This window comes from Mytilus galloprovincialis, chromosome 2 (genome assembly GCF_965363235.1).
Source record: "Mytilus galloprovincialis chromosome 2, xbMytGall1.hap1.1, whole genome shotgun sequence".
Classification (NCBI taxonomy): domain Eukaryota; kingdom Metazoa; phylum Mollusca; class Bivalvia; order Mytilida; family Mytilidae; genus Mytilus; species Mytilus galloprovincialis.
The window spans coordinates 105,395,502-105,467,590 of record NC_134839.1 but is presented as its reverse complement, the minus strand read 5'-3'; the positions used below and the strand labels follow the sequence as shown (position 1 = coordinate 105,467,590).

The window sequence follows — 72,089 nt, the reverse complement described above, 5'->3', positions numbered from 1 at the left end:
TATTTGATGGTATTGTTAAATGTAACATTAAAATGACAACATAATAATACAGGACTACAATACAAATAAATAGCAGAACGTATTAGACATAGAAACACATGAATAATAGATAACAAAAGGCATCAGTTTAAAAATTCATTACGTCAAAAACGCGCCTCGTCCAAACAAGACTTACCCAGATATAAAAGTTCGAAAGTCAAAAAAAAGGGGGACAAATTTGTACAGCTCTGAGGATCAAAAGTTGAAAAAGGTTGTGCCAAATACGGCTAGGGTTTTTTGTTTGTGATAAGAACATCCTTATTATATAGAACAATTTATGCTATTGCAAACAGTAAATTTTATCAAATGAATATAAAAGATTTACATGATCAAACTGACGTTAACTAATTACAGAAAACAAAACCATAATACATAATGCATTGAAGACCAACACAGAAAATAGACACACCCGACTCAGTGACAAACCAGGCCTGAACGCAAAAAGTCATAACCATGACGTCACATACGAAGTGTTGAGAAGGTACAATATTACATCATGCAGACATTTGAATTTCTGAAACAGCACAAATATGACGTCATATTTGAAAAATTATTTCTAAAAAATAAGATACAAATAGGATTGAATTAAGATTATAATAGAACTTAATACTGATACTACATTTAAACACAATGCACATTGCAATACTAATCAATAGCAATTAACTATGTTATATTTATATGTCCGGTTTGTCTGAATGTGTCTGGAGTTTTCATAACTAAAGTTCAAGAAAAAAGTGAGCCGTTTTAATATTAGATCCGATTTCATCGTACCGGTTGCAGGAATAAGCGAGTTGAGGAAACAATAGATAAATAATGGGGAGAAAATCATTTCTGCTTTTATTCCATAGTATGAAAAAGAATATCCTATCCAGAAAACACTTACGTGAATGAAACAAACAATTAATCTTCTCTATTCAACAATTGACTTCAATACAATTCTATTTTAATTCATACTGTCTATAGGACTCATTTCATGCCTCGGTACAATTACAGGGTCTAAATACTTAAACAAAACACATTAGATAAGAAACTGATACAAACAGAATGCCTTATATCTTTGAATAAGAGCAATTATCGAAAAAAAGACCATGACAACATTTCCCCTTCATTCAAATCTTATTCGGTTCTTGTTTAAGAAAATGAGAAGGTTCAGGAAAGGTCAAATTCAACATAAAATAACATAATATTTGGACCTTGTTGACCTAAGGCAGTTTTCTGTTCTTTCGTTTGATACTGTTTTCATTTCAAGTCATGTAGTTGTTGCTACTGACAACGTTGACCACAGTTAAGGACAAAATATAATATGTTAAAATGAGTAAAAAAAAAGTATATCTCAAATATATATCTTTCCTAAAAGGTATGCCAGAGATGTAAAGGCGTACTGGTGATTAATTAACTGTAACTAATATAGTGGACATGTGCAGAAAAATGAAAAGAAAATGAAATGAAAATGAAATAGACACAATCTAATTAAAAACACGATATCACATCGCTCAAGTTTTCTGATATGTTGCGACAAAAAAAAAAAACACCGAGAACATTGCAAGACCTGAATCTAAATCAGATTGCTACAAACATAGTGTCAAAAGCTAATTAATATGTATATCATACAAATGAAAAGGTAAATTAAGGTTATATACATAATATGTATTATATTGGGGGAAATCGAATTTATTTGTACGAGCTTTAGATACAAAATAAAAAGGCAGACTCGTTGAGTTTTGCTGCCGTTTCGTAGTGAGTAAATTAATGCATTTAATGATTATTTGCTCTTTCCTTGGTCTTATCCTGCAATTTTTTATACGCGATTAAAAGGTCATTTTAAGAAATTCTAGCTTTCGATTGTTTTTTTTCTCATTAAAATCTACATAACTTGGATGGCGACCGCAAATTGGTCACCAAATATGAAGAAAGCAGTGTTATAATTAGTTATCAAAGGTACCAGGATTATAATTTAATACGCCATCTACATAAGACTCTTCAGGGATGCTCAGATCAAAATAGTTTCAAGGCCAAAGTACCAAGTTGAAGAGCATTGAGGACCCAAAAATCCAAAATGTTGTGCCAAATACAGCTAAGGTAATCTATTCCTGGGATAAGAAATTCCTCAGTTTTTCAAAAATTCAAGGTTTTGTAACAGGAAATTTATAAAAATGACATAAATCTTACCATTCACGTTAACAAAATTATTGGTATGATTGGTAATATGTCCTGTACCAATTTAAGAATATTGCCATTGTTATATTATAGTTCGTTTCTGTGTGTGTTACATGTTAATGTTGTTTTTCTGTTTTGTCGTAGTTATCCTTTTATAATTGATGTGTTCCCCTCAGGTTTAGTTTGTAACCCGGATTTGTTTTTTTCTAAATCGATTTATGAGTTTCGAACAGTGGTATACTGTTGTTGACCTTATTGCCATTGAAACAACTATTTTTGAATCTAATACCTATTACGTCTGTTTGTTTTGTTCAAGCATTGTTGTCAATATAATTGAATTTGATGCGACTGTCGTACAAGAGAGAGGTTAAGCTATAAACCAGTATCAATCCATCATTTTCTGCATACGAAAATGCCTGTACCAGGGTAGGAGTATGACATTTGTTATCCATTCGTTTCATGTGTTTGAGCGCTTGATTTTGCCATTTGATTAGGGTATTTCCTTTTTTAATTGTCCTCGGAGTTCAGTATTTTTGTGATTTTACCTTTTTTTAACATCAAACAATTGTCCATCCGATTTAATGTTTGTGGTTTATAGTTGACACCAGTATCAGGATGATAACCATAAATGTAAAGTTTAGCAGAGTCGTCACATGATAACCATAAATGTAAAGTTTAGCAGAGTCGTCACATGATAACCATAAATGTAAAGTTTAGCAGAGTCGTCACATGATAACCATAAATGTAAAGTTTAGCAGAGTCGTCAAATGTAAGCATCCGCTATGTAAATGACGACAGAAATTTAAGTCATCTTTAGTCTTCATTGAAATGTTCGAATTCTATACCTATATGTGTTTATATCCACATCTCATTTATTTTTAATGACCCTAAAGTTAAACAAAAGATGCAGGAAAAAACGTTTCTCATGCATATAAAATAATATGACAATCTTAATATTTTCTATTTCCGAATGAAGATTTTCCCTTTTCTATACATCATCATATTTTTTATAAGTATGAGTTTGTATTGTCTTTGTCTTCTGTATCCAATGATGCTGTCAGTTCTTATATGTACATTGTTCTTTTGTTGTTGTTTTTATGATTTCAAATTGTCGTGCATCATTAATCTTGCATTATCTGCGAAATCTATTAATTAATCAAACGCATTGTGATGATTTATTCAAGACGTTTCAATCAATTGTTGGACATAACTTGACCACTTATTTGACGAAGATAGACCTGCAGCATTCAATCATTTGAATTATTTACATGTAAAATTTTCAGATATTTTGATTTGTTTATTTCTTTTTCTATTTTCAGATGTCTATGATATTGCAAGCAAAGATAACAGTTTTATTTCAGAATAAGGAAGGTAACATAGTGCTTTACGTTATTGATGAAAGGTTCGTCTTTGGAATTAGAATGGCAATTCTTTTTCTGTCACGAGTTTGTTTAATTAGGTATCAACAATCTGTCACTTTATAGAATCATTTGACAAATAAACAAATTGAGAAAAATACAGTTGTCTGAAGACAATGATATAAAATGATTCTGCAAGAGTATAACTTGAATCGGTCCAAAAATATCTTTAACGTATACTTTTATTTCCGAAGATATGGCTGTTCAGTCACATCATAACGAGCAAAACTAGTAACAAGTGCATGGTCGTTTGTTAGAATATAACAAAAAAATAAAATGATATTCAATTCTAGGAATTTATAAGTATTGTTGGAACAGTGACAAACCCGATGACGCGAGAAAAATAGAAAAGAAATTCTTTTTTTCAAACAAATAACGAAATTCATAGTAAAACAATACCGGTGACAATACTGATTTAAAATTATTTCTAAACAACAATCGTACATGTTAAAGACATTATTTGTGAAACAGTGTTTTTAGAAAAATATTCATAACGTTCAGTTTCATTGTTTAGACCAATCTTGTAAAATTAAATTGAAAACAAATTTTAATCTTTGCTGCATATTGATAAAATACAATTGGAAACACTCGTGTACCAATAAAAAAACTTTAAGTCACCAATTTTCGTAGTGGTACGCATAGTTCTCTGTATATACATCTGTTTGTTCTTGTCACGTATACTTTTAATATAGAAATGTTCTCTTTTTGTTATGCGGTCTATTTGATATGCTTAGTAATTTAAATTGCAAAAGTGTTGTCAAGGAATTTTAGGAATAGTTGTACATATTCTGTTTACTTCCATTACTGAGTTGTAAGCGTTTCCAACGAAAGTAAATTATGAATGTTTGAGTTGCTAAATAAGGCAACAGCAGTTTACCGCTGTTCAACATTCAGATTTCAATATAATAATAAAAAAGCCTTCGGCGAGTTTATTATAACTATTTAGATAAAAATAAAAATAATGAAGTTGATGTAACGCGATATACAATTATCACAAGTTGTTAAAGCTATTAGTCTTATATGGTCAACACTTTTGCTGTGTTGAATAACAAATTCCAGGAATCGTTGATCTAGTCTTTTGCTCATTCCATTATGACGTCATTCCGCCTTTCCCGGTGTCAAACGTTACATCAGAAATTTTAAGACTGTTTGTACGCTTCAGAATATAATTAAATTTGACAAAAAGAGGATTGTCAGGTGAATAGTGTGAATGTTTTTTATATTAATGAAGAAATCACATATGTCCATTGCAATGGACGAAATGTAAATTGTGGAAACCTTTGAAATGCACCAATGACCTAAGAAATAACCATTGGAAATGCCGTAATATCGTCTTATGATGCTGGTTAACCCAATCAGATAACGCATATCACGTTTTCGTATCAAACTACGTGCCGTGTGATACGAGAAATATCTATTTATGCAAGAAATGGTTAACAGGTCACAACAATAAGAGAATTTAAATAAATGCTTTGACGACGTCATTATAATTTTGATTAATAATATTTTGTCCACGGAAAATAGAAGTTAACTCAACTAAATTTACAAATAAGACATACGCCTTAGAAAGTGGTAATTGCAATTCTTACCCTTATCCTTATTCTTATCCTTGCAAACTTAAACTGATAAAGGCAACACACGACTTCAATTGAGTTTAAATTGGCGATGCAACTAGTAATATGATACACTTTTTTGTCGAATTAATAGAAATTATTTAAACCTTTGCTGACATCTATAATGTGTATACATTTCTATGTAAGGAGTAACTTCAATGCCAAATTAGTTTTGCTAGAATGATGCTTTACATTTATATGAAAATTAACGATAAATCAACACTTTATTCGTTAATTGTGTTTTCTTAATAAATTGTCAATCAGACATCGGAGCTAAGTTGTCAATGAAATAGACACCAAATGTCAGTTTCATTGTTCTAAGCAATGCGAATGGAAATCGAAAAGAAAGCTTGTAATCTTAGTAAGATAGTTTGGCAATGAAAATTAAGTGTGAATGTATCAGCAGTTCATTCTTGCAAGTTATGTTTCCCAACGTATTTATTTTATATCAATGTTAACTAGAGTATAATGAATTGTCTACAAAGTATCTGATTTTAATGCATTAATTAACCTTTGATGACGTCAGCATTTATTTGTTTAATTGTTGTCGTCATAAGACATATATGTTAAACTTAAAAATCAGACGTCTTCAAGGGAAGTTTATGTTACAGAATATGCAAGTCAAATCAATTTTATTATCTTGTGTAATGTAATATCAAAATATTGTGGACGTTTGTCATATCCCGTTGGAACATTAATGGTGCAAGATACTATTTATTGTTACGTTTACCAATTATGTCTATTTGTCTGTTTGGTCCAAATTAGACAACTACCAACTGTTGTCATATAAGTGAGAGGTCTGGTTAGTTATAAATAAAGGTGACAGTAGTATACCGCTGTTTGAAACTCACAAATCGATAGAAAAAAAAACAAATCCGGGTTACAAACTAAAACTGAGGGACACGCATTAAATATAAGAGGAGAATAGTTATCAAAAGTACCAGGATTATAATTTAGTACGTCAGACGCGCGTTTCGTCTACATAAGACTCATCAGTGACGCTCAAATCGAAATATTGATAAAGCCAAACATGTACAAAGTTGAAGAGCATTGAGGATCCAAAATTCCAAAAAGTTGTGACAAATACTGCTAAGGTAATCTATGCCTTGCCTGGAATAAGAAAATCCTTAGTTTTTCGAAAAATTCAAAGTTCTGTCAACAGGAAATTTATAAATTTATAAAAATGACCACATTATTGATATTTATGTCAACACCGAAATGTTGACTACTGGGCTGGTGATACCCTCGGGGACGAAACGTCCACCAGCAGTGGCATCGACCCAGTGGTTTAAATAGTTATCAAAAGTACCAGGATTATAATTTAGTACGCCAGACGCGCGTTTCGTCTACATAAGACTCATCAGTGACGCTCAAATCGAAATTTTGATCAAGCCAAACATACGAACAACGACACAACATTAAAATGTAACACACACAGAAACGAACTAAGTATTAGACAAAATCCGTTTTAACCCATCATTTACCTCGGAAAATGTATGTACAAAGACGAAAATATGACAGTTGTTTTCCATTCTTTTCTTTGGTGGATAAAATCGAGTGTTTGTTTTTGTAATGTTACATGGACTTTCCCTCTGTTTGAGGTAACCTTGGAATTCGGTATTTGTGTTAATACTTTTTTATTAACGAAGGTTTAAATTCGTTAAAGCAAAAATATGTTATATACTCCAGGAGATAATCAATGGATTTCCGAATTAAATTATGTGTCAGAATGGAATCTTACTATAAACTTGTAATCTATGAATAATAAGCTGTGTACAAATATTTGTTTACACATTAGAAAGTATTTTTGTGTTATCAGTAATGAACTTCATGTCGAAATTATTATAAAAAGGATAAACAGCAATAAAATGGTTCAATAGTAGTACAAACCATGTGTGTCTTATGGAATGGCTTCGTTTTTTGAATTATTTATTCATCGAATGCCAACAAAATATATTGAATATATGTTGTTTTAGTAAATCAGTGTTGTTGTAGAACCAAATGGATTATTAGAAAAGGGTAGTTTAATTTAAAATACATTTTGCACCTTAAATGGGCAATAGCTGTCAAATCCATGTTTACCGATTTTAATAAAAATTCTCATATCTTATTTATAACAATGTAACACATTCATCCAAACTTTTAAAAGTCTAAAATAAACAATTAGCAGGACATGGCATGAAAAGACCGAGCTTCTTTTCGTGTGTAATTTAGTCAAAACGCCATCTAATTATTTATCGAGTTGACCCCTAAAATCATCCGATGACCATATAAGCGATGTAAACATAAATAAAGAAATAGATTAAGCAAACTCGTGCTGCTGGAATATTCTAGGACCTTTAATTTCATATTTCAGATAAAAATAAATGTTTATCATCGTTTGTACCTGTGTAAGAATGATATTTTGAGGATCGACTCGTTCAATCAAATAATTTACTTCTGTTTCACTTTTAATGTTGATAGTCTGTTCGTTTAAGGATTATGTACCCTTGTGTTGAATTAATGATAAACATATGGAAATTTTATAGAAAATCCACAGCCTTTATCCTTGTACTCCCATATTTGGCAATTTGATGACTGATAGATATAAAATTATTGCATGCAGTGAACAAGTTTATTAATGTAGTTATTGGTAAAAAGAAATAAAATATGGATCAAATCAAGTACACCTTTTAGGGTGCGCTCGACTCAGCACGAGGTATTTTGAAATTTACAGGTGGGTTAGAACATTGTGTAGAAAATGAACACTAGCACATCATAGAAAAGCAAGTGGGTAATCTATGTTTCAAATTTTATAACGAAAATCTCTGTATTAAGGGCTGTGGATTTTCTATAAAAATCTTGGTTTATTTGCAACAAAATAATCTTTTTCTAGTAAATGCAATGAAACAGTAAATAATTATGCTTAACATCAAGTTTCCCCTTGGTATATGTACTAAATGGCCTATCATATTATTCATTATATCTGCAGTTTTGATACGATTGAAGTTTGAAAAATTCGTACAAAAATCGCTACAGAAGGGGTCATAAACCTTTATTAACTTTTCACATACAATTCACGTGATATTCATCTCAAGATAAAGGGTTAAATGAAAGTTCACATCAATACAGATTCATTGAGGTCGAATTATTCACTTGCACATTCACTTTGTTTTCTGTTAAATTGTTCCTTTTAAAATTGTTATACGATGATGACTGATAGTAGAATTAATTATTTGTGGATTCTTATAAATTCTATATATAACTTTTGGACTATTTTCATTCTCGGTCTATTTCTGATATTTATTCTTACATACTTTTGATTTTTTAACCCTACATGCTAACATTGCCTATGTAAATTTTAAAATTGCTTGCATGCACATTGAACGACAAATTTATGTGACGTATAAAAATTTTCTGACGTCAGACACACAAATCAATGAATGTGTTTGTAGATAGATGTTTTTGTGTTCTGTTAAATTGTTATACGATGATGACTGATGTACCCATATTTTGACTATCTTATTTATTGTGTCTGTTTAGTTTACGCATCAGTGTAAATATAACGGAATTAGATGAGACTGTCATCAAAATGAGAGGGTTAGCGCTATAAAACCAGGTTTAATCCACCATTTTCTACATTTGAAAAAGCCTGTACCAAGTCAGGAATATGACAGTTCTTGTCCATTCGTTTTTGATACGTTTTGTTATTTGATTTTGTCATGTGATTATGGACTTTCCGAATTGATTTCCCTCTAAGTTCAGTATTTTTGTGATTTTACTTTTTATCAGCAATCAAAGCTTTTTTTTATTTATCGACAATAAATCTTTTTTTGTATGTTTGTTAGACTTATCTGTATGTATGTATGTATGTATGTATGTATGTATGTATGTATGTATGTATGTATGTATGTATGTATGTATGTATGTATGTATGTATGTATGTATGTATGTATGTATGTATGTATGTATGTATGTATGTATGTATGTATGTATGTATGTATGTATGTATGTATGTATGTATGTATGTATGTATGTATGTATGTATGTATGTATGTATGTATGTATGTATGTATGTATGTATGTATGTATGTATGTATGTATGTATGTATGTATGTATGTATGTATGTATGTATGTATGTATGTATGTATGTATGTATGTATGTATGTATGTATGTATGTATGTATGTATGTATGTATGTATGTATGTATGTATGTATGTATGTATGTATGTATGTATGTATGTATGTATGTATGTATGTATGTATGTATGTATGTATGTATGTATGTATGTTTGTTTGTTTGTTTGTTTGTTTGTATTTTTTGTCAGTTGTGTTGTATGTCTGTGATGAATGTTTACATAGTTCTGGCGGCTAGATCCCCGTTATTATCACATTATCTTTTTATGTCTGCTTGGATTCCTAACCCGATTTTGTCTATATAAGGGAACTAAAAACAACTGTCTTCCTAGTTGGAGGTTTAACTAACTCAAAAAATAAGTTAATCCAACTCTTTTCTTTAAAAAATGTCTGTATCAAGTCAGGAATCTGGCAGGTTTTTTCCCCCCACTTCTTCCCTTGATTGAAAGCGTTTGATTTTTTTTATTTTTATGTGGACCTTACAGTTCGGTATTTAAGTTCTATTTTTTCAATATCATTATCTTCAATATAACAACCTCTTCTATTTCAACATTCAACCTTTTTTGATAAAAACAACTGCACTGCTCATCTGTATTTTAAAAACTTGCGCTAAAATTTTATAAATATAAACTCTTCTGGATGCAACATTTATAAAGTACAATCAGTTCCGATGAAAAATATTTTCAAGAATTGATTTATATGTACTAAAGTAGTACTCTGTCTTTGTCTTTTTTTATTGATTAATTTATAAAGATGTCCGTTTCAATTATAACTAATTGGTACATAATGGAAGTGTATTGACATTAATACATGTCCCCTCTAAATCAACCGTTACAGATGAAAGAGTGCGTAGATCTTACAGAATTGTCGAGCTGTTAAGACAGCAAATAAGAACTATTATTTCAATCAGGCAGTTTAATAATTATAACAAATAGTTATAACAATTATTAGAAAACAGCAATTTTACATGTGTTCCTCGGTCTCTCGTCGGGTTTTCAAAGAAGACACATTATATAGGTTTTAATAAAACAACGGACCAACAGAAATACTGAAGTGCGAGAAAAACAAATGCCAAAATAAATAGAATCGAACTGTTTCATAACGACTGAAATACTCCTGACTTGGTACAGGACATTTTAAGAGCAAAACTGGATTGATCGAACCTGATTTCATGGCTAGCCAAACCTCCCGCGCTTATATGGCAATCAAAACAAATGCAAGAATACTCAGTACAGAGAAACGCACCAATAAATAATATACAAGTCGTTACAATGTAAACTGTGGAAAAACAAAGTGTTTCTTCATTAACGATAGCACAGTACAAATCAAACAATGACGTACTTTTGTGACGAATATATAATCTTGAAATTCATACAATATATATCTCCTCAGTAAGAGAACTTTAGTATAAAGCATTTTATGAATTTAAAAGATAATCAGAGCTTTCTTTGCGTGCTTCTTGAGAAGCTTCTTTATGAATTTCTGCGTCATTTGACCAAAGGATAAAGTTTTAATAAAATTAGCAACGTTTGTGTACATAGGAATGACTGTTTGTCGAAAATCACAATCAACAATCGTAATAAATTAATCTAATTTGAAGACTTTTAATGTGTTAAAGGTTACCACTTGTAACGGTGTGAAGCACTTTTGTTCTGATTTATCCTATAGTGTATTTGTCTTATTCGGTTCAGCTTAAGATAAATGATAAAATTAATTTCTGTAAAACACGAATGACATAAATTTTCAAAACAAATTGCCTTTTGTGATGTGACCTTGAAGACATTTTCATTTTCTGACTGATTTCGTAGCTAATAATACAAATTTTAGAATAACTTTTCATGAAGTTGATTTTCTCGAATTAAAAAAAAATAAATTCATGGACCATAAGCTTATATCGCTAATTGAAGGAGAATACCATTTGACAGGTGAATGGAAAAAAGCCGTAGATTTTGTAAAAGCCGTAGATTTTGAAAAGCCGAAGATTTTGAAAAAGCCGTAGATTTTGAAAAGCCGAAGATTTTGAAAAGCCGTAGATTTTGAAAAGCCGAAGATTTTGAAAAAGCCGTAGATTTTGAAAAGCCGAAGATTTTGAAAAAGCCGTAGATTTTTAAAAGCCGAAGATTTTGTAAAAGCCGTAGATTTTGAAAAGCCGTAGATTTTGAAAAAGCCGAAGAATTTGAAAAGCCGAAGATTTTGAAAAGCCGAAGATTGTAGAATTTATATTAATCGGCGGGATTGTCAAAGCCGAAGATTTATTTGTATCTATGTATTTTTAAAGGAAAAAATAATAATAATCGGGGGGTTCACTGCGGCTTTCCATAGAAAAGTTCTAGATGTTTATTCAATATAATATTTGTAATCCTAAAACAAAGTACACATGACAACTATCATGGTTAAATTATATATAACATTTTGAGTGAACTTTTTCCATTTATTTTATACATTTCTTTTCACTTGACTGTATGGATTTTATATAATTATACTATTCATATAAATTTTAGACTGGTTTGAACAGTTGTAAAACGGGTTCTCGTTATTGCTTAAAATATATATACATGAGAAATGCTTGACGGTTTAAAGAGAGAAGTTTCGTCATAATATATAAATAAAAAAAAAAGTGAGCTGTCAGTTTATTGAAGGTAGTTACAGTAACTTAAGCATGCAGTTTGCAATATATGAAAACAAATAAAATACATCAGTGCATGTCCTTCTGCTGTTTTCAGTTCTTTGGTTGGGTCACTGTCTCTTCGACACATTCCCTTTTCCGACCTCAATTTATGAACATTGGGCCCTAACTAGGGTATAGAAAATATGTCAGTTCATTATTTTTAAATGCCGCTGTGTAATTTCCTGGGTAAAGACAATGATCTGGATAGTAATACGGTTAAGCTTCATACTAGTTCTTTTGATTAATCTATTTTTACCAATGTAACATTTCAGTTACTCTCAGACTCAATTATATTTTTCCTCGCCATATTTTCCTAATTAAGTCATAGCTGCCTTCAGAATAAAACTCCTACAAAACAACTTAACACAGTTCATCGGGTTCGGTGCAAGATTTATCACTTATGTTTTCATTTATAGTTTTGTAATATTTCGTTTTGACGAATTAGTCTCATTGATTCTATAACAATATGAATAATTTTTCAAAACATTATCTTTAAAATACTTTGTCTATCTTTAGTATCAACTGTGATAAATTTAATATGTGCAAGGCAATTTATATGTAAATCACAAATTACAATTACAGATTAGCGTACCTTTTTAAAAATGCAACCGAGAACAAAAGCTATTCTTTTGCTGGGTCGTGTTGCTCAGTCTAACGCTTTCTACGCAGTGTTTTGGGCACTGCTGTTTGTTCATTTTTCAATTTTCGTATTTTGCAATGGTATGATGTATTGTCTGGTTTTGTTCGACTTATGATTTATGATTTTTACATTGGCTTAGTCTGTCTCTTCTTTAAACGTATCGGGCAGATTTGAATAAAATAATGATTTACCAACAACCTCCAATAAAACTGAACTAAAATTAAATGCATTATAAAAACATTTTCAGCCGGACTAACTTGACTTAAAAATCAAATGCTTGACATGAGTGTGAAAAAGCTGATTCAGTTGTTCAGTGAAGAAGCGAAAAGGGACTTTGTAACTAATATATAAAAAAGAAGATGTGGTATAATTTTCGTGTTTATTTTCGGTTCTTCGGTTTTATACCCGTATGTAAAAAAAGTTATTGATATTCTTAATAAAAACAGATAACTTCATTATGCATGATTGAAAATAAAAATACCACTCAATTAGTTTTGCTCATTAAAATGTGGTATAAGTTTAAGATGTAAAACTTCAAATATCTATTTTTCCAGAAGGTTTTCTAAAATACGAAATGTATCACACAATGTCAACCTACAAAGTGCCAGCATGATTCTTGAGGCATAATTAAGTGTGTGTTTCACATCGGTAAACCTTAGAGAATGATCATGTACATTAATTTGTATGATAAAAGCTGTTGTCGAATTCTTTTCTTTGTTGAAACTATAATGCCGCAGTGATATCTTATTTTTCACTTCGTTCAAATATTTCAGATGAGAAAGATGCGTAAACATTGTGCATTTCTCTTTCTAAAAGTGTTTTAATCCTGGTATCTATGATGAGTTTATTTACAACTACTGGGTCGATGCCACTGCGTGTAGAGTTTTAATTCCCAGAGGGTATCACCAGCCCAGTAGTCCGCACTTCTGTACTATGAATTATCATTGATATGGTCATATTTATAAATTAGCTATTTACAAAACTTTTGAATTTTTGAAATACTAAGGCTGTTCTATCTGAAATAGATTACCACAGCTGTATTTGGCAAATCCTTTAGGAATTTTGGTCCTCAATGCTCTTCAACTTTGTACGTTTTTTTGGCCTTTTTTACTTTTTGGAATTCGGTCATCACTGATGAATTTTTTTGTAGACGAAGCGCGCGCCTGGCGTAAATACAAAATTTAATCCTGTTATCTATGATGACTTTATTTCCATCTCTTATTGTGCCGGAAATAAATTAATTATTATAACTAGTGCACATCTTCTTTTTATTCATCTACCAAACTATGTGTACAATTTTCTAATCGTTTAATTTTTACTCAGAACTGAGTACTTGAAATACTTTCTATGATAAGTAGTTCAACTATAAAGTTTGATTTCATTAAAACGATATAAAGAGCAAATAAATACCATTTGACCTGTAGAATATCATAGAAAGACCATATAAAATGTTCTCCCACAAACATGATTTTGAAATTTTAGATTTTACTGTAGGCCATTTAGTTTATAGATCTTCCAGTAAAAATGATAGGATGAGAAAGATCATGCGATTATTTAATTATTTTTTTTATGATTGGGTATTGTAGTTAACATTATTATTTGCAAAAACCTTTGAAAAGACATTGACAACGTTGTCTCCTTTCAATGTAATAGATATAAAGTTCATCTTAGATGTTTGAGTAAAAGAAGGCCATTTTCTATTTCAATTATTTCAAGTTCATCAATCTTAGCTTCCTATTCCTTTATTGCTATAAAATTGATTGCTAAATTATTTATTTTATTATCAAGACTATAAGGACCCCATTGGAAATAAGTTTGTTTGTTTTTATTGGTTATTCTTGGGTTAAGGCATTAGTGGTACCTTTGTTACAACCATTCATTTGCTAAATTTTTAGGTTGTATTATGTATTTGTTTATATTGCCTTTTACGTGAATAAATATTATTATTGTATAGCAATATAATATTTCCCACAGAAACTAACCAAAAGTTAGCGTGCAATAAATTCTAATATTGCACTAGTGCAATAAATCTTCAAAATTTATGACGTCATCAACGACAAAATCTTAGTTTAAACCAATTTTTACTTTCAAATATTATATTGCTATACAATAAAAGGGTTATTATTATTATTATTATTATTAATATTATTATTATTATTATTATTATTATTATTATTATTATTATTATTATTATGATTATGATTATGATTATTATTATTATTATTATTATTATGATTATGATTATGATTATTATTATTATCATTATCATTATCATTATTATTATCATTATTATTATTATTATTATTATTATTATTATTTGTCCCTTTTGTATTTTTCGCCTCTCGTTTACTTCAGTATGATGCTACATAAAGGACGGCTAATTTCACTTCATCGTTTTAATGCAATTTTTACCTCCTACATATTGTATATAACAGTCTCTCATATTTCTTTTAAAAATGGCGCATGTATTCTAAATTTTATATTGTGTATTTTAAAATGTTATATTGTGTTTATACTTGTATGTATGTGAGACTTAAATCATTGACCTCCTATCAAATCAAATTAACTATCCCTGTTTCACATACAAAGTCGTAGTTTAGTTTATAATTCTTTTCTGTTTATACCGTTTTGCGTTTAATTGAATTTCATAAGAATCGTTTAACTGTAAAAAGGATTTTCCGAAAGATAGAACAACTAATAGTTTTTAAAGCATTCAAAATAAACAATATAGTTGTAAATCATGGCTTTTGTGAGATGTGGTATGATTGCCAATGAGACAACAATCCACCAATGATCAAATGGAATAGGTGTAAGCAATTAACCCAAACCGTATGGTCTTCAAAAATGAGAAGAAAAAAAAACCATATCGTATTGGCAGCTATAAAAGGTATAATAAACGTTACACATATGTACTTGCTCTGTACTACAATTGGTCCATACCTATACTTTGGCATTGCAGAAGGTAAAGTTTTTCTTTTGACTGTTAATGACTGTCTTTACACTCAATCCGTTCAATGTAGGGTGTTTACTGAAAGATACTTTAGGTTTACATACATGCTTTTTTTATTATTTGATTTAACTGTCAGTAACTGCGAGTATTCTCAAGTTTAATTAAACTTGGTGTAGTTTTAGCTTTTAGCGATGACAGATGGGTATGTATACCCCGTCACGTCCTGTCCGTGTTTTTATCGATGACAGATGGGTATATACCCCGTCACGTCCTGTGTTTTTAGCGATGACAGATGGGTATATACCCTGTCACGTCCTGTCCGTGTTTTTGTCTTTAGCGATGACAGATGGGTATATACCCCGTCACGTCCTGTCCGTTTTTTTGGCGATGACAGATGGGTATATACCCCGTCACGTCCTGTCCGTGTTTTTATCGATGACAGATGGGTATATACCCCGTCACGTCCTGAACGTGTTTTTGTCTTTAGCGATGACATATGGGTATATACCCCGTCACGTCCTGTCCGTGTTTTTGTCTTTAGAGATGACAGATGGGTATATACCCCGTCAGGTCCTGTCCGTGTTTTTATCGATGACAGATGGGTATATACCCCGTCACGTCCTGTACGGGTTTTTATCGATGACAGATGGGTATATACCCCGTCACGTCCTGTCCGTGTTTTTAGCGATGACAGATGGGTATATACCCCGTCACGTCCTGTCCGTGTTTTGTTCTTAGCGATGACAGATGGGTATATACCCCGTCAGGTCCTGTCCATGTTTTTGTCTTTAGCGATGACAGATGGGTACATACCCCGTCACGTCCTCTACGTGTTTTTATCGATGACAGATGGGTATATATCCCGTCACGTCCTGTACGTGTTTTTGTCTTTAGCGATGACAGATGGGTATATACCCCGTCACGTCCTGTCCGTGTTTTTGTCTTTAGCGATGACAGATGGGTATATACCCCGTCACGTCCTGTCCGTGTTTTTATCGATGACAGATGGGTATATACCCCGTCAAGTCCTGTACGTGTTTTTATCGATGACAGATGGGTATATACCCCGTCACGTCCTGTCTGTGTTTTTATCGATGACAGATGGGTACATACCCCGTCACGTCCTGAACGTGCTTTTGTCTTTATCGATGACATAGGTATATACCCCGTCACGTCCTGTCCGTGTTTTTGTCTTTAGAGATGACAGATGGGTATATACCCCGTCAGGTCCTGTCCGTGTTTTTATCGATGACAGATGGGTATATACCCCGTCACGTCCTGTCCGTGTCTTTAGCGATGACAGATGGGTATATACCCCGTCACGTCCTGTCCGTGTTTTGTCTTTAGCGATGACAGATGGGTATATACCCCGTCACGTCCTGTCCGTGTTTTTGTCTTTAGCGATGACAGATGGGTACATACCCCGTCACGTCCTCTACGTGTTTTTATCGATGACAGATGGGTATATATCCCGTCACGTCCTGTACGTGTTTTTGTCTTTAGCGATGACAGATGGGTATATACCCCGTCACGTCCTGTCCGTGTTTTTGTCTTTAGCGATGACAGATGGGTATATACCCCGTCACGTCCTGTCCGTGTTTTTATCGATGACTGATGGGTATATACCCCGTCACGTACTGTCCGTGTTTTTAGCGATGACAGATGGGTATATACCCCGTCACGTCCTGTCCGTGTTTTTTTGTCTTTAGCGATGACAGATGGGTATATACCCCGTCACGTCCTGTCCGTGTCTTTAGCGATGACAGATGGGTATATACCCCGTCACGTCCTGTCCGTGTTTTTGTTTGATGTGTTTTATGTATCGATCTGATGAGTTGTGTGTTCTTATGTTGTGCTGTTACAGCACTGTTTCAGATTGTGGAAGGTTTGAGCGCTCACACACATGTTAAATCCCGCTATATTCGTCTCAAAGTAAGTAAATCGTGATAAGCTCAATATTAAATTTATGAGATATCCATGGTATCATTGCCAATGAGAAAATCATCAACAAAAGCTCATATGAAGTAGATGTAGAAAAATTATAGGCAACCGTACGACCTTTAACAATGAGATAAAGGCTCTGACATGTGCAATATTAAATAATTCAATTAAAAGAACTGACGGCATAATTTATAACAAAACAATTAACGACAAACAAAAATGACAGACATGAACCAACGACAACCACTGAACTACAGGCTCAAGACTTGGGATAGGCACATAAAGAAAGTGGCGGAGTTAAACATGTTAGTGAGTGCTCAACCCTCCCCATACCTGGGACAGTGGTGTAACAGTACATAATAAGAACGAACTATACCAATCAATTAAAAAGGCTTAACTCATCAGATGGATACAAATATAAATACATTTAACAAAAAAAGAGTGGACGTGGACGGGTACTTATACATCCCCAAAAAACAATAAGACACTAAATAGAGATCTGAGAGTATCCGCAGATACTGACAGCCTATTCAAAGCCAATAACAACTAATGAAAAAAATTCTTGTAAGGCTCAAATATAAATCTGTACACATTCAAATACCTATGGAGTTAATGTAGGACGAAAAATGCCAAACTATAGGTATCGACAGATTTAACTGTTGCCTTTATTTAGTACCTTAAAAGTACATATGTGTAATGTTTAGTATGGTTATAGTTTACTGATATCAAAATCAATATTTATACCCATGGAAGAATATTCAAAGATTTAATTTCAGTATTAAATAGGTAACCCTTTAGAATAGTATTACCGAAATGATTGATAAACTACATGTATGCTGCTAATTCTATTTAAACTGAATACCTTTACGAAGATTGTAGATTCTTCGTCTGAGGTAAACTGTATTGCCACATTTATTTAATGTTTCCTTCAATTGTCAAGTTTACATATCTTAATTATGTCTTTGATAAAATCATTTGTGAGTGAAGACATTTCTAGGAGATATAGCTTGAGGCTTCAGCGATCACAAATATGTTTAACTCCGCCTGGTATGTGCCTGTGCCATGTAAGAAGTCTGTAATTCAGTTGTTGTCGTTTGTTGTTGTCTATCACTATTGGTTTGACTTTGATCCCCCACATGATGTCATAATTGTCAGGCCTTTATATCTGACACGTTAGGGTTTTTATTGATATATACAGGCCGTCTGGTGACCCACCGGTGATCCTCCTTTAATTCGTATACTTATAAGTTCGTATTAAATTTGTGATAATTTTTATATATCTCGTGAGAAGATTTACTGCAACTATATGATAATATGTGTACATTATGTGTTGATGGTTTCAGTACTAAGCTGGCGCTTGACAGCGTTTCAAAAAGATAGATTCACATGTAACAAAATATTCATTTGACTAACTCATATACTCTGATTCGGATATTTAAAGTGCTTGCTCACAAGTTTACAATCCAACAGGTAGCCAAGTCGGACAAATTATTCAGACCCCAGCCAACCTGCAGTCACAACATGCTACGTGAACAGTGGAGAAACAACAAATACCAATTTTCAAGTCTTTAGTTTGATGCAGTCGGTAATCTAACCCACAACTTCCTGTACTTAAGGCCAAACAACGAGACCAACGAGGTGGTTCTTCACATTGAAATATTCAAATGGATATCAATCTAATAAGAAGCGTTTGGGTCGCTTTGTAAATCTGGTGCAACTCAGCGCTTTAATTCGAAGTGTTTACCGCTATGGCTGTCAATCAACAAGTGTTACAATGGTGGTCGCTGAAGAAACGCCTCTTAATATAATCATTAATTTAGACAATGATTTCTTTTATTATGTACATTAGTTATTGTTATATTTATAAATTAACTGTTTACAAAATTTTATTTTTTTTGAAATACTAAGGCTTTTCTACCTCAGGCATAGATTACCTTAGCTGTATTTGGCAACACTTTTAGGAATTTTGGATCTCAATGCTCTTCAACTTCGTACTTTATTTGCCATTTTATAACTTTTTTGGATTCGAGCGTCACTGATGAGTCTTTTGTAGACGAAACGCGCGTCTGGAGTTTATATAAAATTTAGTCCTGGTATCTATGATGAGTTTATTTATTCCCTATCCTTTTTTTTTTTTTTTTTTTGGTTTTATGCCTGCGACTTTGAAATAATTAAATGTACGAACAATATCGTATAATTGTAGAAAACACATATAATAAGCTTGTTAATTACTTCCATTTTACAAGTCTATCACAATGACGTTATTATAACACAGCAACTTTCACAAATTGGTTTTTATCCGTTAAGTCAATATAACAACAACCTTATAGCTTAAATGTAATCATTGAAGTTTGTTACATAAAACCAACCAGTAAACCACAACTATGCATCCAACTTTTAAAATGTTGGCACACAATGCATACTGTTATAGATTTATTCATTAAATATATTAGGGCGTCTATACATAAAGTTTGACTTCCATATAGACATTTTAATCTTATATACATGGTTAAAGACCTGTTGATGACCTTCTGCTGTTGTTTTTTTTCTATGGTCGGGTTGTTGTCTCTTTGGCACATTCCCCATTTCCATTCTCAATTTTATTAAGTTGGTATTTGCTTTGAACTAGATGTCAGTAACTGCGAGTACTCTTAGAGTGCACTTTGTTGTTTTGTTGTTATGAGTGATGTAAAAATACCTTGCCACGTCCATCTCATACGAATAAACTCATCATAGATATCAGGGTTGAAATTTTGTATTTCCTCCAGATGCGCGTTTCGTCTACAAAAGACTCATCAGTGACACTCGAATAAAAAAAGAATTAAAAATAAAGTACGAAGTTGAAGAGCGTTGAGGACCAAAAATTCCTAAAGTGTTACAGCTTAAGGAAATCTATTCTTGATGTAGAAAAGACTTAGTTTTAAAACAAAAATCAAAGTTTTATAAACAGTTAATTTATAATTAACAAAAGTACCACTGTAGAAAAAGATAAATTGGGAGATACCGCTACAGGACATATCCAGAAATCAACGCCACTTTGCTTATTGGAATATTATACTATAGAAATCGGATACGGGTCACGGAAATTATATTGAAATGATAGGGAATTTTGGAAAAAAAGGTTTGTTTTAACATTAATTTAAGTGATAGACAGGTTGCCGGGGCAGAAAATAGATAAACACAACAATATACACCATTTAAACGAAACAGAATGACTGTCCTTGTAAAAATCAAGGTTCCTGGGCTATTTTAAAAATCGAAGCGAGTGGTTTTTAACATTGCAGTATAAAATACAGGCTAAAATGGCTGAAACGTCAAATTTGCAAACTTCGTGTTGAAAATTGGCTAACAAGCTCATTAGAAAAACAGGTTGCCGGGTGAAACTTGAAACTTGAATGTCCCAAAGAATAAACAAGTCCAAACCTTGTATGTGTAGTCGTTGAACTCTAGGTTCCCACGAAAAGTTAAAATGCCAATATTTCAAGAAGAATCAATACCTGAAAACACGAAAATTCACTAAATTCGCGTTCATTGTTTTGATTTTGACCGCCAGACAACTTTCCGGAAATATCAGAGTGATTATAAACAAGGACTCTGTGACGGGCAACTTATAATATCCGTGTTTTAAAGATTTTAATGATATCAAGCCAGTCCAGTTCAAACTATAATCACGTGGTACAATTCTCATTTACATATTATGAATATTAATTAGCAAAAGCACTACTAATTTCTGGCTATGATAGAAATGATCATTAGACGGTATCACCACAGGATAAAAAGATTCTATGAAAGGAACCACTACAGCTTAGAAAGGTTCATTTGAAGATATCACTACAGGATAGAACGATTCATGGGAAGGTAACGCCTCAGGACAGAAAGGTTCATTGGAAGATATCACTACAGGATAGAACGATTCATGGGAAGGTAACGCCTCAGGACAGAAAGGTTCATTGGAAGGTAACACCACAGAATTAGAAGGATAGAAAGATTCTTAGGAAGATGCCACCACAGTATTTCAATCTTCCCTGAAATATTACACCACAGGATAGAAAAGTTCATTTGATAGTTCCACCACGGAATAGAACGGTTCATTGAAAGGTACCACCATAGGATAGAAATCAATAAAAGGATACCACCACATATTAGGAAGGTTCATTGGAAGGTTCCACCACATAATAGAAGGGTTCATTTGAAGGTACCGCCGCATAATAGGAAAGTTCATTGGAAGGTACCACCACAAAATAGAAGGGTTCATTTCAAGGTACCACCACATAATAGGAAGATCCATTAGAAGGTACCACCACATAATAGGAAGATTCATTGGAAGGTACCACCACAGGATAGAAGGGTTTATTGGAAGGTACCACCACATAATAGGAAGGTTCATTGGAAGGTACAACCACATAATAGGAAGGTTCATTGGAAGGTACCACCACATAATAGAAGGGTTCCTTGGAAGATACCTACACATTATAGAAAGGGTGATTGGAAGATACCACCACAGGATATCAGGGTTCATTGGAAAATACCACCATAGGATTCGAATGTTCATTGGAAAATTCCACCATAGGATTCGAATGTTCACTGGAATATAACTCCACAGGATAGAAAGGTTCATTTGATAGTTCAACCACGGAATAGAACGATTCATTAAAAGGTACCAACATATGATAGAACGCCCTAAGAAGATACCTTCACTCGATGGAACGGTTCATCGGAAGTACTACCACAGAATGGAAAGATATAAAACCCTACTATGAACTGTATAGAGTGAAATTAAACCCTAATATAAAGTGTATATAGAGTGAATTGTCATCATCAGTGTAAATAATCTGAAAGTGAAATTAAAGGATCAAACTTAATGTTCATCATGTCTTTAAGATAGTTGTGTGTGTTATTGTACGATGTGATTATATTATCGCAACCATTTCATCGGTCTTCCAAGAGGATGTTATTGAATTCTTTAAGTCGGAAATTCTAAATAAAAATAACGCTGTACGTTTAGCTAAACCAGAGAAAATATCATCTTTATAACCAACTAGAAAGCAAATCTAAATGCTAAAAACGTTATTGCGTATATACTTAAAAACTGTAAAATAAAAAATGAAAATAATTTTGGGTAAAGATATATGGAGACTATCAACGACAACACATTATACAACAAGTGTAATATACTAGTATTCAAAAGAAAGAAACGTCGGAAGTTGGAAAGGATTGAAGGGGAGGGAAATCAGAAGGACATACGTTTTAAATGGGATATATCGCCCTGTTTCATAGACTTATTTTCTGGAATAGAAAATTCAACTAACTTAATTATTTCTATCACGTCGACATTTGCAGTGTTTTTACCCTTGGGTTCTGAACCATACATCATTGGGAAATGATCTATTCATGTTCAATTTACATCCATTTTACTACATTTAGTCATGGATGAACCTACTGTCATCACTTTCAAATTATTATGGGTTTTACTTTCTATTCAATATCAAGGTAACTATTCATCAAGTCGATAGCTTACATCAATTTTATTTTAAAAGGATATATGGGCCCTTTTAAATAAAAAGAGATCATCCTTCCTTTATAATGACTTGTTTCGATGCTTGACAGACCTGGCCGATATGTCTATCCAATGTCATGTTGCCAAGCTATACCGTGGACTTGTAATCTCTCTTTTTCATTCTGACATTAAAACAAATAACATTCCCGTTTTAAGCTCCTGTATGTGCGACATTACAAAATGACTGATGAAGGAGTTATAAATGAATTGTGTTTATATCCACAAACGTACAGAGATGGACACACATACCCTATATTCATACAAGAGCTGGTCAGGCTTCATTGATACATGCCTCTGCATAAATGTCTCGTACTGTTAAAAGTCTTATAACATGGAATTCTTTGAGACCAGTGAAAATATAGAAATTGAGCTAATGTACTTCCGTAGAAATGCTTGAAATATATTGATCATAAATCTCCGTATTACAGTGTGTGTATCGCATCTAAGATTTGTTTATTCCAAGGGCTCAGTTTATATTTCTATCCAAACTCAGCTCATGCCATTATATGCATTTTTTACAGAAACTCCTTGTTTCTAACGACCCATAACACAAACATTAAAAGGGTATCATCAGCTCCCAATATTCAGCACTCCTGTGTTGGAATGAATTATCATTTCTATGGTCATGATTATAGATTAACTGTTTTCCAGAATTTTCTACAACCAGGAATAGATTAATTTAGCTGTATTTGGCAAAATATATAAGAATTTTGGCATTTCAACAGTTTGAACTTTAGTAGTTTATTTGGCCTTTTTAAATTCCTATGTCGCGCCATCATCAGTGAGGGGCATTCAGTGTTCTCCTTGTCCGTATTTATATGTTTTAAAATTGGTTTCCAATATAGTAGTTTATTTGGCCTTTTTAAATTCCTATGTCGCGCCATCATCAGTGAGGGGCATTCAGTGTTCTCCTTGTCCGTATTTATATGTTTTAAAATTGGTTTCCAATATTTGCCTAAACAAAATGTTATGAAACTAATACACAATTCTTACAACCACAAAACACAGTTTATATTCGAATTTGGGTGGCGTCACTTCGACCTCTCTCGTTTATCGGGCGTTCAAGTAACGTATGTTGGCGTATGTCAGGCGTTTGTCTAACGTAGATGGACTTCACGCTACGGAGGAAAAAAAGTCTCTTGAACGTATTTGAGACACGTCCCGGTTATATCTTAACGATAATCCGTGCTTCCGCCGTGTCTGCGAGGTTAAATAATGGGGTGTGTGTTACAAACGCATACGTTTTAGTTAAAAGTCGAACGAGCTTGAAGCGTACACAAAGTGCCCTAAACGTATCTGAAACTTATCTGAAGCGCTTTCAACGCGTTTGTAGCGTATGTATTACGTGCGTGTAGCGAACAGGTATACGCTTGGCAAACGCTTGAGCTGGATGAAAATGTGTATGCTGCATGAAAATGTCCTGGAGTTATACCTTTGCATTTCGACGTACTTCAAACTTATGCAACGCGCGTTTTACGATTGCTTAGCGTTCATCTGGCGTGCAAGTACCGTATTCGTACTTTGTCAATTTTCTCTGTACGTCTGGTGCACACCGGTCTATACGCCAATGTTTGACGTCGTCATTGTCCATGACGAGTTTGTTAATAGTATTGTAAATGATTCCTGTACAGGGCTACCTGCTTAAAAATACACTTGGAAATATACTTTAAAAGGACAGAGAAAGTATGTAATATGTAACAACAGCAGTTCATGAATACAAGAGGATATATACTGTTAAAAACCGACTAAGATCAACCTAGATTGATTTAAAAGCCAGTGTCTATTTAAAAAGATTAAACTGAGAAAAGATAAAATATGTAAGTTGAGTAAGTGTTACTCTAAGAGTTACTCGTGTAGTTCAAATTAAGGGTTCTTACTCATCCAAACATCACATTGTTATCAATTCTTAGCAGATAATGTGATTTTATACACTAAAAATGATTCAGAGCTCTTGAAACAAATAAATCAGATCATGGTTTCTTTTTTGTGTAATATTTTTTATTTTCTTCACTTTAAGTAAGTTGTTTGCTTAAACTCAAATGAAAAATATTCAATGAATGTTTAGGACGAGTAAGTTACAGATTAAGTATCAAAAAAGAATATTTACCTTCTTATGTAAGTTAAGTATTCAGCTGAGTTGTGAAATGGATACTATGCATAGTCAGTCTATTCAAGGATTTGTACAAATCACTTTACAAATCCTTGGTCTATATCATGACGGTGGATATATCTTTTTAACTTTTAGCAATAATTGATATCGAAGTAGCAATACAAATGCCATGTGTCAAGTAACTACACTTTGTTGATGTTGATGTCCCTGTTGAAGAGTGTTTTTTTATTCTTTATTTTTCTATGTTGGGTTTTGTGAACAATTGTTTATTTGTTTGTCATTTTCCTTTTCTAGTCATGGTGTTGTCATTTTTTTTTTTTTTTTGATTTCCCTCTAGTAGTTATGTTATTACAAATCAGGTAAATAGTTTAATTAGGTAGGCCACATTAGTGAAAAGGGAAGTGGATTGTAGTTATTTTTGACATAAGGAACATATTCGATATCATCTGTGAAACGGTTATTACATAACGGTCAACCAACTCGTGATGGCGTCCGTAAATTTATATTGTCATATAAATCATTTTTCGATTAAATTAGCGCTACGTGTTACTGTTGCATACAATATGGGACATTTTTAATGTTTTATTTAATATTTTTTCCTGTGAGGACGTCTCTCATTCGAAGGACTACTTTCTTCCTAATTTTGTTTAAGTATAACTATAATATTGTGTTTTAGATACCTTTTTTATGAATTATCAAAGTTTGTCAAAATCTGTATTTTAAGCCATATTCATGTATTTATAGGCATTTACAATTTAGTCACGTTTGAATATTTATCAAATAGTTAGTTATTAAAACCTTCTCAAGTACACATTTAAATCTATGATAGTGTGAATTTCAAATACATGGACATGGTGTGAAGTAAAATCATGTGAAATGGGCCATACTTATGTATGTAAATGTTTTGTGGAAACATTTTAAAGCAAGAAAATAAAATATTCTATTCACTGAGGTGAAAAATTATTGATTTTGATATTTATGTTGTTGTTGATGTTTATTTTCTCATAAAAAAAACATTTTTTTGCTTATTAGACAAAAATATATTAATTTAATATCCATTTACTAATATCATATTTCTCTAAGGCTATTCTATATTATTTTCGATGCCCATTTTTCCCTTTCTTTGCGGGTGGTTTTGGAAGGTATTGTTTTACTATTTTATTAGACGGTTCTTTTTGCGCTCGGGTGAATGTTTTCGTAGCCTTGTCCTTTTCTCCAAGTTTGAGGTAGGTGTAGCCTAATAAGTTATATGCTTTCAGATCTCCACATTGTTCGCACACTTTTTCAAATCCTTCCAACGCATTTTCTACATCGGTTGTTTTCTTCATGACATTATAACAATCGACAAGTAAATAGTATGCAAAAACAACAGATAAAACTTCAATCCCTCCATTGGTATTTATTTCATTTTGCAAGTAACTATCGACGGTATGAGATTCCATCCTTCCATAATAATTTACAGACTCCGGTTTCTCTTTTTCTGTTGATATAACTCTCATTATATGCGGAACTGCTTCTTCGTGACGACCGCACGTGCATAAGAAATGTGCATAATCGACAAACAAACCAGCACCATGACCTTCACCTTCACGTTTCAATGCTTCGTTGAATTGTACGTCAGCGGTCTTCAGAAGCTCCAGTCGTCTCTCTTTGAATATATTTGCTGCAGCATGATGCAAGCATGCCAAGTGTTCATAAAGTCCGGCACCAGTATTACCCTCCACATAACGAACGATCAGAAATCTACAAAACGTAATGGGTTTCCAGATATCATCAGGGGGGAGATCATTGCTGAATTCTATATTCCTCTGGTTCAGTAAATGTGGGATATAATCTCGTTGATTAACTGCCTCTTCTTTTCCTAACACTGGTTCAACGAAGTTGTCGATAACATCTTCAAAAACGGATGCACAATGATCGAAGCCATATTCGTGATAGAATCCATTACAAACAGCATTGCTTGCATTTATGAAATATGCAACCGATTGTTGTGCTTGTGCTATGTCCTTATAGGATTTTGCATCGGCAAGAACTGCGGCAAACAATTTTCTTATATTTAAATTGTATGGGAACACGTCCAAGATTGTATACGTCTCTCCGAGACATAATAATTCTTCTATTGGTTTCCTTCTTACATTGGTTAGTCGTCTTTCCAACTGCGAAACTTGTAAATCTGTTAGATGATCCATCATGTTGTTTAATTTCACAAAATAGCAAGGTAATTGTTTCTTCTTTATAGATTTGATCAGGTGATCTAGAAGGTAAAGCACACAAAAAGCAGGGTTTTTATGCCACATACGTGTTTCTAAATTTTCGCATGCGTGAAAGAAAATTGAGCGAATATGTGAAATTTTCAATATCCCTTCTGCCATTATTGACAAACATAGCATGTACAATACCAAATAACACTGCCTTTGTGTGTCGCCCACTTCCTCTGCAATCAATCGTTTCTCTGCAACGGCAAACGACAATTTCCATTCAATATCTGCATTTCCACTTGACGAGTGACAAACAGGTACAACATGAACAGGACAATGTAAAACTTTGTCGATTGTTGCTGCAGATGGCCACTGAAAAGTTCTTTCGCGGGTTTTCCAGTCATTAGCGATTGGTGGCCATGTTTTACATTGAAAAGCTAGTTGGTGATCAACTTCATCTTGATAAACATCTTCTATTAAACCGGAAGAAGCTTTGTTTTTGTCCTCTTCCTTCTGTGCGCTAACTAATATACCACTAAAACCTACAGATGTGTGCGGCCTTCTATTTAAATTGAACGAATCATTTGGAACTCCAGAAAATACGTCCATGAATTTGACATCGAATCCATGACCTTTATTAAGCAATGTGGACAACATGGAGTCAATCGCTTTTTTATTTGTTGATATTTTCGTACGGAATTGCATGTCAGATTTTTTGCTTCCTAAATAGTTAATGCCTTTATGGTCAATGGCAAGATTTGCGTATTTTTCGTTGTTCCCGTTGTCGAGTATTTTAAGTCTACAATAACCAGCATGACAACTTTCTGTCGATATGACGTAATTAGCCTGGTCAGCGTCTATAGAATCCGGAAAGTCGACAATAACATCCTTTACGTGAAGAAATGTTACGTCTGAATCTGGAATAAATTTCTTTTTCTCAAAAGTGTTTTTAGACTTTTGAATAACAAGAGGTGGTATCCGCATGCCCTCTGCATAATTACCGACAACGGACGGTGTAGCAACAGGATTTTGTGTTTCGACGTAACGCCTCGGCACAAAACTATGTATTGCAAATGCAAAATGAAGGTGTGGTAGGCCAGATATTTCATCCCGGCTGCTAATGAAGTCGCTTGCAACTTTGCAGTCTCTCCTACCAACCTGCAAAATTAAAAAAAAAAAGTTAAACACGTAGCACTGTCTAACAGATAAAGAATAATATTTTGTTTATGTGTTTTCAACATTATTAATCTCGTAATTACTATATATAGCCCTTAATGTTCTACCAAATTACAAATTGATTAATATAGAATAATTTTACTGGTAATATTTTTAAGCATAATTGACATACAAGCTATTGTACGCATATACAATAGCATACAAGCTGTATGTCAACTTTTTCCCAGATTCAGATTCAATAGTTTATTAAAGTCTCGCCACATACAACATGATTAAAACAAGATACAATTATAAAATTAATTATACAGTAAACATAGTTAAAACAATTAAATACATGTATGTGCCATTCTCAAAAGAATTATGAGAGACTATTAAAATACAAATAATACTTATTCATTTTATAAAATACTACAATACTGTTTCTCCTTGTTAAAATGTTATTGCAGGTTTTGGCAACAATATTACAAATATTGGTATTTTTAAACATATATATAAATTTTTCTTCATCAGACAAGTTTAAAAACATATCATTATGACACAATATATCAATAAAAAGAGCATGTCTTAGATCTTCATACAAAGGACAATTTAAAAGTACATGTTTTTCATCCTCATGCATGGACAGAAATAGGAATTCGTTTTGTTTTGTTTTCCCTGTAATATGTTTTCTTGTTCAATATAGTGATATCCTTGAATGCCAAGATTTTCTGTGTGTTTTAATCAGTGTCAAACGTAGAGAGAGAAAGGGGTAGAATTGGGTGTGCAACTTGTTTAACCTGCCACCTTCGTATGTATATGGTCAGGGTCAGGGTGAGGGTGTCTGGGATTCCGAAGTGGAAATTTCTTCGTTGCAACTTAGAAGTGAGGAGGAATTCAAACTTTAAGATAATAAATGTCAAGTTGGAACTGACATATGTAAAGTTGAAACTGAAAAATGTCAAGTTGAAATTGCGAAATGTAAAATTTGGTTTGTGAAATCAAATCAACAGAATGTCCCAACTATTGTTTTTTTGTACTTTAGGGTAAGTTGTAAACGTGGAAAGATGAGATCGATAAGGACGGATTAAGTACATGTTGTCGTGGTTAATGCTGCACATGTTAATACTATGTATGACACAAGATACTTTCATGACACATGGTTTAAACTGTTTATGTATTTTAAGACAAAGTATAAGGTGTGAATGTACATGGCATACACATCTTTGTCCTATGATACTAACTGAATGTACATGACATACGACTCCGAGTCCTACGATGATAACTTTAAATGTACATGACATACACCTCCGAGTCCTATGATACTAACTGAATGTACATGTCATACACCTCTTTGTCCTATGTCACTAATTGTATGAAAATATCATACACCTCTTTGTCCTACGATGCTTCCTGAATGTACATGACATACACCTCCGATTCCTATGATACTAACTGAATGTACACGGCATACACCTCCGAGTACTATGATACTAACTGAACATACATGACATTCAGGTCCGAGTCCTATGATTCTTTCTGAATGTACGACATACACCTCTTTGTCCTACGATGCTAACTAAATGTACATGTCATACACCTCCGATTCCTATGATACTAACTGAATGTACACGGCATACACCTCCGAGTACGATGATACTAACTGAACATACATGACATTCAGGTCCGAGTCCTATGTTACTAACTGAATGTACATGTCATACACCTCTTTGTCCTATGATACTAACTGAATGTACATGTCATACACCTCTTTGTCATATGATACTAACTGAATGTACATGGCGTAAACCTCTTTGCCCTATGTTACTAACTGAATGTACATGTCATACACCTCCTTGTCCTATGATACTAACTGAATGTACATGTCATATATCTTTTTGCCCTATGATACTAACTGAATGTACATATCATACACCTCTTTGTCCTATGATACTTACTGAATGTACATGACATTCAGGTCCGAGTCCTATGATTCTTACTGAATGTACGACATACACCTCTTTGCCCTATGACACTAACTGAATTTACATGTCATACACCTCTTTGTCCTATGATACTAACTGAATGTACATGTCATACACCTCTTTGTCCTATGATACTAACTGAATGTACATGTCATACACCTCTTTGTCCTATGATACTAACTGAATGTACATGTCATACACCTCTTTGTCATATGATACTAACTGAATGTACATGGCGTAAACCTCTTTGTCCTATGATACTAACTGAATGTACATGGCGTAAACCTCTTTGCTCTATGATACTAACTGAATGTACATGTCATACACCTCTTTGTCCTATGATACTAACTGAATGTACATGGCGTAAACCTCTGTCCTATGATACTAACTGAATGTACATGGCGTAAACCTCTTTGCTCTATGTTACAAACTGAATTTACATGACATACACCTCTTTGTCCTATGATACTAACTGAATTTACATGTCATACACCTCTTTGTCCTATGATACTAACTGAACATACATGACATTCAGGTCAAAGTCCTATGTTTGTAACTGCATGTACATGTCATACACCTCTTTGTCCCATGATACTAACTGAATGTGCATAGCATACATCTCTTTTTTCTATGATACTAACTAAATGGACATAAATTTTCCAAACCATTTAGTAATTACTTTAAGTTTTATTGGAATCTACCGATATGCCCTTGAAACTTCTGTTTGCTATTATTGTACATCGATGCTAGAAATTCTTTTTGAATACAATTAAATATCACATAAAATGTTATAAAACTGTTCATCAGAGACGAAATTCAATCGTTCGTGAAATGAAATTGTAAAATTCAAAAGCTACAGTGCGATTCGATATAGATTTAGTTTCCAGTGTCAACACGCATAAAGATACTGTCGATGTCTTATTAAACTCAGAGTGCTCTTTTTATCTTTTACTTCTAAGGTGACGACCATTTGATATTCGGGGGAGGGGAGGGGGGGGTGGGTGCAGGAGGATTTGTTTTTGATCGGTTATTCATTTTCGTAAACTAAGAGGACAGATTATTCATTTTCTGTACTATTGAAGCAAGATTTTTCATTTTTATTAAAGCAAGGGACTGATTATTCATTTTCACAACTATATTAATGATATTCGAAAACGGAGCGAGGCAATTTGTTTTGAAGGGTTTTGGAGCCACTGAAGGCTCAACAAGCTATAGAACAAATGATGCAAAATCATGCTTTCTGGGTGTTCCGAAAAAAAAACCTTTTATAATCTGAAAATGCAAGTTTTGATTTAATGATTTTTTGACAATATTTTGTTCTCAAAGCAAATGTATAAATTCAGTGTAAGACTTAAGTTTCTAGTAGCATCAAAAGACCAATGTGCATGATAAAGCAAAAATGGAATTCACATAGTTAAGTTTGTGGCTGCTGTTTTTTTTAAACTCGTGATCAAGCTCATAACAAAATTACTAGATTACAAAAGGAATGCAACACTAACAGAATACAGAAGGACAATCAATGAACAAAAGACAAATAAATAAGAAACATTGATCCCGAAAAATCAGGGCTACGTCTGAGGGAAACAGAACTTACTTCTTGCAAGGCACTCGCTGTGAACACAATTTGATATGTAGACAAGCATTTGGTTTTGAAATTTCCTACATGAGGCATTTGCTTCAATGTAGTTACGGCCCTGTTAAAATAAAAGTGAGGTAAGGTTTCCTGAGACAATATAAATGTACCTCAAGTTAAATGAAACCAATTTTTTTTAGACATTTCAAGTATAGGCAAATGATATTTATACTTTTATTATTAAAAAATTGGGAAGAGTTTCCCGATTTTTTTGGGGGAAAAAGATGAATTTATGAAGAATCTGGTGCCATCTCATACTTTCGATTAGACCTAATGAGTTATTTATTTTCAATACATTGCAAGTCAAGTAAAATATTTTCAAACTACCACAGAACAAACCATTTATTTTTTGTGATTATCAAGGCTAAGTTTTTTATTTTCAAAATCCTCCTGGTCCCCCAGAATATCAAATGGTCGTCCCCTAACAAAATCTAAAGGATTACTTCTTACAAGATCTTAAGGGATCACGACTTACAAGAACTAAAGGGATCACACTTGACTTTACAAGAACTAAAGAGATTACATATTACAAGATCTAAAGGGATCACTCCTTACAATAACAAAAGGGATTACTCCTTACAAGAACTAAAGGGATCACTCCTTACAAGAACTAAAGCGATCACACCTCATAAGATCTAAAGGGACCACTCCTTACAAGATCTTAAGGGATCACACCTTACAAGATCTAAAGGGATCACATCTTATAAGAACTAAAGGAATAACTCATTACACGATCTAAAGGGGCCAAACCTTACAAGATATAAAGATATCACACTTAAAACGAAGTAAATAGATCACATCTTGACTGTCCCTCTGATATCTTTCGTCCATCTTTGATAAGATCTAGAGATTTCACCTTACAAGATCTAAAGGGGTCTCTCCTTACAATAACTAAAGAAGTTACACCCCACAAGAACTAAAAGGATCACTCTTTACAAGTTCTATCTACGGATCACTGCTCACAAGAAATAAAGGAATCACAACGTACAAGAACTATAGGGATCACACTTTACAAGAACTACTAGGATCACTCCATACAAATAATAAAGGAATTTCAACTAACAAGATCTAAAGGGATCACTCTTTACAAGATCTTAAGAAATCACACTTTACATGATCTAAGGAAATCACACCATACAAGAACTAAAGGGATCACGACTTACAATATCTAAAGGGATCACACCTTACAAGATAAAAGGAGATCACACCTTATAAGATCTAAAGAGATTACACCTTACAAGATATAAAGGGATCACGACTTACAGGATATAAAGGGATCACGACTTACAGGATATAAAGGGATCACTCTTTACAAGTTCTATTTAGGGATTACTCCTTACAAGAACTTAAGGAATCACACCTTACAAGAACTAAAGAAATCACACCTTACAAGAACTACAGGAATCACTCCTTACAAAAACTAAAGGGATCAGTTTACAAGATCTAAAGGGATCACTGTTTACAAGATCTAAAGGGATCACTCCGTACGAGATATAAAGAGATCACACCTTACATGAACTAAAAGGATCACACCTTACAAGATCTAAATGGATCATGGCTAAGAAGATATACAGAGACCACACCTTACAAGAACTAAAGGGGTCGTACCCGACAAGATCTAAAGGGATCACACCTTACAAGAATTAAAGGGATCAGTTTACAAGATCCAAAGGGATCACTGTTAACAAGATCTAAAGGGGTCACTCCGTACGAGATCTAATTAAAGAGATCACACCTTACAAGATCTAAATGGATCATGTCTAAGAAGATATACAGAGACCACACCTTACAAGAACTAAAGGGATCACTCCCTACAAGATCTTAAGGGATAAATTCTTACACGAACGAAGGGGATTGTCCTTTACAAGATCTAAAGGGATTACACCGTACAAGATAATAACGGAACACATCTTACAAGAACTAAAGGGGTCACATCGTACAAGATCTTAATGGAACACACCTTACAATATCTAAAGAGATCACACCTTACAAGAACTAAAGAGACCACACCTTACAAGAACTAAAGGGATCACACCTTACAAGATCTAATGGGATTATCCCTTACAAGATATAAAGGGATCACTCCTTACAAGATTTAAAGAGATCGCACCTTACAAGAACTAAAGGTATTAAACCCCATAAGTATCAAAGGGGTCACACCTTACAAGAACTAAAGGGATCACTCTTTACAAGATCTAAAGAGATCACACCTTACAAGATCTAAGAGATAACTCCTTACAAGAACTAAAGGTATTAAACCCCATAAGTATCAAAGGGGTCACACCTTACAAGAACTAAAGGGATCACTCTTTACAAGATCTAAAGAGATCACACCTTACAAGATCTAATGAGATCACACCTTACAAGATCTAAGAGATAACTCCTTACAAGAACTAAAGATATTACACCCCATAAGTATCAAAGGGATCACTCTTTACAAGATCTAAAGAGATCACACCTTACAAGATCCAATGAGATAACACCTTACAAGATCTAATGAGATCACAACTTACAAGATCTAAAGAGATCACACCTTACAAGATCTAAGAGATCACGCCTTACAAGAACTAAAGGTAGTCACCCCATAAGTATCAATACTAGAACTTAAGGGATCACTCTTTACAAGATCTAAAGAGATCACATCTTACAAGACCTAAAGAGATCACACCTAACACGAACTATAGAGATCACACCTTACAAGATCTAAAGAGATCACACCTTTCAAGATCTAAGGAGAACACACTTTACAAAATTGAAAGGGAACACACCTTATAAGAGAGGCCCCTCATGGGGGGGGGTCCTAGTAATCACATAATCACCATTTTTTTGCCAATATAATCACATGATCATTAAATATTTGCTGATCTTTAGTAATCAAATAATCATAAACTAAAAATACAGTCCTAGGTAATCAAATAATCATGAAATATTTGGCTTAATAATCAAATAATCATTAAAAAAACGGCCAAGTAATCACATAATCAAAAACCCCATGAGGGCCCTCATAAGAACTAATGGGATTATATTTTTACAAGAACTAAAGGGCTCACACCTTACGAAATTTAAAGGGATCGCACCTTACGAGAACTGAAGGTCATGTATCTTACATGACATAAAGGGCTTACACTTACTAAAAACTAAAGGGCTCATGCCTTATAAAACTTTAATGTCTAAAAGGAACACTTGCAACAATAATAGATAAACTAAATAAAAAAAGTGATGGTCTTTGTAAAAGATGCATCGTTTGTTGCCAGTACTAGTAAGGCATATAAAGTCATTGCGTTCAGCGACAGATTGCCACAGGTTATATACAAGTTATTTGCATGTTTTAAGTCAGAAAGTTAAACCTAAATGTTTTTTTGTTTTCATGAAGGAATATACCAACAATAGAGGTTATTTAATGAAGGTGTGAACAATTATTCTAACTTACCGCCATTTTAAGTTGTCTGCTATGTTAATATTGACGTATGGTGATTTAGTTCCAATAACTTTCAAGCAATCAGATAAAATCCTATTAATTTTTTATGCGTTCTGGTATATTATCCTCAATGCAATCATCGCAATCATCGAGAAAATATTAACCAGAAATGTAATCCAAGCAACCTGCCCGCTTCATAAATATTTTGTCATAAAAGATCGATATAACGGGTATTTGTTTGATGTTTATTTGTCTAGAAGGGGAACAAATTAATTAAAATCGAAATGTAATCGTTGAATACGCGTTAGAACTTATAGGATTAAGTGTCCGCTCTGACTCGTTATATGGCTATTTAAGTCGACAAATATCATGTCAAATTCCTGCTAAGTTGGCAATCAAATATTTAACATAAACTACGTGTTACCTAGTGTTACCCATATTGAACCTCCTGTTCTGTATTAAGGGTGTACAGGCGTAAACCTTTAAATGAATATATATATATACATATCCAAAATTAGACATGGAAGGCAAATTTGAAAACAATTTTATAAAATATGAATTCTGCATTTGATGATGCATGAAATAACGTAATATTAAATGCCATACTACCTATATGCTCCTACGCATGGTGTTGATGTTTGTTTGTACGAAACCATGTATACTTCTACGTGTGTACACTACCGATATTGAACAAGTAAACTTTTTTTCATGATACACATTAAACATAGAATTTAAACTTTGATTTTAAATTGGTATTTGTGACACCAATATCCTATGTCGTATACTTGTTTAAACTTCTTAATCAATATTTGAATGTCGGTAAGGTAGAAGAGAATTTTAGATCAAATATTAGGTAGAATATAAGAGTGCGTTTCATGATAAACGGTCAGTAATCTACCCGAAGTGTGTTATCATGGTACAGTCACAGAGAAAAAAGAATCCTCCAGTTATAAAAACAAAGCAATATTGTTTTGTCCTCGTTGTATGTACCACAATATAGCGTAAAGAATTCACTCTAAAAGCATTTATTGTGAAATACCTTTGATAAAAAAGTTAAACAAATATGAAAAACCCTTATCTACAAAGATAAGTGAAAAATAAGATTATAAACAGAATTGAGTACATCATGTCCACACTGTAAACTAAGGGACATAACTATTTCTCAATAGCAAAATGGGAGCACATTCTAGCAAGGTTCCGGATTATGACTGTCAAAAAGGTAATGTTCTATCAGAATCTGTCTTGATCATATTTACAATTAAGATTAAATACACTCACATTTGTTATTTTTTCTTTCTTTCCGTCGTCCATGTTTACGTACTGGCTATAACTATTTTACTACTAAGTTTATTAATTGTAACCAAGCATATTAATTGATTATTTGTTTAAACCACCTCGTAAAAATATTTAAATGACAAGTGACAATTCCGTCTAACAAAAGGTTTAAATACAGCTGAAATTTTTTGATCTTTTGTTCCAGGATTTATACGCATTAATGTTATAAGGGACGTAACTCTATTTCAATTTAGCTTATATTACCTATAACCATTATGATTATCACCTTAAATGGTTGTGGCTGTTTATGACATGGAGTGCTGGCTTTTGAGCGAAGAAAACACGATTGAAGTAAAAACCAGAGTAAAATAGACTTTTCTGTGTATTGATTGTGACAAATATTTTTGCCATATTAAAAACTAGAGGAAAAAAAAACAGATTTCGATTTGAAGTCGCCCCTTTGATTTTGATTCAATTGTTGATTTTTTTTATTTTCAAGTTGATAAAGAGTTCGGCAGACTAGAATGCTACCGTTTATACAACGCCGTCATAAATAAATCACAGAGTGACGTCATCTCTTTGTTGAAGAATAAGCCTGATATTGCTTTATATCCAATGAGTTTTGGTAAGTGCATGTACGATATACCTGTAGGTGACCTAAATGTATTACATTAAAATTAGGATATCTAACTTTGGTAATTCGAGTGCAAAACTGGCGTTATCGAATGTAACATGATGAGAATTTACAGTGTGTGAATGGACAGGATGAGAATGAGCAGGATGAGAAAGGACAGGATGAGAATTGACAGGGTGATCATAGGCAGAATGAACTTGGACAGGATAAGAATGGACATGATGAGAATGGACAGGGTAAACATGGACAGGGTGAGCATCTCCTGCTCTTGATATTTAACCTGTCATATTATTATATCTATTAAGTGTCACGGCCATTGCTTATGTCAGATGAACGTTGGTGAACATGTTAAATATAATACCAGTTTTCTATTTTTGTATCATTGTCCGCCATGTTAGATGAACACTGGTTAACATGTGGATTCTAGTAACAATTGTTAGTGGTATTGTCCGTCATGTCTATGTAGTGGTTTGGTTAATTTACTAGTACAACAATTATTAAATGAGAACACAAGGAGTATCAATTTTCGAAAGCTTTAATTTATTCAGATTTCTTTTTTCATTATATTTCTTTTTTAGTATTATTGTAATTATGACCATATAGTTAAATGACAGTCAAAAACTAAATGTTACCATAGAAACAGTTTATAAAGTCTGCAGCATATATTTAACCACACCAAGACATTTACCCGACGGTCGGTTGAAAACTCAACTTAAAGACAAAACAATGATTTTAAACTTTTCGTTTGTATACACGACGCAATATACCAGGCTTATACTAATCAAAATTTCACGAACTAATTCCTTTTTATTTAATATGACGGTCAAATCACGGTAGAATTAAGCTTTGAAAAGTTGATACTAATTATGGTCTCTATTAAGGATTGCAACACACTTGCGTTTTCTATCATGTTTTCCTTGATAGGGTTACGGTTTGATAGAAATCATTAAGAATTTAAATTGGTAAAATTATTTTCTTACATCTTTTAGAAACTAATTATTTTGTCTAACCACTTTTTGATATCTGTGGCTAGCATAAATGTATTGGTAATTTGTTTTATAACGTCCCATTCCGTAAATCAGTTGCTGTCATTGGTTGCTATTCGTTTAAATAACGAAAACAGCAGGTTATATACTATAATAGTTCATACATCCGAAGCGCTTTTCTTTATCTACCTTCATCAGGAACGCGCAAAGCCAAATATTTGACAGCCAAGAATGTTGAAGAACTAGAACAGTTGAAGATCTTTATGACCAAAAAGAACCTACAGAAAAAGCTAAATCATCTACGTTAGGTCGGGTCAGTTTGCCTGAGGGAGTTAAAACCTTAGTTTCTTTTTAATTTCAAAAATTATAAACGGAAAAAAATCAGTGCATTGTAATAAATCAGTACGGAAGAACTGACTAATGAGCTGATGATACCAACAGGGACTGATAGTACACGGAAGAGGTATCGACCAAGTACTTTAAACAATGAAATCAATACGTAATAAACTGCATGCGTCTGAATTGTTTTTCATGATTTATCTACATCAGGAAAGCATTGTTTTGTCATAAAAAGGCCGTTGTTTTTCCAGTAGAACTGTTTCAAATTTTGTCCTTTCAGGGTCATTCATAGCTGACTATATATACAGTATGGGTTTTGTTCATTGTCGAAGGCCAATTAAACTTATAAAAAGATGCTTTCAACCGTTGATAGTTGTCTCATTGGCAATCTGTACAGTTATCTCATTGACAATCTGGACAGTTATCTCATTAACAATCTGTACAGTTATCTCAGTGGCAATCTGTACAGTTATCTCAGTGGCAATCTGGATAGTTATCTCATTAACAATATGTACAGTTATCTCAGTGGCAATCTGGACAATTATCTCAGTGACAATATGTACAGTTATCTCAGTGGCAATCTGGACAGTTTTCTCATTGACAATATGTACAGTTATCTCAGTGGCAATCTGGACAGTTATCTCATTGACAATCTGTACAGTTATCTCAGTGGCAATCTGGATAGTTATCTCAGTGGCAATCTGGACAGTTTTCTCATCGACAATATGTACAGTCATCTCAGTGGCAATCTGTACAGTTATCTAAGTTATCTAATTTACAATCATACCCATATCTCTTATTTAAGATCATTTAAGCAGTATTTCAAAAAGCTCCTCCTCTAGTAGCAGGGATCGTCTGTATTTTATTTTTGATTCATGAAATAAGCTTTCTTATAAATGTATGAATTTTGTTGTTTTCATATTTTATTTACAGAGATTTGGATTGACCCAAAGCAAACATATAAAGGCTTGCCAGTAACCTGTCCATGCGCTGATGAATTTGAAACATGCCTCCCTACAACAAGTATGACAATAGATGACATGGTATTGGAACTTGGTCGTTGTTTGAAAACCGGAAAGTGTATTCACGTGCGCAGTCATGAATCGAGCGTTTCATTAGGAGATGGCGCTACAAAGTCGTATCCTGAAAATGATTGCGGTGGCTTCTACTGGGTTCACTTGGCCGTCATAATGAATAAAAAGCTATTGATTCAGGAAATGTTTACTTGGTATTTACAAAATGATAAGTATTCAAATACATGGTTTACACTGAAGAACAAGATGTCGGTCTTATATCTGGCTCTCGTACATAACCATACAGAAATAATGAATGACATTATGAAGTTAATTGATCAACTGGACACAGGATCAGTCTACTACATTGTATGTGGATATGATTTACATAAGTCTATTGAAATAGACAGACTTGATGTCTTCAAAGTGTTAGCAGAAAAAAATCAGCTTGAAAAGGCAGATTGCCGCAAAGTGAGAGAGCTGTACAATCTAGCACTTCGTTCCTGTGCTCATGGTTGTCTTGAATTCATTGCTGATAACTACGAGCAGATTTTAGAAAAGAATATGTCGACTTACAATCGATTATCAAGTATCCTAAACGATTTGGCCAACGCAATGGAGTCGGGTAATAATTGTCTTTATTTAAAGTATGAAAACTCAAAACTCTTACTACCCAACGACACAAAAAAATGCAAAGATATCTAGATTTCAACGATCGCCTTCGTCTTTGGATTAAATCGCCCTGTTTTGACCTGCATAATCATTTTAGCATGTGTTTTTGATATCGAACGATGATAATATTTGTTTATAATGTGTACAAGTTATCATTTTGTACAAATTATAATTTGTACAAAAAAAATGTACAAATTATAATTTGTATTTTGACTTTGTACAAATTGTAATTTGTACAAAAAGTGCCTGTACAAATTACAATTTGTACAATATTTGACGAAAATTCACTTATAACTTGTACAATAATTCATGATATGGATTTTGATGAAAAAGCATTGGTACACACCATTGGTATTAAATGACCATACAGTACATCTTATTTACAAAATATAAAATTGTTCTTTATGATTCGTTTGGGCAGGTGATTAAATTCTGGATCAGAAATTGCATCATTTGACTTTCACATTTATCTCTTCTTAAACACTTTGCAACAGCTAACTACTTAGGGGTCGATTGTTTTAATAAGTTGCTAAAGCTCTATATCCTAGAATTTATTATTTACACTCTTTTACATGGTCAGTCATTTACTCAATTGATGTAATAGTGTTAACATGGATGGCATTGTTGATCACAAGGAGAAATTTGTGCAAAACGTTCTAAACCTAACAGGGAATGATAGGCAAAAGAACAATTCTGTGTACCCCAAGGACAAGCATAATGAGCTCATAGTTAAATTGGGAACGATACTGGTATTGAACACCGATCATTCTTGCAAGGAAGTGTGCACTGTGTGGACAATAGATCCAAGACTAATATCTTACCAAGAAAACAACCAGTAACTATCATAACTTGTTGTTTGGGGTTAATGTCATTATACATATTCCTCAGTATGATCGTGTCAAAATCTGTCCTCGATATATTTAAGGCGTAATTGTTGAATCTGGAGATTTTGATTACCAAATCAGAAAAACTGTATAAGGGAGCTACCATTTGAATTTTATGGGGGGGCTAGGATGAAATTTGAAAAAAATAGGCAGGACAGGAGTTTTGAGTAAAAAAAAAGGCAGGATGAGACACTTTGCAAAAAAAAAAGGCAGGATGACTATTTAGGTAAAAAAAGTCAGGATAAACTAATAAAAAAAAGGCAGGACCGAATAGAGTGAAAAATAAAAAGGTAGGATAGAGATTACAACTAAAAAAAAATGCAGGACAAAATTTTTCATCCTAGCCCCCCCATAAAAATCAAATGGTAGCTCCCTAAATTTGAACAGGATATTTATGTCTTATAGTTAAATTGAAGCTATGAAAGACACATTTTATTCACAGTAACTGTTATTGGGCTTCAACTTTCGCTATGTGAAGCAGTTAAGCAGCCTTTAAAAAACAGGTTGTCAGGGGTTTCTTTCATGTAAATGTATAGGCGGGTACAGTACTTTTAAATGTAAAAATGTGAAAGTCAAAAGACGTTGTGAAATTCCCGATGCCATCTCAAACGAAAGATACAGAATTAATTTAGTATTTGATAAATATGGTGAGTTGTGTGGTCATTAATTACCAATTCTGTTGTGTGTATCAATGCTTTTTTCACCAAAATATATATTATAAAATATTGTACAATTTATAAGTGAATTTTCGTCAATTTTGTACAAATTGTAATTTGTACAGACACTTTTTACAATTTGTACAAAGTCAAAATACAAATTATTATTTGTACATTTTTTTGTGATAACTTGTACACAACATATACACCATTCAACCTAATTATCGAATGGGAAATTTTAAAATAAAGCCCTGGCAATCTTGATGACAAATTTAAAGAATTCTGCATATATAACAAGCACGGTCGGACATTGAAAATAGATCATCCAAAATAAAAACGAAGCAATTTTTAGCAAAGGCAACACGAACCATAAACACTTTTTAAACACCTTTGGTGTTCCTCAACATTTACTGCTCCACTAGTCGTAATATCATGAACAATTCAGTTTATAAGTAGAATATCCTAGTAAAACATGTGTCTGTTAAACAAAGGTCATTTCGGGGTATATAAGGATGTATGTAAATCACGCAGTTTACCTGGAGAGTAGTCCGAACATTGTTACATCAGTTCAATAATTTTTAGTTTGAGTTCACGGCGGTTCCTCGGCTAACCGAGAAATTGCCGGGTCGGTTAATGATAATCTATACTGAGTAAGCGGCTATATCGGCGGTAGGTCTGTTAATCGGGTTGGCTAAAGTCTGTTAATCAGATGTTATCGAGATAATCATTGCAAGTTCAGTATGTTTCATTGTATAACTTTTTAGAAAAAATATTCATGTCTGACAAAACAATTCAATGTACTGAATCCAGTGATGTAATTATTTTTTTTCTAGCTTCGATAAACGATCTATAAAATGAAAAGGCGGGTTACTTATCAATAAATTTATACACATTTTACACACACAACATGTACATGCACAAAATGACACGTTGGTTGAATTTACTTGCATGCAATATTTTGAACATCGAAAAAAGACAGGCATTATATTTGTTAACCATACTAATATCATTGTGTGGAAAATCTACACGAAAATCTGTATTTTGGTGACATTAATCAATTTTTATTTAAAACCTGGTCTGTTAAGTTATGAATGGCAATAAAAGTATAATTGTATTGCTATATATATGGGGTGTTATCGGATCAAATGGGTAGGCTCAAGACGAGCGGCTAAAAAACAACACATGAACAATGAAACATAAAATATACGGAAACAACACATGAACAATTTAGACAATGGAAATTGAAAATTGATAAAAATGGTTTCAAAAAGTGTAATATTAAAGTAATATTAATTTCATCCAAGAATGGTCGCATATATCATGTGGGTTCTGTTTCGTTGTTATGAATGACACCAATTTGTCATCTACATTGGTAACCAGTATATAAATCAGAGATAAACGTCGTAATGTAACCAAACATCAGTAAGTAAAATATTTTGGATGCTAGAATATAAAGAATAGAAAAATAAATTGAAGAATGAGAAAGATAAAGAAAATGTAGAAAAAAAGTGGCATAACAATTTAAAGAATACAGAAATAAACAACGACCCCAATCCGGACCCTCATGGTATACACGAGAATCTGGATGGAGACGCAGAATATAGAATAATAGATAAGGACAGTAGAGAGTGATGCATTGCTACAAAAGAGAGAAAAAATAATAATTGTTTAAGAATACAGACATGAAACACCCCTGGGTGTTGAAACAGTAACGGATTGCGATGTACTCAAATTGGTGACAATTACTAGAAGTTTACATGCGGACAACTGCAATTTTCCTCTGCACTTATGTAGAAATGAACTAAACGGAATAAAATGAATTAAAACTTAAGATAACCAAATGTAGCTGCATTCGCTCCTTTCTATTTACTTCTTTAGATTGATTTGTAAACAACATATGATTAAGTAAGAAAAGAACCAATTTGATGATGCTGACGAATTAGGGTTTAACGTACAGTGACAAATATCATGTGCATATGAGAACGAAAACACGTTATATGTTGTTTTAGAAAGACACTTTCAGTTGGATTTTAGAACGTGCTACTTTGAACCTTTGAACAGACACAAAAATTAAGGCTGATTGAAAACGTTAATAATAAATGCATGCATATTCCAGCGGCCAATCCATATCACGCTATAGTGAAGTGACACATCCTTCAATTAAATGTAAAGAAAGTCAAAATAAAAATGCTCTTACTAGAAGGATACTGTTGCACCGTATTGTCATTTTCTTTTACTCAAGAACATCTCATTCTTAACTTTTTCAATGGGAAAATATAAAGGTAGCAAAACTATTGTCGTTGCTAAATAACTCTTAACTTCCACAATTTTGATTGTCCAACCCATTAACAGACTTTATTCCCATAATTTTCACTAAAACGTCGTATTATTCACGTTATATTACAATTATGAAATATTTACTAATGTCAATTTATTTTTTTGAACCAAAGTACTATTTTGTGTCCTTTAAATGATATCTAAAAGTGTTTGTTTTGCCTTTTATTAAAAAAAATGCTATGCGTATAAGCATAAATACTACATACCTGCGTTGCGCAACGCCTTTTAGTTTTGCTGAAAACTGCACAGACTATGAAATGTGTTTACAGGTGGAAAATGTTCTATGAAAGATATCATTTTGTCAGACATTTTTTTTTTTTTTTATTTGGTTCTTATAATATGCCCAAAATATGTATATTTAACAGACGTATAACCAACCCGTTTAACAGACCAACCGCCGATATAGCCGCATACTCAATATAGATTAACCGACCAATCTCTCGGTTAGTCGAGTGTCGGTCGTGGAGTTGTTTAGAAACGTTTTCCTTTGTGTCATTGACATAAGGTTTTTTAATTGAGATGAGAAAATCACCGTTTTATATGTTATCAGATTGTCTACCTGGGTTTCCCATATTGACAAGGGTTTTACAATATTGTTGTATTCGGGGAAGTGAGTAAACGCAAGCACCCCAGCGTTTAGATGAAATGTAATTTAAGCTGTGGTCACACCTTACCGGATAACACGAACGAACGCCTAACGGATGAAAATAAAAGTTGTCCGTTGACAAAATTGTTATCCGTTGGGAGTCCGTTGATGTACTGACCGAATAAAACGGACGCGTAACGAATGCATAACGGACACACACCGGATATACAACTTACGAGAAACGGAAACGTACCGAACAGAACGGATGTCGAACGTACAGCCAACGGACGAGTACAGCATAAAACGGACACCTAACGGAAGCGTACCAGATAAAACAGATTAACAAGATATACGGAAAAATTAAAGGCGACAATAATAATGCATGTAAATCGCACAGATATTCAAAAAGTTTCTGTGTAACTGGTTTTTGGTTTGTTCTTTTAAATTCCGCCAAAGGGTAGTGTCTGGCCTGAATAAGAGCTGCTTGATAGTGAAGACGTGCCCTGACTCTAAGATGGATTATGAATAATAAGAATTCATGACACTCAAGAAATCTGACATACCAACAATCGTCATTTCTGACGCGAAATTTTCTTTTGGCATTTATCCGTTTCAGATCCGTTCATCATCCGTTTTGTCCGTTTTTCGTCCGGTAGAAGTCCGTTTCACATTTGTTCAACATCCGTTTTATTCGTTAAACATACGGTAGAAGTCCGTTGGTAAATTTGTCAACCTGACCTCCAACGGATATATAAAGCCTCGGTCACACCTTACCGGATAGCACGAACGGACGCCTAACGGATAAAAATAAAAGTTGTCCGTTGACAAAATTGTTATCCGTTGGGAGTCCGTTGATGTACTGACCAAATGAAACGGATGCGTAACGAATGCATAACGGACACACACCGGATATGCAAAGTACGAGAAACGGAAACGTACCGGGCAAAACGGATGTCGAACGTACATCCAACGGACGAGAAGTCCGTTTCACATTCTTTCAACATCTGTTTTATCCGTTAAACGTCCGATAGAAGTCCGTTGGTGAATTTGTCTACCAGACCTCCAACGGATGTATAACGGACAAGTAACGGATACAAAACGGAAGCAAAACGGACGAGTACCGTACAAAACGGACGCCTACCGGACGTTCAACGGACACTTCATCCGCTGGACGTCCGTTCCAAGTTTTGACCATGCTCAAAATTTTCTACCGGACAGAACAGACGTCGACGGATAAAACGTACACTAAACGAATATGAAACGGATATGAACGGACGTCTAACGGATAAGAACGAACGTCTAACGGAATTGAACGGATTGAAAAAAAGTTATCCATTAGGCAACCGTTCGAGCTATCCGTCAAGGTGTGACCGAGGCTTAACGGACAAGTAACGGATATATACAAAACGGAAACGAAACCGAAACGGACGAGTACCGTACAAAACGGACGCCTACCGGACGTTCAACGGACACTTCATCCGCTGGACGTCCGTTCCAAGTTTTGACCATGCTCAAAAGGAGTAAGTTCTATAACGGCCATATTTGGCCCCAACTATAAAGTTCAATGTTACAAGACAAAAAACGTTTTAAGTTGACTTAAAGACATGGGAGAAAGTTAAATAGAACAATTTTTGGCAAAGTTTAATTCTAACACGTTGATTTTTACATCCCTAAAAGGTCAAAATAGGAGATTTTGATGAAATTTGACAAAATCGGCATGATTTCAACGAAGTTTATGACCAGGAAACATAGAGCGCAGGCGTCGACAAACTAAATATTCAAATAAGACATGTGAAATGTCTTCACAAACATTATTTTAAAAGATATTTGTTGTCGACGTATGCGCTCTATGTTTCCTGTCCAATAATCTATGGAAATTTACCGATTTTCTTTGATTTTTTCGTGGAAAATCAATATGAGTACAACTTGTGACGTCATAATAAAACGCAGGAACGTAAATTTTCAACAAAATGGCTTATTTCCTATCTAGTCACTGTATTAGCTAAAATTTATTGTGATATTGGTCAATAAATCCTAAATTGAAATTTACGCTAATAAAGGGGGCCATTTTAGGACCTTACCGAACCTACAAGAAGTCTGATGGGCATGCGCTAACTGGAATGGTAGGGTAAAATATTTGACCAACAAAATGGGATTTTTATGATGGATAACGTATATGATATGAACACATGCATCGTTAAATAGTCAACGTAAACAATTGAATCGTGATTGATCCTTCGTAAACTGAATAAAACTGACAATTAATTAGACAATTAGACAAAAACTTTAAAATAGCCATAGGTCAAGATGAGTGAACACAAAATGGATGCCTCCTTTGATGTAAACTTTGAGTCTCAATCTCAGTCCGACATTATATTAACTAGCTCACAGCCAAGTCCATCAATCTCTTCCATAATAACTGGCAGCAATAAACGTGGTAATCCTGATAGCCCAGACTCCCTACCAGCCACACAAAAACAGTCAACTCGTCAAATCCGCAGCCGTCATAGTAACTCAATTGGGGATCTGCGAGGAGTAGGCGAAAGAAAACTCCAACACTTAGGAAAACAGTTGCCGATAAAGTACTTGATGCCCTTAATAGCCCAGAAGTTCTTAACATTATGATACCTTTATTGTCACAAAAGATCAGTGATACCCTTACACCAATAATTGAGCAAGAGGCCAAAAGATTCGTTGATATACAAATACAACCACTACTAAAACAAATAAAGGAACAAGAAACTGTAATACAAACTCACAAGCAACACATACTTGAACAGTTCATACAAATATCAAACCTTGAACAGGCTACCTCAAACCATATAACAACAATCAAAGAACAAGGCAAAGACCCTGACTGTCTGAGTGATGAAATTGCTGACCTCAAAATTAGAGTGGAAAGTCAGGAACAATATTCTAGAAGAACAAGTCTTCGTTTACATAACATTCCAGTTCCTATTGACAACCAAGGAAAGATCTTACACCCTGTCAATACAGATGAGATAGTATTGGATATCATCAGGAACAAGCTAAATATAAACATAGACCTGAATGACATAGGAAGGTCACATGTTATAGGCAAGGCAAGAAAAGGCAGGTCCCAAGTTATAGTCAGGTTCATATCATATAGAATGAAACATTTGGTGTACAGCAATAAAAAGGAACTAAAGGGTGACACAAATGGTATTTTTATAACCGAAAACCTATCACAATATAGAACAGAACTAGTAAAAAGCCTGGCCGATAAAAATCAAATCAGTGCTTACTGGACTGCCGACGGTCGAATATTCGCTAAAAAATCTGAAAGCAGCAGAAAGCTAATTATACAGAATTGGCAGGACGTTGATGATCTTAGACCTCCATTTAAAAGGCCTGCTGCTTATGACAATCATCCTGACAATCATCCTGTCAATCAGCCAGACAGTGCAAACCAGCAATCAGAAGATCATGATTGATTGGAGAGGTACAAAAACTGATTTATTCTAGCTTTAAAAGTTGTTATCTTATCAACAAAAGTTTTAAAAAAGGTTTACCAATACTTTATAACCTAGACATTGTTTGTTTGTTATATGTGGGTTTTTTGTGTGTGTGTGTTTTTTTTTTATGTTTGATTTAATTATTTTCATGTTTCAAATTAGTTCATTTTGTTCTGTTTTGTTGTGTTTTCCACCCTGTTATATATGCTCTAATAACGGTTAATTCAGTTACACTTTATAACGGTATAGCTGATTTTCTTCTAGTTGTTCTGATAGCCAAAATACAACCGAAGTCTGTAATTCAATAATAAAAAAAAAATCCCCAAAATATTTTTTTTTTCCACATCATGTCAACTATATAAAGTTGGCTAAGTAGTAGAATGTGCGTACATATCGTAAGATCTTTTCAACAGTTGATAAAATTACCGTCTCTCGATCACTCAAAATAAAAACAAAAAGCAGTGTAAATGTGGCATTCTATAGTGAACGTACACATGTTCTGTTCTTCTTTCGACAACTTTGCTTATAATCATATCAGCTTAACTGTACATTTTTATAGCTTGTAATTAAATAAATCTATTAACGAAAAATGTCGATTTCGATCAAAAGAAGTTTTCAAAAATATAATAAAAGTCAAACAGACCGCCCTTGCCTAACCCAAACACAAACCAAAAAATATTATAGTAAGAAATAATTGAATACATGTAAATGTACAAATATATTCTCCGTGTATATAATTTTGTTTGTAAAAAAAAGTATCTTTTTGTTTTAATTGAACACTATTGGGGGAAAAAAACAGGAGATACTGATTAAATTCTTTACAAAATAGTATTGTATACACACACAATTGTACATAATATTTATGTTTGATTTATATATGTACATATCATGTAAAACTGTATACTCAAGTTGCAAGTATGAAGTGTTTAATACTATTACTATATTGGTAGGTATTCGTCTTTAAACCAACTCTATGTTTGGACCTTATAGCTCATACAATTTGTCTTTCAAATATAGTGGCTAGATCACGGTTCACACTGATTTATAAAAATAGTAAAAGTTAAGAAAAAACCCATTTTATCATCCAGTATGACTCCAGGTATCCTTCTGATAACCGTTTGTTTTTTCCGTCACCTTTATTTTTTATTTTTCTTGTTTTATATTTACTTTCTCTATTTTTTCTGATGATGATGTGTGCAAGTTACCATATGAAAAATGCCGTTGGCTGTCGTTATACTTAATTTCTGTACCCCCTAAACAATATGGGAGTCAGCATTGAGGAATACAGGGCAGCCATTGGCTTATTTCATTGTACATGTAGCAAGAGGAAAAGTAGTACTTATATTAATTATAACTATTATACTTATTTAGAAATACTAAAAATTAACTTACATTGCTCCTTCTATGTTTTTTCACTAGCTTGTCTACAGTCTATAAATCCCAAGATTGACATTATCTTTCTGTTGTTTGTGCTTCATTTTATTCTTTTTGTCGGAAATATAGAACCAAACCCTGGTCCAGATGAAAATAACATATCGAGTACACCCTCTAGTGTCAGATTTAGTGAAATCGATAAATCCATATCAATATGTAATTTAAATATCCGTAGTATTAGAAACAAATTAGAATTCTTAAATAATTTCACTGACGAATTTGATGTCCTGGCTGTAACAGAAACACATTTAGATCCTAGTGTATCTGAAGATCAATTAAAACTAGATTCCTTCAATAACATTATAAGGAAAGATCGAAACAACTTTGGTGGTGGATTAATGATATATGTGAAAGATGATATCGGTATCGTCCGAAAAAGCGAACTAGAAAATCCATTTGATGAAACACTTTGGGTTGAAATACAAGCCAAAGGTCAAAACTTCATTCTTTGTCACTCATATCGTCCACCGAATGCGGACACTGACTTCTGGGCACGATTAAATCATGCAATAGAAACTGCCTTTCAATTTAACGAAAATATAGTGATTACTGGTGATCTAAATTCTGATCTCTTTAATGTCAATAATAATAAACTTATTGACACTATGGACTTGTTCAATCTAAGAAATGTAATTGATAAAGCAGCAAGAGTTACTGATAAAAGTAGTACACTCTTAGATCCCATAATAATAAGTGACTGTATGTCATATTATCTATCAGATGTTTTAGATATTCCCTCACATATTAGTGATCACAATGCAGCAGTAATATTTCTTGAGTGTCCCTCATCAATGTCACGTACTTTTAAAAGAGAAATGTGGATATATGATAAAATGGATAAAGATAAATTTTTGAAAATAATGAATGAAACAGATTGGTATGCACTTCTTCCCGATGACAAGGATGTTAATGAATTATGTGAAATATTTGCTGTAACTTTTCTGAACATTGCAAGGGAGTGCATACCTACTAAACAAGTAACTATACGAAAAAACGACAAACCATGGTTCAATAGCGAGCTTAGGAGAGAAATACGGACTAGAGATCGATTACGAAAAAAGGCTTTTAAATCTAAAAAACAATCTGATATTTTGAAGTACAAGCGACAGAGAAATAGGGTCAATAATATGAAAAAAGTTGCTAAAGAAAAATTTGAAAGTAATTTAGACCACATCATTCTAAATAATGTATCGAATACAAAAACTTATTGGAAAATTATGAAAATGTTAATCAAATCTAACAATGGATCAAATAACATTCCCCCACTCCAAAATATTATAAATACCGAAAAAAAATAGACGAAATAGCATTTAAAGATGAAGAAAAATGTGAGCTTTTGAACAAGTATTTTAATTTAATCTCCAAATTAAATGAAGAAAATATCAACTTACCACAATTTGAAACTAAATCTAACAATAAAATTTGTGACATACATGTCACTATTCAAGAAATTATAGATATGATTAATATTCTTGATCCAAATAAAGCCTCGGGACCAGATGTGATTAGCCACAGGATGCTCAAGATCTGTCCAGATAAACCCTTCCGGAGCACCTGAGATCACCCCTAGTTTTTGGTGGAGTTCGTGTTGTTTATTCTTGTTCTGGCAACTCTTCTGCCGTAAATGTGGACTGCGCTCCATAGGTACTATTTGCTAATTATCTCCCTTTATTATTGTGAACACACGGCATGTAACGCAAAACAAACTTTTACATTTTGGTTCCACAGGCGCTTGGGTCTAGGATACAGATTTTTTTTTTTTTTTTTTTTTTTTTTTTTTTTTTTTTATTAAAATATTCAATTTTCTATATTTATAATACATATTTATCACTTCTGTGCATGTCTCACCTAGTTTCGAGTGATTTAAACGACCCAGAGAAAATACCCAATTTTTTGTTTCTTAGTATGGATAGTAAAATTGGGTATTTTCTCTGGGTCGTTTAAATCACTCGAAACTAGGTGGATAACTATCACGGGGGGGGGGGGGGGGGGGGGGGGGGGGGGGTCTCAACATGGGATTTTGGGTACAGATGTGCAGCTGGGATTTTAAAAACACCCCCCATTCATATATTGAATAATTGTGAAATCCTTACCTATACATATATTTCACAGCGAAATCATAACCCATTCATATATTTATCAGCTCAAATAGTACCTATATCGGTCAATTACTACCTATTGATATATTTCCTCGGTAAAATTGCACCCCATTGATATATTTGACAGATCAAAAAAGGGACCCATTCCAGCGGCACATATGTATATACCTTTATATAGGAAGAGACCCCCCCGTGATAACTATAGTGTATGTATGACTTAATTACTTTATTTTTTAGATAATCTTATGTTGCAGAACACTTACCTTTGATGATTCAGTTGTTTTTATTGATAATTTCAGTAATTTGTGACAAATCGAGCCTTCGCTCTTGATAATTGTTTAAGTGTGTTAAATTCATAATTTTTGTATGAAGTAAGCCCGTTTTTTATCTTAATTAACTTTCCCTTGGTCTATATTATAAATCTAAGCTTTTTGAGAAATTTATATCATTTTTGTACAAGGGTTATGCTCGAAAATTTTCTGTGTATGGAACGCAAAGGCTGTCATAATTGAAATTGTGTAAAATTTTGTATTTTTTGTAAAACTCGATTTTTCTGTGAAAACAAGTGCTTGAATGCGTGTTTCTTTGTATTTTGTAGCTTTTTACCTGCATTACGTCCAATAAAGAAATTATTTGAAGACCCGTCTTATTTAATCCTTGGATCTAATCTGGTAGAACTATCTGTGGTGACAGAATAGTAAAAAGACTATATCATCAACTTGATAATAGAGAGCTACATGTCACTGACATTCCATGATGGATAAAGGTTTTGAATCATTACGTATACGAAAACTGACAGAAAAGGCAGCTGTAGAATTTGAAGCTACAAATGATGGTTTTGTCACTGATTTACACAGAAAGTGGACCACAATAAAAAATGTGATTTCAAGCTTTAGTTCGTCAATCACGACAGTAGAATATATTGAAAATATTGAAAAAGACATTTCAAAACTTTATGCTGAACTGTGTTCAACATCCTCATCTTACATGCTATTTCTATGCCCGCGTCACACTGTCCCGATTTTTATATACGATGGACAACCGAATGCGAAAATTGTAAGTTCGTACGAAGTTGGTCCCGATCTCGTTAAAATACAAAAAAAGTGACCGAAGCAAGTACGATGAATAACGAAGTCTATACGATGGTGCCGAAATTATATACGATAGCAAAAGATGGACATACGAAGGTTAACCGAAGACGGGTATTTAAGCTTCATATCTCAGCCGAAGCCTACACGATGGATCACGAAGGCTACACGATGGGTTACGAAGGCTACACGATGGATTACGATGTCTAAAAGACGTCGTGTACAGCTTACGATGCATTTAAATTATATGCCGAAGGCATCACGCGTTTTAAATTGTTTGATCAATATTGAATATATATTATATTGTACATTTAATTTCTGGTTTAATCATAAGACGGAAGATCGTGGGCTTGAAGGGTAAAACAGAATTTCGACAACATATCGTTTCTGTACAAGTCTGCCATGCATGGCGGGAAATCGATCTTTTTGTCTAATTATAAAACTTAGTTTATTATCCTCTCGCCTACTACATGTAAGTTGCGTGTAGATAAAATTGTTATGGACACTCTAGAACCAAAATGCTCAAAACTTGGTATGGTGCTACTCGTTAATAATGTTTTAAGCGCTATTGACTTTAAAGTTCAAAGGTCAAGGTCACAGTGGCAGTTGTAATACAAGGCAATATCACTCTTGTGGACACTCTAAAACCAATATGCTTCAAAAGATTTTAACCACATTTGGTATATTGTTCCTCCTTGTAATGATCTGACCTTTTTTACGTTCAAGGCCAAAGGTCAAGGTCATGCAGATGGACTTGTTTTTTCTCCTTGAAATAGCATAATACACAGGAAATTGGTTGCTCATTTTTTTACCTGCTTGTTCTAAAGACAATATTAAAGGTATTTCCAGTTACTGAATGTTTTTGTTGATTTCTAAAAAAATAGTTTATGTATCAAATATGCATATTCAATTTACCATTTTCTGCATGTGTCATATACAAATATAGTGTCCATATTTGTCCCCAATATGTTACATACGAGGGGATGCCACGCTCGGCATTGCCTTGTTTGAACTGTAAAATGTGTGCACTAGTCTGAATAATCACCCATAATTATGCCCATATTTACTGATCTATCTTAAAGGTAAGGTAATGGGTTCGTTGATCCCTTTTATTCAAAAAGAGCTCTTTCCAGGAGAATATCATAATAATATAGACAAAAGGAAGGATGTTGGGGAAAGCAACAAATGCGGCAAAATATGACATATAGAAAACAAAACGGTTATGGAGTAAACATTCGTGTGACGACAACTCAGACGATACATAAAAAATCAGAATAATGAAGAAAAAGTTGGTTTCCCTATATACGTGTACCTGTAGTGTTGGTGTACGAGGCGCGTTTATGATTTTCATTATGTTACTTGATATGAAAAATTGACAAAAAATAATATTTTACTTGTAAAAGTAAATCCTGAGCCTGTAATAGTTGCTCTTCTTGTTCCATTTGAATAAATAGAAACAACGCTGTCGCCTTTCTTATTCTCATAGAATCATATGATATGAGCTCCATGTTTTGTGAACGTCTTTCTTAACTGTCGTATTAGACTGACCAGTGCATATCGCGCATGGCACTTTAAATGTATTTTAGTGCGAAAATTAACTTACATTTAGCTGAATTCATTGCCGTCGTAGTTCCATCTTGTCGCCTTCGTACTTTTATTCGATGGCAACACGACGGGATTACGAGGTCTTTACGAAGTCGTGTTGCCATTGTAAGACCTTCGGGTAGCTTCGTGATTCATTCGTGTAGACATCGTAATGTCAAAACTGCCCGATGGAAACGATGGAAACACGAATGCAATACGATGTTCAAAGATGCATTCCCGGTGACATTACGATGATGAGGATGGTGATACGAACTGAATACGAACCCTCAACATCGGACGCACCTTCGGGAATTTTTTAACATGTTAAAAAATTTAGAACCCTTCCCGAAGTTGTCCCCGAAGGCTAGAAAAAGTGGCCGATGGTTCTACGATGGTTAAAGATGGCACTACGAATAGCCCGATCTGGATACGATCAGTCCCGATTTTGAAAATTTCCATAATCGTGTTGCCATCGGCGTAAAAATCGGGACAGTGTGACGCGGGCATTACGAACATTCGAACGGAGGACAGCATTCGATTATATCATGAACATTTAGAAGCGATGTCTAAATGCAAGAAAACGGGTAGAGGAGACCATCAAACGATGCACGCCAAAGGGCATTAGAAGTCGCCTCACAACGGACCAAGGGTTCGTCACGACACTCTCAAGTTTTAAATGCTTCGTCTGTACTTTCTAGGAAACGAGCAAAAGCCGAAGCAGCTAAGGCAAAATTGGTTTTTGCAGAGCAAGAAATCATCCTGAAGAAAGAACAAGCTGCTCTCGAAGAGCAAGAAATGACTATAAAGGCAGCATCCTCACGCAAAATGTTAGAGCTGGAAGCTGATTTGAAACTTCTAGCTAGTCGTCAAGACTTAGCCGTGGCGGAAGCGGAAGCAGAAGTCTATGAGTCAGGCAGTGTTTTAAATGGGCCATCATTGCGTACTCTTGAAAAACTTGACCAGCTAGAACTGATTAATCCAATCGAGAGGACAAATCAATACGTTAAAGACCAAATAAATTTTATTAACGCCGATAATCAACCAATGTCAAAACCTACTGCTCCACTTAATGTTAATGTGCAAACTTTTAGTCCTGTAGCGCAAGATAACAACATTCAGATATCTAATCCGCCATTTCAAAACTTGAGTGTGCAAAATGATCAAATTCAAGATTTGACGAAGTTTCTACTTAAGAAAGACATGCTAATTTCTAGACTGTCCTGTTTTAATGATCGACCGGAAACTTATCCATTCTGGAAGGCTCAATTCAAAGGAATTATGCAAGAACTATCAACAACAGACATTGAAGAGTTAGATTTATTATCAAAGTGGTTAGGACCGCAATCTTACAAGTACGCTCTAAGCATTCGTTCAGCTAATACGTATAACCCTAAACGAGCATTGCAGCAAACTTGGGAAAGGCTTGATGAACTATACGGGAGTCCGGAATTGTTAGAATCCGTGCTGAAAACAAAGCTCTCAAAATATCCACGTCTTACCAACAAGGAAAATATCAAACTTTACGAGCTGCTGGATATTTTATGTGAAATTGAATCGCTTATGACCGATCCAAAATATTAGTCCCTGCTCGGATATTACAACTCGTCGTCAGGTGTCCTACCAATTATTGGCAAACTGCCCTACAATCTACAAGAGAAGTGGACAAGCCATGCTCATAGATATAAAACAAAGCATCATGTAACATTTCCACCATTCACTTGCCTTGTAGAATTCATGCGCGACATGACAAAGATGAAAAATGATCCTGGTTTTTCATATCCAAATGAGTCATCGAGTACTCCAACAACTGTAAAAGAAAAAGACAAATTTCCTCGTAACAATCATAGTCGACCTCAAATCGCAGTTAACAAAACCGAAGTTAAATCTGAAAGAAATCAAGTCAGTAAAACATGTCCACTGCATAACACGATTCATAGTCTCAACAATTGTCGCGGATTCAAAGAAAAATCTTTTGAGGACCGCAAGAAGTTCTTGCGTGAACATAACATTTGTTTTAAATGCTGTAATTCAGATCAACATAAGTCCAAGGACTGTAAAGAAAAAGTTCCCTGTGAAGCATGTGGAAGCGAATCACATGCACCAGCAATGCACCTTGGGTTTACAGAAAATAAATCCAGAGTCAATCACGGTGAGGAGAAGAATATACCAGAGCAGGACGCGGTAACAAAATGTACGCAGATATGCAAACAACAATTTTCAGGAAAATCTTGCGCAAAGATAGTTCAAGTTAAAATTCACAAATCAGACTCGCCAAACAAAACACTAACATCTTATGCGATTTTAGACGATCAAAGCAACAAGACCTTGGTGAACTCCAGTATTCTGGATACTTTGGATATAACTTGTGATGCTACAGAGTATAGACTTACTTCGTGCGCAGGTGTCATAAAAACATCAGGAAGGCAAACTGACGGCCTTGTTGTAACATCGTTGGATGGAACTGTTAGCCTTACTTTACCTACCGTTATTGAATGTGATCGTATTCCTCAAATTCGTGACGAAATTCCAACGCCAGAAGTGGCCAAATACTATCCTCATTTAAAGGAATTAGTGAAATACTTACCAGAAATCAACGACAATATTTCTATCTCTATTCTAATCGGAAGAGACTTACCAGAGGCGCACCACGTTTTAGAACAATGCACTGGTGTGAGAAATTCTCCATACGCTCAGAGACTGCCACTAGGCTGGGTAGTCGTAGGTGAGTCTTGCCTACACAAAGTTCACCCACCCAAGAACAATGTAATCGTTAATAAGACTTTCCTATTGCCAAATGGAAGGACTTCCATCTGCGAACCTTGCCCGAACGACATCAATATTCAGCGATTGGATATGTTAAACGGACAATCTAAGTCAGACTCACAAGAAACTCTCGACAATTCAATATTCTTAAAAAAGAAAGATGATGATACTGTAGGACTATCAATGGAAGATAAAGAATTTCTAAAGGTTATAGATGAACATGTTCATCAGAATTCCGATGGTAACTGGGAAGCCCCATTACCATTTCGTTACCCTAGGCAACGCATACCAAACAACAGATCACATGCATTTAAGAGAGCAATGAACTTAGATGTCAGTCTTCGAAGAGACGAGAAGAAAAAGGAACATTTCTTCCAGTTTATGGAGAAAGTATTAGAGCGTAAACATGCTGAGATTGCACCGCCTTTAAGCCAAGAAGAGGAGCGGTGGTACTTACCTATTTTTGGGGTTTATCACCCACGTAAACCGGACAAAGTTAGAGCAGTCTTCGACTCTTCAGCTAAATTTGCAAATATTTCTCTTAATGATGTACTTCTGCCCGGACCAGATCTGAATAATAAACTTCTTGGTGTATTGTTAAGATTCCGGAAGGAACTTGTAGCCGTCACAGCAGATATTGAGTCTATGTTTTATTGCTTCGTCGTTAATCAGGAACACAGATAATACCTTCGTTTCTTCTGGTATGAAAACGATGACTTTGAAAAGAATTTGGTTGAGTACCAAATGAGAGTGCACGTATTTGGAAATTGCCCGTCTCCAGCAGTTGCTTCATACTGCCTTAGAAAAGCAGCCTCAGTAAACAAAACTACAAACATATCAGATATTGTTGAATTTGTTAATAGAAATTTCTATGTAGACGATGGTTTGGTCTCACTTGCAACACCGAGAGAAGCTATCGATTTACTTCAGCGAACTCGTGAATCACTTCAAACAGGAGGTAATCTCCGCCTCCACAAAATTGCATCTAATAGCAAGGAAGTTATGGACGCTTTTGAACAACAAGACCGTGCTAATAACTTCAAAGATATTGATTTGTGTGTTGACGAACTGCCTACTCATCAAAGTTTAGGTCTTAATTGGGAGTTAGAAACTGACACATTCACATACAAAGTTTCTCCAGAAGAGAAACCTTTCAGCAGACGAGGATTATTATCCATCGTAAACGGGATATTCGACCCTATGGGATTTGTTGCTCCTATTGTCGTTACAGGGAAGTTGCTACTCCGAGAAATCGCAAATGGATCATACAACTGGGATGACCCACTTCCTAGACATCTGTTTGCAAAGTGGTCGGACTGGAAACAATCACTTATATCACTAGAGGGCTTGCATATACCCCGATGTTATTCGCCAACTTCTTCATGTAATGCTGCGGAAAGGGAGCTCCACTTATTTTCTGACGCCTCGGAACAGGCAATTGCATCAGTGGCTTACTTAAGGACCAAAGATATGGATAATAATTATCATGTCGGATTCGTTCTTGGTAAGGCAAAGGTGGCCCCGACCCACGGCCATACAATCCCAAGACTCGAGTTGTGTGCCGCCGTACTGGCAGTGCAAGTTTAGGAAACTATTCTAGACGAACTAGATATCCAAGTCAATCAAACTCGCTTTTACACTGACAGTCAAGTAGTTTTAGGCTATATACATAACCAAGGCAAGCGTTTCTACAAGTACGTCGAAAACCGCGTTGAGAGAATTCGAAAATCTACTCAACCAATTCAATGGTCACGCGTCCGAACCAATTTCAATCCAGCAGACTCAGCTACAAGAACTGTGTGTGCCGAAACCTTTCATAACAGCATGTGGATTCTTGGACCTCCTCAACTTCGTGATTTTGAAATAGGAGATTTGGAGGGAAAATATCCATTGCTGAATCCCGATAATGACTCAGAAATCAGACAAAATGCTAACGTCAAAACGTTGAAATCCGGCATAGAGAACCGTGCCAAGGTTTTTGTCGAGCCTGCAACTTTTGTTGCAGAAAGCTCGACATAGGGATAGTGTTCCGGCGGCGGCGGCGGCTACGGCGGCGGCGTTAGCTCACTTCTTAAAAGCTTTATATTTTAGAAGGTAGAAGACTAGGATACTTCATACTTCGTATATAGATGCTTCATGATACGAAGTTTCCGTCAGTCACATGTCCAATGTCCTTGACCTCATTTTCATGGTTCAGTGACCACTTGAAAAAAAAGTTCAAATTTTTTGTAATGTTGAATTCTCTCTTATTATAAGTAATAGGATAACTATATTTGATATGTGCGTACCTTGCAAGGTCCTCATGTCTGTCAGACAATTTTCACTTGACCTCGACCTCATTTCATGGATCAGTGAACAAGGTTAAGTTTTGGTAGTCAAGTCCATATCTCAGATACTATAAGCAATAGGGCTAGTATATTCGGTGTATGGAAGGACTGTAAGGTGTACATGCCCAACTGGCAGGTGTCATCTGACCTTGACCTCATTTTCATGGTTCAGTGGTTATAGTTAAATTTTTGTGTTTTGGTCTGTTTTTCTCATACTATATGCAATAGGTCTACTATATTTGTTGTATGGAATGATTGTAAGGTGTACATATCTAGTGGGCAGATGTCATGTGACCCTGACCTCATTTTCATGGTTCAGTGGTCAAAGTTAAGTTTTTGAGTTTTGGTCTTTTTATCTAATACTATATGCCATAGGTCAACTATATTTGGTGTATGGAAATATTTTATGATCTTTATGTCAGTCACGTAGGTTTTATTTGACCCTGACCTCATTTTCACGGTTCATTGCACAGTGTTAAGTTTTTGTGTTTTGGTCTATTTTTCTTAAACTATAAGTAATGGGTCAACTATATATGTTGTATAGAAGCATTGTTAGCTGAACATGTCTGCCTGGCATGTTTCATATGACCTTGACCTCATTTTCAAGGTTCATTGGTCTTTGTTTAGTTATCTTGGTTAATGTTAAGTTTATGTGACAGTTGTAATAAAGCTTAGCTTTACACCTAGGACTATCAACATAATATCAATGATTAGTATAGAAGGCGAGACATTTCAGCGTGTGCACTCTTGTTAATTTCAGTCATAGGACAGAAAAGTTTTCCAAGCGGAACTCTCTGGTTCAATCAATTAACCGCTTAAAGATGCTAGCAAGGAAATTTCATCAAAATGACAAATCCGACTTAAACACAGTGTCGACAACGCTTATGTCAGAACAGATGATCATTCTAAATGTGCAAAAAGAAGCTTTCTTTTCGGAAATAGAGTGTATTAAAAACAGGAAACCCTTTCCAAGAAACAGCAGCATTGGCAATTTGAATCCGTTTATCGACCAAAGTGGTTTTTTGAGAGTCGGTGGTCGCCTTAAGAGAGCCGAAATAGAACTTTCAGAAAAACATCCAATCATTTTGCCGAAAAACCATCACGTCTCTATTCTTTTGATTCGCCATCTTCATGAATCTGTGAAACACCAGGGAAGGCACTTTACAGCTGGAGCTCTTCGTACAGCTGGATACTGGATTGTAGGAGAAAAACGTCTAATCGCATCTATCATCTACAAGTGTTTTCGATGTAGGAAATTACGTGGAGGAAAATATCTACAGCAGTTAATGTCTGATCTTCCTTACGATAGACTACAATCTACTCCACCGTTCACATTTATTGGCATTGATACATTTGGTCCATGGAACATTTTGAGACGTAAAACCAGAGGTGGTCAAGCGAACAGTAAACGCTGGGCAGTGCTTTTTACCTGCCTCTACACTCGAGCTATACACATCGAGGTGATTGAAGAACTCTCATCATCTTCTTTCATTAACGGCCTAAGACGATTCATTTCTCTGATGAGACGTACAGGAAATTCGATCTGACCGTGGCACAAATTTTGTGGGTGCGACAGATCATTTGAATACAAATGTCGTTAACGTTGAGGACACAGCTATCAAGCATTTCTTGGACAATAGTAAAGTAACTTGGATCTTTAACCCCCCACACTCCTCACACATGGGAGGAGTGTGGGAACGTATGATCGGTGTCACTCGCCGGATCCTGGATTCCATGATGATGGACATCCAATCAAGGCATCTGACTCACGAAGTCTTCATAACATTAATGGCTGAAGTATGTGCAATTGTTAACAACTCAAGACCGATCGTTCCCGTATCAACTGATCCGGACTCTCCAACCATTTTAAGTCCAGCTTCTTTGATAACTCAAAAGACGAATCAAATTCAGTCCAGCTTTGGACCCTATGACATTAAAGATCTTTATAAATCACAGTGGCGTTGTGTACAATATCTCGCAAACATATTTTGGCAAAAATGGAGAAAGGAATATCTCCAGCAACAACAAGTGCGTCGTAAGTGGCAAAATGTAACACCTGATCTTACGGAAGGTGATATCGTTTTAATGAAAGACCAGAGTGTCTCGAGATGCGAGTGGCAAATTGGAATAATAATTAGCGCAATTAAAAGTTTTGATAACAAAGTTCGAAAAGCCGAGGTCAGGATTTTCAGGGAGGGAAAGCGTTTGACGTATACAAGACCAATATCTGAGTTAGTTCTGCTACTCCATGAGGAATAAACAGAAGACATGTTGAACTTGTTCATGTTTTCATTGTTAATATGTATGACACACCAGTACATTTCAGAAAGAATCATTTAAATTTGATAATGTATGTTTTTTTTTATTATTATTTAGTGATATAAAAGTATATATATCAGGTGAGGAGTGTTCTGCCAACTCTTCTGCCGTAAATGTGGACTGCGCTCCATATGTACTATTTGCTAATTATCTCCCTTTATTAGAAGTGGGACATTTAAAGACGTATCGTATCTGTATCTGATACGTTGACGTATCTGAACTTATCTATTGGTTATTGTTAAAATACATATATATATCAATCAATCGGGAGAATATGTCAAAGAGTTGGAAAACATAGTGAAAGGACGTCATCGTTGTCTCTTTCATTTTTAATAACTGAATTGGTCTAAAAGTTACGTTTCTACGATACATGTTCACACTACCAACAACACAATTTTTATTGATTGATTGTTTGTTGCTTAACTTAAATTTATTTAAATTTATGTCTGAAAAGTGACGATTAAAGGTTTAAATATCGAGTGTTTAGTTATAAACGAGTAAACATAAATTGATTGAAAACTACTGTGTAATAAAAACAGTGTGCTAATGACCGAATGACATCTAACAAAACAAAAATAAAACATATAAACATGTACTATCTAAACACATAAGTAATCAATTATAAGCATAATTACACCTTATGTAAGAATCCTTGTTTTTGATTGGTTGATAGCCAGTGTATTTTCCACCAATTTACTGTTATCATATGAATATCGTTCATTTTTTGACGCCGCCGGGGTATATGCAAAAAGGATATGCCTTTTTTACCCTCTCTGCCGTGGTATTTGTCAAAAAGTACTCTATCCGACTGGACGCTTGTAACGTCACGATCATCAATGCGTTTTTTAACATTGACATTCGGTGTAAGTAAACAGATATAGCGTGTTCTTGAGGGGTATTTGCGAAAAATACCAGTCTTGAGAACGAATTTCCCTCGCCTTACGGCTCGTGAAATTTAACATTCTCTCGACTGGTATTTTTCGCACATACCCCTCCTCAACATGAAATATCAGTTCAATAACCCATTGATACGTTCATATACGTCAACGTATCAGATACGGATACGATACGTCTTTAAATGTCCCACCTCTATTATTGTGAACACACGGCATGTAACGCAAAACAAACTTTTACATTTTGGTTCCTGTGGATAACTATAGTGTATGTATGACTTAATTACTTTATTTTTTAGATAATCTTATGTTGCAGAACACTTACCTTTGATGATTCAGTTGTTTTTATTGATAATTTCAGTAATTTGTGACAAATCGAGCCTTCGCTCTTGATAATTGTTTAAGTGTGTTAAATTCATAATTTTTGTATGAAGTAAGCCCGTTTTTTATCTTAATTAACTTTCCCTTGGTCTATATTGTAAATCTAAGCTTTTTGAGAAATTTATATCATTTTTGTACAAGGGTTATGCTCGAAAATTTTCTGTGTATGGAACGCAAAAGCTGTCATAATTGAAATTGTGTAAAATTTTGTATTTTTTGTAAAACTCGATTTTTCTGTTAAAACAAGTGCTTGAATGCGTGTTTCTTTGTATTTTGTAGCTTTTTACCTGCATTACGTCCAATAAAGAAATTATTTGAAGACCCGTCTTATTTAATCCTTGGATCTAATCTGGTAGAACTATCTGTGGTGACAGAATAATTCTTTAGTTTTCTATGTTGTGTCATGTGTACTATTGTTTTTCTGTTTGTCTTTTTCATTTTTAGCCATGGCGTTGTCAGTTTGTTTTAGATTTATGAGTTTGACTGTCCCTTTGGTATCTTTCGTCCCTCTTTTGCAATACCTCTTCAAATTATATTCAACAAGTCCCTTAGTCAATATATATATCCAACCAGCTGGAAAATTGCAAACGTAATAGCTATTTTCAAAAAGGGGGACTCTTCTTTGCCATCTAATTACAGACCAATATCTTTAATTAGCTGCGTGGGGAAAGTTATGGAACGAGTTGTGTTTAAACATGTATATAATCATCTATTTAATAACAAACTAATTTATGAATACCAATCAGGTTTTTTGCCTAAACATTCAACAGTGCATCAATTAATAGAAATCTATGATTGTATCTTAAATGCACTAGAAACAAAAGAAATTTGCTGTTTTGTTTTTTGTGATTTTTCGAAGGCCTTTGATAAAGTTTGGCATATTGGCTTACTACATAAAATGAAAGCATATGGCATTGAGGGAAATCTTTTAAATTGATTCACTAGCTACCTATATCAAAGAAAACAAAAGGTTATCATTAATGAATCATCCTCTACTTTTTGCAATGTTTCAGCTGGTGTACCCCAAGTATCCGTTCTTGGTCCTTTATTGTTTATCATATATATTAACGATATTGCTGAACAGTTAACTTCTTTATGCAGACTATTTGCAGATGACACTTCATTCAGTTACTCGGGTCATGACGAGGAACTTATACAGTCAGTTGTTAGTCGTGACCTGAGACAGCTGGATGAATGGTCAAGAAAGTGGCTTACGTCTTTCAATCCTGAAAAAAACAGAAATTATGATGTTTTCAAATAATGAGATACAAAACCTTAATTTTACTATGAACAATAAAGAAATACCAATTGTGCGATCTCATAAGCATCTAGGGGTTACATTTAGAAGTGACGCAAAATGGAACAACCATGTTGAAAATATATTAAATAGTGTTAAAAAACATCTGAATATACTGCGAAAACTCAAATATCAACTTAGCCGACAAAATTTGGAAAAATTATATCTAGTATTTATTAGACCAATTTTTGAATATGCAACTGAAGTATGGGACAATTGCGGAAAAGGTTATTCAATTAAACTAGAACAGCTACAACTTGAAGCTGCACGAATTGTAACAGGTTTGCCTGTTTACACACACTCTGAGACTGTCTTAAAAGAGGTTGGTTGGGAAACTTTAGAGGAACGAAGAAAAAGAAGAAAACTACAATTATTTTATAAAATTCAGAATAATAATGCCCCTGAATATTTATGTAACCTTGTGCCCCCTAAAATTCAAAGTACAACACAATATCCCTTGCGAAATGGACAAGATACCATTTTACCATTTTGCAGGCTGACACTAACTTCCCAATCCTTTATCCCATCAACAGTTAAACTTTGGAATAATTTGAACATATCAGTTCGAAATGTAGACTCGTTATCAAAATTCAAAGTAGAATTAAAAAACTACGACATTCGAAATGAGAATCAATCTAACTTAAAACATTATTTATATGGTCCAAGAAAATTGAACATAATATCAACCCAATTTAGATGTTCGGCATCGTTCTTGAATTGTGACTTGTTTAGAGCTAACATTATATCTGATCCAACATGTAAATGTGGTTTGGATATTGAGGACATGCACCATTTTTTCTTTGATTGTCCTTTCTATCTAAATGAAAGGGCTATTCTGTTTAATGGTCTCAGCTGGCTTCCCGAAGGCTGCGATTTGGACTTAACACTACTGGTTTTGGAAAAGACACTCTTTCCTATGATCAAAATGTGCAAATTGTTAAACAAGTATTCAATTTTATAAAGAGATCAAAACGATTCCTCGTAGTATAGTATCAACATAGGTAAAACACACATCATCATCCTTATCATCATCAACCTAATCTCTGTCGTTCTTTCCTCATTCCCTCTACTTTTTTCAGTATAGATAAGTTATATTTATGTTGTTTATATTATATGATGTATGCTCACGTTCAATTTGTATTGTTATATATATATTGTATTGTGGAGAAGACTTTATAAGTATGTTTTACTTGTGTCTGATCCTTTTTCGCTTTGAGCAAATAAAATATGTTTAAACTAAACCGAACCTACTCCTTTTCCACCGGACAGAACGGACGTCGACGGATAAAACGTACGCTAAACGGACATTAAAGGGATATGGACGGACGTCTAAAGGATAAGAACGGACGTCTAACGGACATGAACGGATTGAAAAAAAGTTATCTGTTCGGCATCCTTTCGGCATCCGTTCGGCATCCGTTCGAGCTATCCGTTAAGGTCTGACCGAGGCTTTATGAGGTGACCGAGGCTTAACTGAATTTTAAGAATTTTGAAGTACTCATAGCAAATGTCTGTTAAACATTATATCTAAAAAAGATAAAAAAAAAAAAAAAAAAAAAAAAGAAAAAAAAAAACAACAACCAAATAAAAATGACATAACAAAAATGTAGAACTATAAGGAAAATTTAAAACGGAAAGCCCTTTATCAAATGGCAAAATCAAAAGCACAAACACATCAAACGAATGGAAAACAACTGTATTATTCCTGACTTGGTACAGGCATTTCCATATGTAGAAAATGATGGATTTCCTATCATAACCTGGTTTGATAGCTATCTAAACGTCTAGTTAGCGGAAGATATATTGATACCCCTTGTTATGTTTATATTTAAATTATCATATTATAACTGACATCACAATTATTCATGCCACTGCTTAACTTTGTTTGTAAAACTCAGTTACAGAATTAAAGCTTAGATCGTATTTTACAATGTGTTTTATTTTACAGGGGATCGTAAGATTTTCTATATTGTCATGAAAGGATATGTCAAATTAGGATCCAAAAGAGGGCAGGTCAAAGCGCAAATTCTCGGTTGGTTTATAGAGGCAGTTTTAAATCACAACACCAGAGCAGTAAAGACCATTGTCATAGGTTTAGATATGCATAATGAACAAGAATTACGATCCGAGTTACGTAGATTGAGGTATAGCGGTTACAGTGCACTAAAATGGGCTGAAGAACTTGAGTTGACCGACATTGCGAGCTTTTTAAGCCAGGAACATTTCGTTGCTCTTGGTTCTGCTCATAGTCCCTGGTCTGCAATTAGTTCAACAATAATCATTGAAAATGAACATGTAATTGAAAATGTAGCAACACTTATCACTAGAGGACACGATGTTAACAAAGCCAGTAGCGATTTAACATACTCGAGAGCAAATGTTAACCAATGCAACACTCAGAATAGAGTAATGTTAAACGAGACACCATTCTATGTAGCTTTAAACACCAGAAGATACGATGTATTGGTAAAACTATTGTTGAACGGGGCACTTCCAGTCGCTGACGACAGATTTTTATACCGACTTGTGGACAATACCATCCGAGCAAAAATATTTTATTTACTACTTTCATGTAACGCCCTCAAAAGCATGCCGGCAGGTGACACGTCTCTTTTGCAGTATCTTTTAATTCAGAGTACATACGTGAATGGACCTAGCTATATTAAACCGGAAGTAAGAGATCTCGCTCTTCTACTATTAGAGACATTTAGTTGTTTCTGTTATGAGGATAAACGATTCCTTTTATCAAATGATATTAATAATGTTGATGAAGAAATATTAGCCAAAATTCACAATGTGCTTTACGAACCACGAACATTGGCCGATTTGTGCAGACGTCACTTGAGAAATCATTTAGGTCTTAGTTTTCAACTGTATATCAACTACATCAAACATGAAGGTTTTCCTCCGCGTATTATAGACTTCATTCAGTATCGACATTTGGTTTTAAAATACTTCAACGAAGAAGACATACAATTCGTTGAACACAGTCTAATTTGACGGGTTTGGAATACTGGAGATTCATTGTTATTCGTGTAATATAGTATTCGTGGATTTATTGGGTATAGGGGAACCAAGAATTTAAATGTTCGACGAAGTACAAATTTACGACAAAAGAGACGACTCTTCATTCCCTATTGTTAATTTTCCTTTTTTAGACGGCGATGTGCCTTTTGCTCCAATATATGGTGTTAATATAGCCCTACTCGTTCGTTATGCAGTGCGTGAACCGGTGACAAAATATTATCGCCCCTGTAAACAGTGGGCTCTTCTGACTAGAGGTAATCGGTAAAGAACAGCGGAAAATGGTGTACATTGTTTACGAGCTTGAAATGAGCTAACACAGACGAACTGAGACGTGTCAACGTAATGTGAATATGATAATGCACCAGGTAAATTATTAATTGTTAAGTTTATCACATCATCGTATCTTCATATGATAGATAAATAAGTGAATTTTCGATTTTAAGTGTCGTCAGGGTTCAAACCTGGAATCATGCCAACCTTTCATTATTTTTTTTTAATACTAACCTATAGTAGGAACATCTTGATTTTCTCCCAATTTGTAAAGTTAATTATGCTGCTTGACATATATTTTTTTTGGGGAAAAAAATTGATATGCAGTCAAATGTGGCAGTTTTTAATATTTGTTGCTATGTGAAATAAAGGGAAGTAAATTAAAGTAAAAGAAGGCGCGCTTTTTCAAATAGTAAACAATTTAATTCAGATGCATAGTATTTTGTCAAATGATAAAGAATATCGTAGAAACTTGCTAGAAATTCATCTAATTTATAAAAGATATACACAACATGACATACTGAAATCTGAAAAGGGGTAAAACTACCATACCTTGAACAAATTCAGTTAAAAAAGGGGGGGTGGTAAAATGCTACGAAATTTAGATTTTATTTATTTTTTGTCGACAGCCAAAAGATGATTTGACATGTAACTAACTACTTTTTCAATTTCATTGTAAAGTAAAATTGGCTTTTTTTGGGGTCTCTGTTTATTGTGGTCTGATGTTTTCAGGTTCTCTTTGGATTGCCAAATAATATTATAATCATCTAATTGAATGTTCAAATTATTTTGCAGCGATGGTGTGTATGGAAGGAAGACTGTCATAAAACCCAACAGTTCCGGATGGCCCTTTAAATAATTGCTTAACATCAATAGCGATGTAAGATTCAAGTGTTTGATTTAGCACAAGTTTAGCCAGGTTTTCCTTGTAATTGTGGCAGAAAAACCACTAGACAGTGTCATGCATTGAAAGGATATTTTATGGAATGATTCTCGTACATATAAAATCATATGCATAGGAATGTGGAGCTAGTGTCTTTCATGCAGCAATTTTTAATTTCCAATATAAACTCTGAAAAGACAAGAGCATAGAAATGTATACCAATGAGAAACATTCTTTGTGAATAAAATCATTCCAAAACTTAAATGTGTCATTAGTGTTGCATTATTTGTCAGTAGAGATAATCAGATTCCAGTAAGATTGTCCAACTGATGGTTTTTGTTTGTAATCGTTTTTGTAAATCTTAGTTGTTTTGACAATCCGGGCTGTGCATGTTGCCCGGCTGACCCTTTCAGTGTGAGACAATATTTTGTTTATGATAAACAAAATCACTGATTCAAGACTGGAGCGGACCCCTTTTAGGCAGTTAGTGCGAATCCTTTAGGTTTAAACCATTACATGCAATACGGGGGGAGGGGGAAGATTTTTTTTTACCGAGCCAAACATTTTTCCTAATTACAATACATTGAGATTTAATATATACTTTGCTATATGTAGTGTGTATATTAAAGTATTGCCAACAAAATTCATCAAATTTGGGATCATAATATTGTTTAAGAAAAACCCTTACCCCCTGTACATCATAAAAGTTCATAATCTTCTGTAGCACACGTGCATGGTTAATTCGGATCACATATTTTCTATTCCGATGTTATAAGAATTCGAAGGTTCATATCATTTACAATATCATTCAAAAAATTTCTGGGATTTTTTTTTACTATCAACGTTGAACCTCGAGGTTACATTGCACTAAAAAAAATCCAATAAAAACGTTGAATGTAAATGATATGCACCTTTAAATCTTATATTGTAGGACTCATGTTGTTCAAACATAATGTGTTGATCAATTATGTTATGATGATTTTGATAAACTTCACATTAGGTAATCTTTCACGTATATTGATTACATTATATCGAGTTGTCCCAACGATATACTTGTCGGTGTGCTCGATCATACGAATTTACCGACATTCATATAGACAAAATGACACAACTTTGAAAAATTCTTGTGACGAAACTACATTTCGGAACACGTTAAAAATTGGATACCCAGAAAGCTACATTATTAAGGTTTGATATATATTTTTTTTCAAAAAAAAAGAAAAATATGCAGTCAAATCTGGCAGTTTTTTACACACCCCTATGTTGAACAATGGGTTGTTCAATTAACAGCATGTTTGGCAATTAAAAAATCATATATTAACACATTTAGCTTTAACATATACTTTATTTATAGTGGTTGTATAAAAGTTATATAATGGTTTTGTGTTTTAAGAGATATTCATCCCTATGCATATCGGGTTTTATGCGTAAATTGTCTCTCCTGTTCTTAGACCTTTTCTATCTCTTTCATAAGAAGAGTGACTTTTCTATTGTTCTAGTGTCACTGGAAATCCCACTGTATGCCCATGTGTGTAGTGATGTCATTGATTTTAACGAACGTAATCAATGCATCACTGGTAAATTATTATGTCAGAGATTTCGTTATCATAAATAACTTCAAACTTTTACTTAATTCTTTCATAGATACCACGATTTGATCAGTAGATTTGGATGAACCCGTAGAAAACTTATTAAATACGGTATTTCACATCCTAAATTTTACGGTTACATTGTACTAAAAGCGAGGAAACTCCTAACTATCTCACTGTCTGTCGATACATTTATATTTGTCAATGCACACGTCGTCTTCTTTGTCTGTTCGTGACGTTAAATTACTAGATCTCTGGGATGTGTTTAGTTAATTTTAGTCTCTGATGCATGATTTTTTTTTTCTTATTATTAATTGTTTTTGGCTTTTAACTAGCTGTCAGTAATCGTACTTTATTGTTAATTTGACTTGTTGATACCATTTGTAATGCTTTTTTGTTATTTAATGTTTACTTATTCAGGGTTATATCTCGTCTATATACCAGCTTTGATAAGTGTTTGATATGACAATCACTTCTTCGTACTATGAACAACAACAAAAAAATGTTTTTTAAAAGGTATTTCCTTTCTCAGTTTTAACGGTATACCTTACTACATTTTTTTTTATTTATGTATATTGAATAAACATCAGTAACTTTCTTCCCAAAGCTGTCACCCCAAACACTGTACAAAAAGTATCCCGTACTGTCAAGCTCTAAGAGCAAAGCGGATTTGCTCCTCTGTTGAGGCTGTCACTAAACGGTTATAGGAACTTCGCGGATTTTTAACCAAACGAGGTTATAAGAAATGGGACATAGATAAGGGGTTTGCGCGTGCTAACAATAACAGCCGTAATGACCTGTTACAGTACAAAAAGAAGAGGCGCAGCAAAATAGTTCCATTTGTTTTAAAATACAATCCCGCCTTTGATTACCTTTCATGTTTGATCCGTGCCAATTGGCAAAGAATTGCCAATTAACTTAAATTATCCAAAATCTTTCCCGATCCTCCTGTCTTAGCTTTTCGGAGACCAACAAGCCTGAAAGACTTATAGATTGTGAGAGCTGACGTCTCCTCTAATAAAAGCTGTTCAACTACAGGATGTAGTCATGTGGTGACATACGATGTCTGACTTGCCAACAAATACTGACTACTCAAACATTTACTTGCCACTCCACTGGGTCTGTGCACACGATATTTTGTAATGTAACTTGAAAAAAAACCAGAATGTTGTATACATTCTTCAGTGTCGATGAATAAGAATAAGAATATTTATTATTCCAATCAAGGGCCCTTGATGGGCAGCATAACATGTACACATAAAACAATACATCATGATTTGTAACAGAAAAACTTTTCATTAGTAAATAACCAAACAAATTTTGCCTCAATTGAAAGATATATGAAATTAGGACAGACACAGTTTATCTCCTTGAAAAATATCTCCCTATTATTTTTGAAAGCTGGACAACTAGTAATAAAATGTTGTTCATCTTCAACCAGAATTAGAGTACATTTCTTACAAAGCCTTTGGTCTCTTTCTATATAAAGTTTTATACCTGTCTCTTTCTATTTTGAGATCATGTGCACTGATTCTGATTTTACATATGGCACTTCTCAAGTGAACATTGTTTAAAGATAGATACATTTCTTTCGAAAAACAAGTTTTAAGTTTGAAATAAGTATCTTATTTACTACTCTTTGTATCTGTTCTTTTTGTGTTCCAAAATTTTACAAAACTA

The 72,089-nt window shown here is 34.0% G+C and overlaps 1 protein-coding gene and 1 long non-coding RNA gene across 4 annotated transcripts; one reads left to right on the top strand and one right to left on the bottom strand.

Annotated features, from left to right (window-relative positions):
* Positions 1-26,254: 26,254 nt before the first annotated feature.
* On the bottom strand, positions 26,255-37,022 carry LOC143065243 (uncharacterized). 2 transcript variants are annotated; one of them, XM_076238695.1, is made up of 2 exons: positions 36,876-37,022; positions 26,255-28,567 (listed from the first exon to the last, which is right to left on the bottom strand). In XM_076238695.1, exons 1-2 carry the CDS (start codon positions 36,906-36,908, stop codon positions 26,306-26,308), a joined length of 2,295 nt encoding a protein of 764 aa, XP_076094810.1. In that variant the 5' UTR covers positions 36,909-37,022; the 3' UTR covers positions 26,255-26,305. The 2 variants fall into 2 exon arrangements, with proteins under 2 accessions (XP_076094810.1, XP_076094811.1); XM_076238696.1 differs by lacking the exon at positions 36,876-37,022 and adding an exon at positions 35,610-35,814.
* Positions 36,683-69,085, top strand: LOC143065247 (uncharacterized). 2 transcript variants are annotated; one of them, XR_012975433.1, is made up of 5 exons: positions 36,683-36,816; positions 37,372-37,497; positions 39,765-40,469; positions 66,589-68,032; positions 68,733-69,085. It is a non-coding gene; the product is annotated as an uncharacterized LOC143065247 (long non-coding RNA). The 2 variants fall into 2 exon arrangements; XR_012975434.1 differs by lacking the exons at positions 36,683-36,816; positions 37,372-37,497; positions 39,765-40,469 and adding an exon at positions 63,210-63,230.
* Positions 69,086-72,089: the final 3,004 nt, after the last annotated feature.

What these genes read in the sequence shown, in the direction of transcription:
- LOC143065243 (XM_076238695.1), bottom strand. Translation starts at nt 36,908, where the DNA reads ATGGACGACGGAAAGAAAGAAAAAATAACAAAT. An exon ending in AGAAAGAAAAAATAACAAAT is followed by an intron (nt 28,568 to 36,875) that starts GTGAGTGTATTT and finishes TTAATTTTGCAG; the next exon opens with GTTGGTAGGAGAGACTGCAA.